Here is a 52,416-nt window from a genome sequence, read left to right as displayed (position 1 = left end):
GTATTACATCTCCCTGAATGGCCTCAGCAACTGCTAAGTGCTTGTCAGTGTCTCTTTTAGCAAGAGTGATCACTCCTTAAGGACCCCACTCAAAATTTGGGTGCCACCATCTTAGGACTCATTCAGACCTATGCAGAGAGAGAGTTCCTGTCCCAAAAAGTTTAAAAACCTGAGCAAACTTAGGGTGTGCTTCAGTAAGTGCTCTGCCATATAAATAGACAGTGTGGCATGGCCTTCTCTTCATTGGCTTCACTTTTCATATCACTTTCATATCACTCACATATAAAACTGTTTTACAAAATGACAAGGTGGAAGAAAGAACTCTATTTTACTAAAAAAAAAAAAAGAGCTCAAGAAAACAGGAGGTCAGGAAGCTCACACAGATGGAGCCCAGACCACTCAGCTCCCACTTTAGAGAACGAATGAGGCAGCCCACAGCTCCGTACTGAGTCATGGAAGATAGCAGTGCGAAACAGAAACTCAGAAGCACCAGCATGTCCCCAAGGCAGGTCACCACCAAAGCCCTTGGAGAGGCCAGCAAGGGACAGTCAACCCAGGCTGTGCTCCACAAACAGTGGGACAAGGGTAGGACAGAGACTGCCCCTTTGCTTTGCAGTACCAAAAACCTGCCCCAAGGGACCCTGACCCCAAACACTCTGGCCCTCAATAGAGGTAATTACAATGACCAGAATCCTGTTCATTCTCACTCTGCACAATTTTGTTCTCTCATTTTGTGGCAGTGACCTTTAACCACCTGCACAGGGCTGGCTGAAATGCTGGCCCAAGCTCTCTGTGGCAGCATCTTTCCCCTACTGAGAGTTCAAAGAATGGACAAGAGCATTTTGGCCCCAGGGCTTTAATCCAGAGTTTTAAACCCTAAGCAAGGGCTAAAGGGAGTTGTACATGGCATACACTACTCCATCCCTATCCAAACACCAAATACGCAGTCTCGTTGCAGGACAAACTGGTTTCACAGTGTGAATTTGACGTCTTCATTCCAATCACTGCCTCAAACTATACTAAAAATAGAGTAACCACAAAAGGCAAAGGTAAAAGGAGATGATTCTTTTTATACAGGCCACCTCTATGCTCCTTTTATAATACTCTGTGAGATGTTAAAGCCACCAGTCCATCGAGCTCTGTCTGGACTGTCAGAGACAGGAAAATGTAGCTGCTTCTTCAAAGCACCTGTCATCCAGGAAAGAAAGAGCATATGAGAGATGAAGCATCTCCCTAAGCTCCCTGTGATTTGACTCACTGTTTATTAGGAGGGTTTGATTTGTAAATGGGAGGAAATATGCCTCCATTAAACTGTCTTTCCACACCAAACACACGCTGCACAAATTATAGCCCTTGTTAAACAAGGAGGCACACAACATGCTCCATTGCTTCGTGTCAGTTATTCCACACAAAGTTAAGTTAGCATTAATATTTGCTTTTCTGAACTGCCATAAGTCACAGAAGAGATGTCTAGTTATTGAACACACCAACGCTGCCAGGATCAACACAGAAACAACCCGCCTCCTCTCAGCATCAGCACAGGTTAGTAAAGCACAGAAGCCAAATGCTTGTGTTCCTGATTTGGAAGCACATTTGTTGGCCTGCAAAAGAATTGCTTCATTTTAAGCAGCAAAAATCCACTGCATTCAGGACTTGAAAGCCAGATAAAATAGGCATCTAGGAACATAAATAAGAAAAACAGAGAGCTGACAGAAGTTTTCTGTCAGTTATCTCAACAAACGTGAATTAAAATCTTTTTTTCAAGACATTTAGATTAGTTTTGTGAAAGGTACTGTGTAGGCTGCTAGCCACGTTTTTCAATTTGAATTTAGATATTAATATAATAAAAAGATACTAACTCAAATTTGAGACATGCTAAAACTTAATTAGTACAAAACAAATCCAAGCAGCACTGTGATAACCTTTGAAATTGGAAATGTAGCTGTCAGTCACCTGTGATATAACTTAGATCAGCATTTGAGCACGTACAGCTTTTGCTTTTTCCAAAATCTCTGTAAAATGCAGACCTGGCTTGCTCTCATACAGGGTTTCATATCCAGGGGTAGTTTATCAAACCACCTATACCCAGGAAATGGGATTATCTAAGAAATTTACAGCTCTTCCCTAAAGCCTACCTCTTCTCTGTACAGATCCTTCAAAAATAATTAGCTGATCTTTCATGAAAAAACAGTGGACTTAAAAAACACTGTCACATTTACACAAAAAAATTTCCCCCATTTGGAAAAATAGAGAAAATGGACTTCAGATGGAATAGAAGAAAATTCAGGATTCACAAGATCTCTCTCAAAACAGCCACTCACAAGAATTTCTGTGTGCAAAAATGAGCAATTGCACGTAGGAATCATAGATTTGCAGACCTCAGTATTTGTAGGAGTCTCTGCAAGAAAGTCTGCAGGGAAAACGCTAGAGTTTATTTTAACTCCTCTGCCTTCTCCACAGCTAATGTGTTTTATGAAAGATTTAACAAAGCTCATTTAACTGTCATTATGTTTTCACACAAACACAGAACAGTATTGGAGGGAAGAAAGCTTGATGCTTTTTTGTGAAGGATAACCAAAATTCTTTGTCACTTAATTGCTTGCTTTCTGAGTAAAGAACCGTTTGCAAGCAGAGCCCAGGGCCCACCCACTCTCTCCCTTTCCCCCCAAAAGCCGCAGCAGCAGAGCCCCTGTCCCATTTCTTAGGGATCCATTTCCACCACAGCTACAGAAACCCAGCTGCAGCATCAGGAACACACACAGAGCCGTGACCACATGCTGCAAATAACACTGTATCTTGCAGCATAATATATATATTCAGGAGCGAAATATCCACTTATCAGAGGCTGGATAAAGCCAGTTACTAATCTGAAATTACATTTATTTCCAAAAACTCTAGGCATTTCTCCTAAACAAACAGCCATTTCAAACTATGCTATGCAAACACAGCTGTATCTGAAACTACCAGACACAGGAATTTGCAAGCTATTTTTGGAACTAACCTGGTGCATTGGAAGACATTTTGCCTCTTTTGTTGTTACAGATCACATTACCTGGGTTGCTCCTGGTGAACTCCCTATTGTGGTTACCATACTGGCTTTGGAGTTTTTCAGCAATCTTGCATTCAGCAGAATTAGGAAATAAACATTTCTTCATTTCAGTTGTGATGATCTGGATCTCTGCTCTTTTCCTCTAAAATAAAAGGAATTATTTGGCCACCACAATGCCATATACAAAATTGATGTGATGGTGAAGCTGATTAATGAGTCAGTCCTAAGAGGCTGGTAGGGACCACTGTAATTAGGAAATCCTTTCACTTCTGTCCTCCTATTTTCATCCAGGTCTTTACTCCTTATTCCAAAGTATCATCGCTCCAGGTATCAGCCAGATGACACACAGACACAGCACTGCTGCTCTGCAAGTCAGGAAAATTGAGGGATTACCTAGAGTTAAAGCCTTTTTGCCCTTTACAGCTCTCCAACAGAAAAACCTATTGACATAGACGGTTACTGTCTCACTTTAGCATGTTGCCTCCCTAACCAGCTCCCACCAGCTGATCGTGGTTTGCGGCTGCTGCTCTGTCAGGCGCGGGCACCACGGGGGTGCCGGTGGGATGGGGCACGGCAGTGGCCCCCGACAGGCATCCCTCCCTGCAAGGATGCTCCCATGGCGCAGTTTGAACAAAAAGGATCCGGAGAAGAGGAATTTCACCCCACAAATTTAATGTGGTTCCTCTTCCCTTAAAAAGCAGCAACTTCTACAGATCCATGCAGGAACACGTGTTTGTGCCTCTAGATCCATCAGGACTCTCCCTGGGGGAGCAGCCAGCACTGGTCTCCGACGGATGCTGGGGAACACACGGTGGCCTCGCAGCTGCTTCACGTGTTGGGTCGCTGACCAAAAGGAGAAGACCAGTTCGGTTCCACTGGTGAAGCAAAGAATAGAACCTCAATCAGTTTGGGATTGAATTAAATGCCTATTTTAGCATGTTTGGTTTGGTTTTTTTTTTTTTTTTTTACCCTCCAAATTTAAATGTAAGCAAAATATTCCACAGTGGAATGTATTTAGATGAAACCAGCAAATAGTTCAGCAAAAAAAGCCTGTTTCATTTACATTTTTTCAATGGGTAAACGATTTGTCCAAAATATGTCATTCAAATAGAGTGTCTCAGCTCTGGTCTTCAGCTTTAACTGGCTTGTTTGCATCAGGAAGGTGACACTTCAGCCTGAATTTTTTAAAAATATTATAATGACTGTATCAGGGATGATCATAAACCATAACATACCCCTGTAAATAAACACTTCGCTATTAGTGTGAGCATTTTTTTTCCTTTCTTAGATAAAATTGCCTCAACAATTTCCTGTTTAATTTTGTTTTATGCCTTGTGTTGAAAAAGATTAACTCAATTTCTCTAGAAAATACCATTTATCTGTATTCTTTGATGTCAGTGATAAAAACAAATCAGACCTTGGTGCAGGCATAAATCTTTTTGCCATCCTACTCCTTGTGCAGGACTGCAGATTGGTTTGCCAACTTTTTAGTCAAGCGAGGGTGAAATCTCTAGATAAACCTGAGCAGCAGAACACAGACAATTCATTTTTTCCTGCTGTCTGCATTCATCCCAAGGAAGAGCTGACAAAAGCAGAGCCCACGGAGCACACCCGCGAGAGGTACACGGCACAGCAGGAGGAGATGTGCACAGCGTAGCAGCTGAATCTCCTCCTCTGTAGCTGGCCATGTAGATGGAAAAACTATTCCAGTTTTCAGAGTTTGAGATGACAGGCTGTAGAAGTTAAATTCTACCTATTTCAGAATAAATAAAACATGATCAAAGGAAGACCTTCAAGTGATTTTTTTTTTTCCAAAGAAGGGCTCACAGTACCCTGAAATGAAACATCTCATACTCCTAGGCACAAACTGTCTTGACCGTATTTCTCTTACGAAACCTTTTCAGCCGTAATTCCCATAGCAAGGAATTATGAAGGGAGGAAGCACAATTTAAACACAGACTAGAGAATACACATACGTGATGCTGTCTCATCCACAGCTTCTTTCCCACATGAGGACACTAAAAACACCCAAAGGACACCCAGCACTTAACACTAGCAAGAGGCCACGCACATCTTGCCCAATAAAACATTTGTGTGTTTTGCTCCAAAACCCACCAGAGAAGTTGGTTTCTCCTTGGCTTTGCCCACGGCAGGTAGCAGCCCAGGCTCACTGCGGATTACGCTGCGGTTTGTGGCATGTGCCAGGCTGGAGCTGAGCTCAAAGCAAAAGCTGGGGGACAGCACGGCATCCCCCTGGGAGCAACACAAAACAGAGAATATTGTTTCTTTCAGAGGAGCAGCCTCAGTCCCTGCCTGTACTGGGCAAGCGAAAGAACAGCCCCATCCCTGCTGGAAACCCTGCCAGATGCCCTCTCTGTCCCCCACCAGACACCCCGTTGTCCCCCACACCTTGCTTCTTCCTGCATGTGAAATTGAGGACACAAACAGGGCTGTGTGTTTTCCTCTCTGGCCACAACAACATTGGACCTGAAATACCCTTCGTCAGACAGCCAGCCCTGCATTGGGGATGTTTTAATTGCCATTTTCCAGAGCTGACATTCCAGTGGGCGAGAGCCCGGCACTGCCATAGCTCAGCCCACGCTGTGAGCAGGGTCCAGCAGAGCCGTCACACCAGCTTTTCTTTCCCATATCATTGCTCGAGATGTAACATTCAGGTAGGTGAAGATACTTCAGAAAACCTCTGTGCTGAAAATGGCCGTTCTCACCTCAGCACTCAGCGGAAGCAAATATAATCGTACCACTATTGCCAACAGACCTTCGACTGTAACTCAGGTTCCCAAATACATTTCTACATTTTCAGCACTGAATATCTGCTTCAACCACATAAGACAGCTGCCAACTCGATTTGCAATTACTACTCAATAAATTTCTAAAATTTGAAAAGTTTTGTGTCTAACTTAAAAACATTATTTGGATTTTTTTTTTGTTGTTTTCAAAACACAAAGACTGTGTTATTCTTAAAATTTTCATCTCAGGTAGTTGTCCTTTTGGAAAAAGTAAGTGTCACGCTCAAATGATCTGTAAAACTAGGAACAGCTCTTCCAGAGTATAATTCAGTGACTTTTCAACCTCTTCTGAGCAGATAACTCAAATCCATTTACAGAAACGCCAGCACCCTGTACACCTCTCGAATACTTTGTAGATAACTACGGCACCAGCATCAGAGCCAAAGCTTTACAGACAGCAGGTGTTAGGCAGGGATTAAACACCACGGGGAAGACAGTCACTTAAATATTACTCTTTTTTGCAGGCAAATACTAAACCCTCCGATCCTTTCTGCGTTACTGTTCCCATCGTCAGAAGTGCAACTCCATAAAGAAGCTGCTAACACAGATAATACTAGTTAATGTTCCTATGCGTAAAATCAACATACAAATCATACTAAAACCCTCTGCCTACAACAGTCTAATAGGTTTTAAAGATATGAGTTGTTATAGGATCACTCTGTGTCATATATTTGTTTTGGGTTTTAATTCCCATTAGTTTGCCATCAGAATTGTCTGATGAAAACATCAACTTGAGTCCAGGGCAGCTGGTTCACAAAATCACACTAGGAAGTTAAATATTTACAGTAAAAAAAGAAAATATTAAATATGAGAGCAAAATGCCATGAAGCTCAGCTGAAGTCTGCAAAGGCTATGGTAAAGTTTCAAATTACAATGACAAAATATTGTTCATGAATCTGGTGTCCTCAGTCCCATATTGAGATAAGTGTTTCAGACCCGCCTCGTGCTTTGAGCACCCTCACTGCTGTTCAGCCTGGAGAACCTCAGCTCAGTTTTGGTAAGCTCCTTGATGCCTTCCTGAGTGCTTTCAGCCAAATCCATTCAAAAGCTCAAAAGGGATCTCCCTGACCTGCTATTTTAAGAATGTCACGCAGACTTCTTTGCATCTTTTCACTTGTTTGTTCATTCATCATCATTACAACACAGACATCTCAACTGTGTCATCTAGGAACTTCACATCTCTGCCCTTCTTTACCACTCCGTGGATGAGGGTAAATTTGGCACCTGATACAGAAAAGACATCATGCATGAGTCTTGGACAACCACAAAACTCCAGCGCATTTCTGACAACATTACTGCTACCTCTGTAGTTATTTATTGCTGTAGCAGAGCAGCGTGTCCCACATGGTGTTCACAGCATCACTGATGCTGGATCTTCTGCTTGCATTTGCCAGAGATGCCTGTGTTTGCCTGACATGTTTGCTTTACACCATCAGTGTGGCCAAGAGCAGACAGTACCATGGACTGTAACTTCACTAACTACGATCAAAAGCTCTCAGGGATCTGCTGTGCTGGGGCATGGGAGTGCATATTGCCACGCCCAGCAGCACTCTTCCTCTCCTTCAGCCTCAAGCTCTTGGCCCAAAATGACTTTTGATAAAGGAGCAAGACCCTAAATCAAGCAGAAATTGGACCAGCAGCCTTTTACTCAAAAGGCTTACACAGCACTGCAGGCAGCCAGCATAATATGTGGAAAGTGTCACCTGTGTTCAGTGATGCCATCATAAACTTAAACCCAGAAAGAAGTGGAGTCACATATATAGCCTTCAAACCAAGCATAATCCCATGTTTCATGCCATTACAGTCACTTAGCAAAATGCCTACATGGGTGTTTTGCTGCACCATACTGAACCATCATAAATTGTTATAAGAATAATTTTAATTGACTGTGCAAAGTATTTAAGGAATTTGCAAGAGAAAGTTCTGGGGGATGTGGAGAAGAAAAGGTTAGCATCTCCTGCAAAAGTCAGTTCTCCATTTCCTTAAAATAATTTACATCCTTTGAAATTAAGAGAAGAATGATCTGGACTGTGAATTGATGTTTTATTGTCTTTGCCGTTTGCGATACAAATAACCATCTTTTATTGCTGAAAGTGACACAGATTCAGAAAGTTGTCTTGCTGTATAATTGGTGCCACAGATAATAAGAACTTCAGGGTTTCCTCCTGGAGCCATGTGACTGCACTCAATTATCACATTCATGTTTTAGAAAACCTAGTCCCGGCCCGTGATCTGAGCATAAATCGCCAATTCTACAATCAAAGGCAAAAATCCCTCAACATAGTTTTCTCATATTTTGTGATTTTTTTTAGGTTAGGAAGACTCATGCTGGCTGGATACTTGAATGCTGCATCTCCAATAGCACATGGAACAATGACCACTTTGGCTAATTTCAGTCACTTCAGAAGAATTTGGTATCATCTGCCTTGAAATGATGCAGCACCTAGCACAGAAAGTTGAGCTGTTTTCACAGTATTACCAGATTTAGATTTTAATTAGCTCCCAGTTATTCATTAACACCTCTGGTTTCTTCTTTGTTCTTCAGTATTTCAGCATAGGAGTTTTAATGAACTTACCAGCGGGACAAAGATGAATTTTTGCTATGAATTTATATATTTAAGATCTGTCTCTTGAAAGTATCTGACAGAAACAGATGATGTGGATCCCCCAGGGAGGGTGTCTGACAGGGTGATAAGGCAGGAGGCTTTTCTGCATTTCACACGTAGAGACTCACCAGTCTGAGGGCATTTCCTCCAGAGGCATTTGACAGGGGGACACATTTCAGACCAGGGAAAGGGGGTACAGAAGAAAGGAATACATATGTGGCACTATATATGCACGTTACACGGGTACATACACAACTTCCCTACCAGCTTCATGCAAAATTATCCGTTAGACCCCTAGGTTTCAGCAGCCGCAGGCAATGTTGCATTGAGCTCTTCACAGCAAAAATGGGGCTGTCCCTGTTAGGCAGGATGCAGAACAACCTTCCAGTAGCTTTCTGAGCGATTAAGGTCGTAAGTTCAGTCAAGTGTGCAAATCTATGGCAAATTCATTCCTGCAGGGCTCGGTGCTTTTTAGACACAGCCCAGGACAGAGGCAGCACGAAGCTGGAGTATCTCCTGGAGCATCTTTCTCCATTCACCCGCATTTGACCTTCTGCTGACTTGAGCCCTGGCAAGAGCTCTGGCAGTAACCCAGGGAAGGGGTAAGTCAAGTGGAAGAGGTCTCCATCACTTCTAGAGCATCGACACGGTGTTCTGCAGCTACCATGCAAATATCACAATGCCAGCTGCAAGACTTTTCTGACCTCAGAAATGCAGCCTTCGGGGGTGAAGTACCTTTTTATGATTGTTGTTGTTCTTAAATATTTTATTATATAATATTTTATTATACTGCTTATAGCAAAGTCCCTGGTAGCCTACCTATTTTTATTTACAAATAAAATGACACAATGCAGTCACAGTCATTCTCTTCTGTCCCACTTAGGGCAAAGATAAGCCTGCAGCAAAATGACGTGATACACAGCATGATTCTGTAATTTTCAGAGCTAGGAGCTCTATTGTTAAGTATTAATAAGACATCCCAAACCTCAGAAGACCTTAATTCATTTTCATTTGGTTTAAGCATTCTTTCCTCCCCCTAAAAGCACAATCTCTCTCTGCCCTGAGCCTACTCCTCACATCACCCATCCATAGGCAGCCTTACGCAGCCTGAGAAGCCACTGAGCACTGAAGCCTCAAGCCCATATGTGACACACAGCAATACAATCTGAACTAACGCAGGATGTCTGTGTTGTTATAATAATAAAGCCTAGAACTGCTGCTGTGATTACAGATCTGCAGCAGAAATAAATTATTCCTGGGTCTGACCTGTGCCTCAGCAATGCAGATGAGTTGTTGGCAGACAGGGCTAACCCTTCCCCACAGCTGTAATGAGCATGATGGATTCATCATTGCATGGAAATTTAGATTTGTTTGGAGGACAGAAAAAGTCTACTGGGATCCTGGTGACTGTATTTATTACCTACAGAAATGCCAGCATCTAGATCAGGGTTGGACACAGACAAGGTTAGACAGCTATAGGTGCTGCTACGAAATTCAAGAGCACACTCCCTGCTCTGTATGTGCAGGACTGGGGGCATCCTGCAGACAGCCACTAAACTTGTCCCCTTCAGCGCCACCAAACCCCTTTAATTTCTAAATATCCAAAGCCAACCATTCTCCAGTTCTTCTCCTTCACCCCACTGTAGCTCACACTTAAGATGACAGAGGTGCAGAAAGAATAGGGTAGTGAACTGAATCTCAAGCAGCCAGACCTCTGCATTGCCTTCCACGATCATAACTGGAAGTGCATGGCTACATTAAAATGCCATGTAGCTCAGGGGTGGCAAAATGAGAAAGCACCTGCAAAGGGCAGTGTTTGTTACTTCCACAACACTGTGATGGTTTATCACAGTCAGGCAACAACCTGAACAACCCATACAAGATCACTCCAGTCACCTGCCAGTTGTCCTCAGGCTGGAAGCATACCTAACCCCAGCTAGTCCTGATGAGCTGCATGTTAAGTATATTAGATTAGCTTATTAAATAGGTCAGGGCACTCAGGCATGCTGCTAAGCCTTCCAGCCCAGCCTCCCTACGTGCTGTCTTGCTGAACTCCTCTGAAGGAAGGGAGCTGAACCTGCCGGGGAAATCACAAAGCCCCAAGATAAGCCCGATTTGAGCTAGCAGCTTTCCTGCAGCAGAAGGGAGCTCAGCACAGCTGGCCCAAGGACCCTGCAAGCACCAGCTGTGCCAAAGCATCCCCAGGAAAGCAAGCATGCAGCTAATTCAGCTGGGCTCCCTCCACCGCACTTGCAGCAACAGAAATGCTCTTCTACTACCTGTCTCCTCTGTGAGAAGTTTTGCAGAGGCAATGGCAGCGAGGCCAGTGATGTTGTATTTGCATCTCACAGACAAGAAAAGCAGCAGAGAAGCAACTTGCAAAGGCCCGGCAGGAGCCAGCAGCAGGGTTAATGTCAGAAGTTGAGCTCCTGCACCCAGTTTAACCTGTTGTTTCTTCACCTGTGAATGTAGCGGGGAGCAAAGAGGGGCTGTGAAGGATGCCACCACCGCTCCCTCAGCACCCCGTGGTCCCAGGCTACAGACACAGCCCTCAGCTCTGCCTCTCACCCAGGAGCCAGGTCTGACCTCTGACAACATACAGAAGTGCCCCTCCCAAGGGAAGGACATTGCCTGTTTCTAAAGCACCTCAGCCTGCTGAGATTAAAAAAAAAAAAAAAAAAAAATCACTGAGGTCTTGAGAGCATCAGGGAGAAGCTCCACACTCATACAAGCTATCCAAGCTCACATCAGATGTATGTCACCCTTCTTGTTTACCTCCTGTCCACCTTGGCAGAGCTTCTTTAGAAAGGCCAAGACAAAGAAATTCATGCTACTTTTTTGTGGTAACAGTTTTCCTCCTGAAAATAATCGGCATCAACTTCCCCAGCCTTTTCAAACTGATCTGCTGCAAGGAAATTTGTTTTCAATCATTTCCTATGGTTGTTCCAAAGCAGGATGTTTCCAAAGGCAGCAAGCGGCAGTGCTCCCCCCGCACCTGCCGTGTGGAAAAAGTAAACCCACTCCAGAGATAACACTTTCATTGTTCTGCAAAGCAGTAAGTCAGCAAAACAATCTAATTCACCCCCAGTACAAAATGCCAGTGCCAATCATTTATATCATGGCAGAAGAGAATGGCACAGCACTCCCCAAATGCAAGTTTTGACTATTTTGTCAGGGTAAAACAAGCTGAGTCTGCAATTGCTCTATAGCCCCAGATAATTCAAGAAAGCACTTTCCTGGGACTGGCCTTTGAAGCCAGGGGACCATTAGGTATCTGGCCACGGGACCATGGCAAAGAGACAAGAGGTATATATCCACACAGTGGACATATTAAATATATAGAAACCATGCTCAAAATGTGGATTTACAATTTCTGCAAGGATTTCTACAAAACCCAAGTGGAAACCTTTTCATCCCACCGCTGTATGCACGTCAGGTGTCTGAGAATTCAAGACAGCAAACTGGCTCATTGGAGCCGCCATAAAAAGCCAAAACCCTACATGAAATATTCCCAGGTGGGAAGTGATATCCAGGGACACTTCACTGTCATAGGCCATTCCCTCCTCTCCTCCTTTAAACACTTTTTAAAAGAAAAGACTATAAAAACTGAAGGAACTGGAACACAAACACGCTTAGTCCATGCACATCTCAACCACAGCAGCCACCCATGGTGGCATCATCCACAAAGCCACCACCACCAAGACCCATCTGGCCACCATTTCAGCCACCCCACTGCTTTGACTTATGACCAGGTAAGCTCAGGAGCTGGAGCCGCCTTCTTAATAATCCATTAAATCAGGTTGAACTCAGGTGGGCTGGACCGGTCTCTGCACAGAGATGGGTCCCTGCGGAGCAGCTTTGCACAGCGAGCAAACTCTGCAGGGTGTCTAACCTCTGCAAAGTTGCCCGGGCCTAAATTCGCCAAGGAACAGAGGATGGGAGGCAGGAAGGGGCAGTTGCATCTCATCTGTCAATAAATTTATCTGCAGAAGTCAAAACCAGTTTAAAGGTAGGAGCCCAGTTCTGCAAAATCTCTTTTTTTCAAGCTAAGCCTGGCCCAGGAGGACAGCTACTGTCATTACCAGACATATATGATGATTAAAAAAAAAAAACCCTTATTTGACAGCCAGACTCATCTGATGACTTCTTTGAAGCATTTTAAGGTTTTCTGTCATTTTTGCCTTCATGTGCAAGTAAAGTTTGATTGGCAGTTTGAAGCTCATTCCTATTTTTAGACCTTGGGGACCATAATGTAGGACAAAGCAAACTAAGCAGATGAAACCCATAAGACCACACGAGGACAGAGGAAGGGGCAAGCAACACTCCAGCAGAGTGACTGGGCAGCTCAGGTATGCCAGTATAATTCCCCCAATGGGGGCACCTAATCCCAGATTAAAAATAACCCTATTCTAGAATGACAACTCCACTTTGAAGCGTACTTACCCTCTTCCCAAGATGCCATTCAACTCCCTGGTCTAGAAAAATTAAACTTTATAGTGATTCTGATTGGAAAGATTTTTTCAGTAACAAATACAATATAACAGTTAAAAGGAGCCCACGGCATTAAAAAAAAAAAGCTTGCTGCATTTTTTCCCCACATGTAACCCTCCATGTCTTCTAACACTTTGCAAGGCTTCTGCCAACACTAGTCTTAATTTTTCTCGTGCACAGAGCAATCCTTCCAAATGTAATGGCTGCATACAGCTTTGCAGCACTGAAAGACTCAGTTATCAGTGCATACCCTGAGGAGACGCAGTTTCTTCTTACTGAGACAGTACAACTCTATCAGAGTCCTCTCCGCTGGTTATTAAACATGCAGCCCAGCAGGCTGGGCTGCCCAGTAGCCCAGCTGTCCCTTCCAGCCCCAGGTCCCTGCACGGACCTTTCTGAAGCCATCTGAGGGGATAGGACCCTGAGACGTTCAGGAGCAGTTTGGGACGCATTTCATCTCCATCCCTTCTCATCCAGCACGGTAAAGGCACTGTGAGTAGGAAGGGGAGGTCTGCAGTGAGGTACAGGCAAGAGCCTCGGCTCACAGACACAGCACAGCTCTGTCATGGGGAAAATCCCTTTCTGAAGAGCTGTTATGTGCTGCAATAGCAACACGGAACAAGTCACGGGTTTGACAGCAGAGGTGGCAGAAATGGAGTGGAAATATCTGCAAAAGCAATCCTGGCCCAGTAGTCCCAGCATGGAAACGCAGCAATGATAGCAATAAAATTCCTACAAGTCCCCCTCAGTTGCGTGGTACCATCTATTTCTACTCTTCTTCCCTCGCAGCCCTGCTAAGAGCCCAGAGGTACCCCCATGTCAGACTCCTTCCCTTGAATCACCTCACCAGCACTGCTAATTGATCTCAGCACAGAGTAATTGATCTCAGAAGGGGAGATTTTTTCCATCATGGCAATTTTCTTCAGTGGCAGACCACATAGTGTCTAATCACACTAAACTGATCATTTAAATATTTTAAGAAATCCACCTGAGCTCTTCCCTACTCAAGCAAATGGAAGTCTATTAAGAGCATGAAAAATTCTTAAGGTTTTTATTTTCTTAAGGTCTAATAAGACCTACACACTAAGAATCATTTCTTCTTCTCTCCCCTTCCCTCCTCCTGCAAAATATTACCTGACTGTATGTCTGACTGTTAGCCCACAAAAAAAACAAATCATAACCCAGAGCCCAGGGGACACATGTCTACAAATGACATAAGATAGTCCATCATGCCATGCCACCAGCTTGGGTTTGCAACTAGCCAGCCAATGCCCACCCCACTGCGAGAGCAGCAGGGAATCCAGCCTCATTTTGCTAATGTGGGATGGTCCAAGGGGTTGGACATAGGGATGAAACTCTGCTTTTGGGGACATCTACCTGGGCTGCGCTGCTGAAGTGGCCCAGAGGTCCCTTTTAAGCGCAAAGGGAGCGATCGTCTTTGCCCCGTGGATATATTCACACTGACCGCAAGCACGGACATGCAGAGGTCAGCAGCTGGGCTCTTTGAACAGTACAAACCATCATCTCTGAGAAAAGGTAATCAGCCAGATGGGAATGCGGCTCGCAGGCTGCCAGGCACACCATGCCGATACCTCCCAGGGTCCTTGGTGGACAGCTAGGGACCACTGCTGCAGGCACTGCACCGGCACACAGCAAGAGGCCACTTCCACCCCCTAAGCGCTTGCAAAGATGAAGTAAAAGTGAGAAGCCAAGCCAGGAGCTGCAGTCAGAAACTTAACACCTTCACAACAAGTTCATCCGCTCTCTGCAGATGGAGATTCAGCCAGGAACAGGTATAGGAGGGGAGAGGGCTTGTTTAGAAAAACAAAAGTACTTTTTTCTAAAATCAAGAGCTTCTGGGTAGCTGCTCTCACTCCTAACCTCGGAGGAGCGGACACAACAGCACTTCTCCGCAATAGATTAGGCTCTCATTTTTTAAACACAAGAGTGCTCTCTGTTGGATAAGCCCTGCTGGCTGTTTGCATCCTACTAAAACCCTGTCAGGCAGCAATTGGTACTTTTCCAGTATCAGCAGGCCAGTAGTACCACTGGCTGGGAGTTAAAAATCAGTTTATAAAAAAAAGTAACAGTTTGTTCTGCATCCTAAGAAAGCATTATCTAGATTTTTCCCTTGATAAACAAAGCAGCTGTTCAGCCCAGCTCAGAGCAAGGACTATAAACAACTCTTCCACATGGGATGCTGATTTTTTTTTTTTTTTTCCTAAATGCAGACTACAGAGCTTCTTTCCATAATATGAAGCTATTTATATGAATTATACTAGTTACAGCAAGGAAGAGCATACCACTTTGGAGTAACAGCACACCTGGTTCAGAGCAGGGAATGAATGCCCTGAAGGCATCTCCCTGCTGCAGGGAAAAAGGGTCCATCGCACACATACAGGCACCTCAGGCCCATGAAGTTCCCTTTCAGCAAATCAGCACTTTCTATCCGGGACTGCTTGTCAAAAGTTCCCAACCAGTTCCAATTTTGCTGGTCTAAAGTTCAAGTTTACACAACGCATGCAGAGAAGCTGTCCACGTGCAGCTTCACACAGATGCCTCCTTTGGCACAAGCTGATTGACCTGGGTCTCTTCAGCCCTCCACCAGTTTCCATAAGCAGAGGTTGAGTCAGGCACCCCATGTATTTATGCAGCCTCGTGAGCATATTTTGTAGCCAAGGCCAAGCTCTCCGCAGCTGCTGGCTTTGCACAGGGCAGGCCACCTTTGCCCAACTCACCTCACTTAAAACAAGCTCAGTGACATGCCCAGGAGCTGCTGGTTCCATCAACTCAGTCCACAGGTTTGACGTAGCTAAATTCGTTATTTCAGTGCATGAATTCAAGTCAAACAATAATCTCCAGACCATCCTGTCCAGAGAAACTGGCTCTATTTCATTTTATCTTGCTTCGCTCATACCCCATGGCACCTTCACCTCCTGTACAGCTAGCCTGAAGACAAGCATACAGAGCACCTCAATTATAGATCCTGCTATCTGTTTAATAATGGATTTGAGATGCACCCACTCCGAAGACTAGAAATGAAAACACAGTATCTCCTTCCTCCTTCTGAAACATTATCACATGTGCGCTACTATGGATAAACCTTCCCTTTCATCACTGACATCTATTCAGTCCTCTCGGAACATACTCTGCATAGTTGTAAAATCAGCTTTCTAGAAAGAGTGCAAGAAATGTTGGTCTAATGCAGAATATAAGCCAACATAATCAGATTTCCTAGCCAAAGAAACTAATATTTTTAGAAACTGCTGTATGGAAATTCAGCTAATAATACTTTATCAGAGTGCCTTGGAAGCAAGTGCCAAGGAAAAGAACGCTCTTCAGCAATTCACAAGGTCAGAAATACAGAGACAGCCTAGACAAATTGCCAGCCAGGATCAGTGCAGAGCAAGAAGTACAAGGAACGCTACAGCTTCAGCTGTCTTCTGAATACAAATCCCAATTTATTTCCAAATCAAATGGCTATACTAGCACTGTCAGACTTGCCAGGCACTTGCCAGGGAGTACCAGGTCCAGGGAGTACCAGGGAGTACCAGGTCCAAGAGAGAGGATGCTCCATGCCTATTTTCTATCTATGTGTTAGAAAGACATTTCAAACTCAACTCTTCGACCCTTCCACTCACGATTATAAAAAATCTTATGGAAACAGGTTGGGCTAAACCCAAGTTCCTCCTATTTCCAAGGTGTCTCAGACCCAGGTTCCCCAGGTTGCTCACACGCTCAAGTCCCACACGTTTACTCACTGCTGAACCACATTTCCAGAGCTGGACTCGAGTCCTCCAGGAAAGCTGAGTTAAAGTCTGCCCTCATTAGGTTTACAGCAAACAAACATGAATGTGAACCAGTTGCATGTAAGGAGTAACAAAGTCCTACACCCTATCCTTCTCTCAGAGGTTCCTGGCTCTGCTTCAAAAGCCAGAACTTGGCCAACCTGGAGCTAATGCTTAACCTAAGAGACGCTGTCGTATATGGCAATGCTTATGGAATCAACAAGTTCATTACAACTGGTGAACGTCATTTGTCATATCAGTATTTACCAAAAGCTTAGTCCTATTATTGAGATAGTTTTATAAACAGGTGTATGGTACTCTGCAAGTAACGTTTTAATCAAGTCTATCTTCTGAAGCCTCTTTATCAAGTATGCAGAGCTCTGTCTGTTAATTACATAAAATTGCGTTAGTTCAGTAGTGTTCACTAGCAAAGAATATCCACCTCAAGAATACTTTTAACAAAAAAAAACCCCAAATCCACTGTTTTTTCCTGATGCTGCCTGTTGCTGGAAGACAATAACAAGAGAAGTGCTGACACCTACAGGGCAAGACATTTGTGTGTCCAGAAACCTCAACCTGGTTAAGTCCTACTGCACTACTCACACTGTACAGTCCAGTTAAACAGGCACGTGATTTCAGAGTATGACAGCTACTTGATCTGGTTTAATTTAAAAAATGAAGTAATACCTCATCACTCATTTTCAAAACATGTTTTGTTTTTATACATCGAGTGAAAATGCAATCCAGGCCAATTCACGTTGACTGATTGAAGTAGTTCAGAGAGCTGGAAAAATAAGCCATGTACTTTTCTAATTCTATTTCTACTCCCTGCTAACATGCTTGGCACCTCTCATTTCTGTGCCTAACTTTTCTCAGATTTTTTGGGGGTAGGAATGGTCCCTTAGGACTTGTAATTAAGAGGTTCATTTCCATTTCTCTATTCTGTAAGAGTAAGACACTTCCCCCATTCTCCCAGGACTTTTTCTAGACTATTATTCCTTCCCCCTTCTCATCATTAGCTTCTCTTCGCTTCCATTTCTGTTCCCCAGTTGAATATATTCCCTCTACCGCAAAGACTCTTTACAGTCAATAATGCTGGGCCAAGACTCTACTCACTAAACCTTGTGGCTTATATATGTGTTGTATGTGTCACAGGTTACACGCACTACAGAACAGCTTACAAATTTTAGCATCAAAGTTTAGCATCAATGTCACATGGAACACTTTATTCCTGATAAGTGACTTAATTCTTCCTGTTGTTTCTAAACCTCTCTCTTCCCAGGACCAGGGACCCCACTGTCCTATAGCTTTTGAAGACGCATACTTACAAATTGAAGAAACAACAGAACAGTGTCTTGCCAAGCCAAATCATTCAATCAGAACCAGTGTCTGAACCCGTGTCTGAATTCAGCAGCTTCTTGGAAGTAAAGGCCCAGATAACTCACAGAAATTTAGAGCTATCAATGTATGCAATGCTACCCTTCAAACAGGTGGTGTAAGTGGCAGACTCATGGCTAGGGCAAAAGCCCATATGCACTGTGATGGAAAACAGAACAACAGAGGTCCCCTCACTCCCATATGGGATTTTATGGAATAACTGCAACGAAATAAAGTTTTGAGCTTGCCAAAGGCTTTAAACAAGAAAAAAAAAACCCGCATAAGCATTATTAATAACAGGAAAGACACAAGCATAGTTTCAAAGTTAGCTTTTGCACACGTGTGACAAGCACAGTGTAAAGCAACCAAGACAGATGTGTAGGGTAGCTGCAGGTAAACAGCTGAGGCTGCAGTGCAAAAACCTGCAGGAAACAAAACAGCAAGAAGAAAATGGGCATTGCAGAAAACGTGATAGCTTTTCTGTCTATAGAAGGAAAGCAGGCAAAAGCTACAGCCCAGGAAAAACAAGTTCAAGTCCTATGATGAATAAAACCATAAAAGAACTAAACCCTTACTCATTTACAAACAAAATAGTGAATAGGTTGAAACGAGACAAAACACAGAAACCACTGTTCTCAAGTGATATTACCATTGATTCATACAACACAGAAGCAATTCAGAAGACACAATGGAACAACCTGTGAAAGCCTTGCAACAGATCTCTTAACAGTTTCTCACGGTGCATTTTTTCAGCTGGGATGTTTCCTACGGGTACATTACATCTAGAAATAAAGGATTCGGCCAGTTCATTAGCATTTCGCTCTTTCACACGAGGGAAAAAAAACCCCAAACACAATAGTATAGAAAAGTCAATAGAAAAGCAGCCACCTTTGAGGTTAGGAAATCAGGTTAGCTGCCAGTAACCACCAAAAAACCTTCCGGTATTGACCTACATAACAGAGCCACAAAGGAAAGCTCACTACTGCTAGACAGCCACACCTGAAGCTGTGTTGTGGATTTCTCAGCAGCAAAACTCACACCCAGAGCTTGAGGCTACAGAAGCCATCCAGTACTGCTGGATGAGGAAAGCAGTAAATTCCCCCATACCAGACACCAGTAGGTGGGACAGAACCTGGGAGCACATCAACAACTTACAAGTTGCTGCAGCCACCCGCCTCCTCGCTACCGCTCTCAGCAGCATCACCCTCCTGCTCCGCAGCATTTGATCGCCCCCACCTCCATCCACCCTCTCCTCCTCCAAGGTCTCAGTCCTCAGCACTTTGCTGCTGCCCTGGGCTCTAGCCCCAGTATTCTTGTTGCTGTCAAGTTTTCTTGTCACTGGCTCAAAGTAGCTGGTACTGCACAAACATCACATTCAAAAAGCGGGTCTAATGCTGGTAGTTCAGTTGTAATGAACTGTATAGTCTTACAAAAAATGTGTTGTGCTGTATTACTGGCTGTGTGTTCTGCTATACTAGTGTTCTCCAAACCCACAATCTGAATTTTGTCTAGCAGATACACTACTTAAAAACAAGTGTATAAAATCACTTCATGTATTTTATAACTAGGAGCACAGAATAGTGGAGGTTGAAAAGGACCTCAGGTGGTCTGTAGTCCAACCTCCTGCTCAGAACAAGGTCAGATAAAGTTGCTCAGGGCTTTATCCAGTCTGTTTTTGAAAGCCTCCACAGACAGAGGCTGCACAAGTCTCTGAGCAGCCTGCTCCAGTACTTGACTGCCTTAATTGCAAAAAAAGCTTTTCCATATATCCTTTGCAGGAGATTAAAAAACACCCAACAAATAAGCAATTGTAAGAAATTATATTGCTGTAGTACAGAAAGATATTAAGAGAAAACATGGGTCACGTGCACCTATTTTGATGTTCTGTCACAGTTCTGCTTGGACTTGGAACAATAGTTTTCTTTGAGTGATTGGGAGGGTGGAGGGGAAAGCAAAGGACAGAGACAGGGAGCCTAGAGATACAGGACATAGATCCATAATGTAAAGAGACAACAATTGAACAAATTAGGTCTCCATTAATTTGCAGGAATCCAACATCAGTATTCATTAAAGCTGTCACAAACTAATGCCTCCATCATGCTATTCACAAAGTGACACTTTTGATTCACTTTTGTGAAGCTGTGCAGAATCACCCAACAAAAGAATCAAGGATACAAGGAGTTACCTGCAACCCTAAAGCCCGCGCTACTGAAGACAGCGATGGAACCCTGAGCTGTGTATCTCACTGCAGCCCCAGAAGACCTTCATGTCTCTGAGCCCAGCTCAATTCCTAAAGCCTGCCCAGTCCCAGCTCACCAGAAGGCTCATTTCTGAAAGGCATCTTGTACCAAGTAGTTCCTAAGCAAGTGATCCTGATTATCAAATTCACCCAAAGCCTTCTTCAAGAAACATTAAAAAGCTTGACTTTGTTCTAGGGGATGGTGGGGAGGATTAATATTAGCGTTAAGTGCTGAGCGACAAACCCAGATACATTTCATCTGTGGTCCAAAAGGAGCCTTGGGCTCTATCACAAAGTCAAAGCTAGAGGCATGCATTTAGAGTATTCAAGTGGAACAAAAAGACTTGGGGTCGAGGGGAAAGAGGGGGGGAAGGTAGTTACATGCACATTCTCAAGAAAATCCGATAGATTAAAGAAAGGTTTAAACCCAAGAAGAACATTATTAGGCTTCTTTCACCATCTAGGTCTGTATTTCTTCTTTATATTGTAATCAAACAGTCAGACTCTCTGCAGTTGTACTGTTAAGATGAATGCTGGGCCTGGATTACTTTAAAGAAACAAAGAAATGACAATTTTGGTCTCATTTCTTCTAAGTTCCCAGTCAAAAATGTCTTTAGTCAAAAAAACAGTTAAGACACCACATGCACAAGTGCCTTCAAATATGCAATATTAAACACTACAGGTTTAGACTATGGCTGAAATTGGAGACAGAGCATACACCATCCGCTTGTAGTTTCCCTTCTTCCTAGAGGTTAAGCATATGGTATGGAGAAGACCACAATAAAATAAGGGGTTTCTCTTGATAAAATGGCATTTCTGCAGAATTGCATGCATACGGGAAAGAGATACTTTGATGACATTTGCTAGTCTTGAGCATTACAGTGAGAGTGACATTTTAGTCCTGTGCCCAAGAAGAGAACTACTGCATGTGAAGGATTCTGCACATGGTTTGACCTACACCACAGTTTATTTGCAAACATGTTACATGTGCCAATAATTTAATTGAACACAGACTTTGTACAATTCAACATATAATATTAACAATGTCACACTAGAAGAGTGCAACTGTATTCAGTTACAGTCATATTTTAAAACCTTCAAAATACAAACCATTTGGAACACTGAACAACGAAAATTTGATAACAATGATGGAAGAGAAAAAAAGAACTGTGAAATAATAAGTCATGATCAAAAAACCTGAAAACAAACATAGCACACTTTCTAGTTGACTCCTGAACATCTTCAGGTATATCCATCTAGACTGAATACTACTTGGGTTGTGCCAGAGCACAAAACCAACCTCTCTTCTGCAAGTTAAAAATCTTGCTGAGGACAGAAACTTAAAACAGCTTCACAATGTGTAATGCATGTGATTTTCCCCACTGTCAATAAAACTACCTGAAGAAAAGAAATTGATTTAATTTGTCTTTATTTGCAATACAATATAAAATAGATTCTTTCGGTATGAAGATCTTTGAGATCTTTTTTTTTTTTTTTACACCATATTTAAAACGGAAGTCACATACTTTGAGTAAAGCCTCTGGACCATCCCAAGCACTGGAGCTGTAGTCGAGTTTCAGGTATTTTATGGACTTCTTTGGTTGCAATCTATTCAGTAAACTTCAGATATGCAGACTTGAACATTTAAGTTCCTAAACTAGTGTTGAAGCACCTGAATTAGAGTGGCTCAAGTTCTAAAAAACTGCAACTATCTGGAATTCTCACCATTAACTGTAAGATTAATGGGTATTAAAACAACTCTGAAGAGCAGGCTACTTTTATTTAGAAACTTTACTTTAGACAACCTAATAACAAAGGGTATCCTCCACTTAGTAACACTGAAGAATATGTATGAGAACAAGAAACTTTCATCCATTTTCAAACTTCCATACAACTTGCGCTATCATCACTTTAGATACTAGTATAGACAATGCATGGCAAAATTCAACACAATTTGCCAAACTAGCTCATCTACTGCAGCTCACTGTAGCACTTAAAGTAACATCTACAGTAGTGAAAGTGTAAGCCATCACCTGCTGCTTAGTTCCTCTACAGTGTTAGATATTGGCTTCATCTCCACATAACAGTTCTCACAGTAAGTGTTTCCTCTGCCATTTCTAGCAGATTGACATTCAACTCCTCTTTAATTTCTTTCAAAGGAAATAAGGCAACTTAAAAAAAACGCTATGGAGAGTATGCACGTCCAGTACAAAAGTCACTGCGGTGTAAACCATCAACTTTATATAGATAATCTAGCTCTGTAATATACACAGAATACTAATTTCAGCTGCTGTTGGTAAAATACAAAACCAAAACAGATGTAAGAAAGCAGCACTGAGCAAACTGAAGCACTACAGACTTCCAGTTTAAGTCTTAGAGAGCAAGTCCTACACTTATACTTTAGGAATGTATACAAAGCAAAGGAAAAGAAGAATGGAATTTTCATAGTTGTAACTGAAGCCACTGCATTATCCTATCATGGTATGCTTGTCCTTTTCAAACTCTTGTCATGTTTTCTTACAGCCATACAGAACAGGATACAAAGCCAAATGTTGCCATTTTTCTCCTTGCTGTTGTCCAGCATCATCTATGCCACAGATTCTTGGTCCATTATGTATTGTAGGCTAGTAATGACAGGACAGTTAAGTCTCATTTTTAATTATGACTATTTAAAACAAGGCAGTTCCAGTAAAGAAGAGAGTTGGCAGAGTACTTCAGACAGCTGAGTTAAAAGTCTTAACATTTTACATCTCTTGTTCTCATCATGTGCTAAATGGGACAGACTTTTTTTTTAAGCTGGCAATAAGTTGTTAATGCCTAAAACAAAGTGAAATCATGCTACATAAAATCATCCCCTACAAATAGAGCCAGAACATGATTTTAGATGAAACAGCTCACTATTAATGTTTGTCATAATCAGCAGCTAATAGTTCAAGGAAAACAGATTCAGAGAAGTCTCTGCCTACACATCCTCTGCTGTTCTTCCTTTGCTAATGACAGTCGTGAAAAATCAAGAGCTCTGTTCTTTCAAACATTAATCAACAGGACAGGTCTAGTTATCTACCTTAAACTCAACTTATGACATCAGGAGTTTTCCTACAGCAATCATCACCAGCTTCAAATAACAATGAGGGACTAACTCCCAGTGTGATCAAATCTCAGACACTCCTGGTTTCATACAAAGAGCAAGATGAATCCATTATCATGAAGAAACCCATGAACAGAGCCAACCACTTCAGCCCTTCCATAATTCCACACCTCCATCGAATTCTGCCAGAGATGAAAGTGTACCACTCATCTTTCAAAATGGCCCTAAGTCATCAGCAGGCCTTTGAGTTTGTACTAACTCAGACTAACTCCTGTAAGCATCAAATCTCTTCCCACTGTACTGATTTGTCAAGGCCCCAGTGTTAACCTGACCTATAGAATTCAACAATTCTTAATGCCCCATATCACCATGATACTACTTTTTTTTTTTTAAAACAGTAGGTATCACTGAGCTTTCAGAGGAAGAGCCAAATCTCTTACCTTTATACAGAAAGATTTTCAGTAATACAGTACAAAACTAAACAGAATTTATGTCTGAGTAACGAACATAGAAAACTACTATTGCAATTTTGTGGTGACAGCATAGAAATTTAACAATCATCAGAAAGCCTAGAAAGGGCATGTTTAGTTATAAAAGAAAGATTGTCTCAAGATAAAAATACTGCTGACAGCTAAAAAGCTCTCTGTTGCAGCAAGATATGCAGTAATGAGTAACAAGTTCTAAACGGTTTAAGCATTTCCCCAATACTGCAACACAACACATTTTTGTAACACTACTTTTACATGGGTTATGCTGCAGCAGCGGTACACTTCTCAGTGGTTGGCACTAGGAATTAACCATAATAGAAGAAAGGCATTCAGTGATCAATGCATGAGAATCCCTGTTTGTCCTGTTCCTTAGGTGTGGTTGAAAAAAACTGAGGAAGGGGACCACCCATTCCATTCAGATAATACACCTTCTTTGAATATGAGATTCTTGGCAGGAAGTGGAACACCCATATCTGCAGAAATAGGCTGCAAAAGTGGACTTGAAGAACCAGCATCATGGAGCTGATCCAGTGCTGAAATACCTTCCTAAAAGGAAGAAAAAAAATAGTGTCTTTAAAACAAAACAAACAATGAAGGATTTAACAGGTGGAATGACAGGCTAATCTAATCTGCAAACACACTTAGTATTTCTGAAGTGTTACTTTAATCCAATAAATACCAAATTATCATGGAAGTAAAAACAGAATAAACAAAAGGGAAGCATGAAATAAGCATATAGTTGCCTCAGCTGCATCTGTGCATGCATTACTTGCCTTCCAAAAAAAAACTCTGGGGAAGTCTGAGGCTTAAAATTGAAGGAAAGATCTAGCAAAATGAATGTAAAGCTATAAAATCTCCAGGACAGCTATCATACTGCTATTTAGCCCATACTGTGCTAAGAGCTATACATTATTTAGAGGCACTGACTTGATCATATTTTGAGTAGCTGTATTTCCCAGAAGTTTGGTTTTTTCAGCTTAAAAATCACTTCAGCACATTCTTTTTTTCTCTCTCTACATATCATCATCAAGAAAAGTGTATCTCAGGGATAACATCTAAGAGATTAGGATAGGAGTCACTTGAAACCGCTTGACAGATGGTTTCAAGACTCCAAACCTACTGGGAATCTCCAACGTTCTCATGAGGAAGCAGTTTCAGGGTCACACCACCCATAACACTACCTTGTTAAGTAACCTGCAAGTTCCTTACCTTACTGAAAATACAGAGTTTTAAGATAAAAGTATCATAAGACATAACAGCTAAGCAGATTCCATGTTACATGTGGACATGCCTTGCTAGCATACACTTTCATGCAGAATTATAGCAGGCTGCGGACCTGGCATTCCTCCTTGCTTGCTACACAAGACCCCTATTCTCTATCTATGCTCTTAAAAAATCCTCCCAGAGTATGCAATTTTACATATTTATACTCGTTCAACACCAAGTTTAGAGGATCTCAGGACAAGTGCAAAATATACATTAACATGTATTTCATACTAGTGTACTTTAGTTTTTCCTAAGGGAACACAGTTGACTTGAGATGCAGATAAAATCTGAAAAGATTAGCATATCCATGGTTTGCAGTAAAACTCCCTGACAGATCTAAGAAGCAATCAAGTAACCAGCAGAGTAGGCTGTGTTGTAACAGGAGCAAAGACACAGTTTTGCTGTGCAAGTCCCATAAAAAACAATGAAACTAATTATACAGAAGATGCAAGCACAGAAGTTGAGACAAGTGTTGAATAAGGCTAGAAAAGGGATAGGGAAGTACTCGCTTTTTGTTACCAGTAGAATTTGAGGTTGATAGTGCTCTTAAATCAGTTACCATTTAAAGAAAAAGCAAATAAAATAAGCCACGTGTGTTTCCATACACCCAAGAATGGCAAGTAGGAGGGCAAAAAGGGATGACAGACCATAAAGAATGATTTACATCTGGATTATTGCTCCTTACCTGGAATGAATGAACAAAATTAAGGACCTGAAGAGACAGCTTTCTACTAGAATGTAAGAGTTTTTGAAGGCTGTCAAAAACAGAAGAGAAAAGCTATGTCCAAGGTGCACAAATTTTTACTAGTAAAGTAACACCATAGTAACTTGCTCAAAATTAACTCCAGTAGTACCTAACATCATGTGACAGTTAAAAGCTTTCACACAGACTGCTTGATAATATTGTCATCACTCAAAAGGTGCTCCACTCATCTCATCTGCTCTTGAGTCTAGTCAGCTAAATGCTATTTTCCCTATCATTTACACCATGCTGAAGTAAAACTATTGTAATTGAAAAGTGCTATTTTACATAAGATACATTAGACTTTATCATGTCTCATTCGTATCTCGGACAGTCTGGTAACATGACTTTTAAGAAGCAGATTAGTGACACTGTTAAAAAGCAGGTCAACTACTATAATAAAAGCCTTAAACCATGTTTTCAAGCAGCCTTATTTTTGGTCTCCAGAAACAGGCTCTAGAGCACAAAAAAACCCACAAAAAAACCCCAAAACCAAGAAACAACAAACAAACAAAAAACCCCAAACCAAAAACACAAACACAAAAATCCCACTGTTGAAAGAGTAATCTTTCATAAAGAAAAGCTACAGTAAAGAGGAGAAGATAGCTTGATCACAAGCCATGACTAAACTTAGCAAATAAGATACCAATAGTAAAGAAAATTGCCACAAGAGCTAAACGCATTTTACGTCAAAGCATTGTCAGTAAGCTTCCTCCCCTCCCCAGGGGAACAGGGGTGAGGGTAGGGGGGTTAGGAAGAGGAAAGCAAGCTTGTGCTAGGCTAGGAAGGGGAAATGAGTAGGAAGGCACCCAAATTTACTTTTCCCGATCTGTTCATAGACAGTTTACTACAAAGAAATTTTCACCTTGCAAAAACTACAAAAACAGCCTAATCTTAATCTCGCCACAACTAAGGACTACTAGATTGTACATCATAGCTGATATCTATGAGCCAAAAAGCAGCCACCTTACACACTAGAATGAGGTATTCTATGAAACTTGGCTCAGTTCTGCTCCTATAGTCATTGAGTTGTAGCTATCATTTTTTGCAGAAGGTCTGGGCCTGACACATACAACCTGTTAAACCTGTGGCTGATAAATTACAGCTCACCTTTCTTTTCTACATAATCCATGAGTGGCAATTTTTCTGCAGACTTTCTGATTCAACTCAGAACTGAAGAGTGGAATGCCAAAGCATAATTCCAGGGGAACCCATTCCAGTTCTGTTGTGGGTACTGCAGAAAGAAAACGAAGAGACAACCAAATTTTAAGAAAAGACAAAGCAAGAATATTGATCCCAGAACCACTTCTCTCAGACCAGGCTCCATTTGACAGTTAATACTTTTTAAACACAGTTCATTTACTGAACTGCTCAAAGATTTAAGGGAACATGAATTTTAAAAAGAATACTTAGCATTGCACTTACCGTCCCAAACAATAAATCAAACCCCAATATGTGTTCAAACCCTTAAAAACAAGGTATCTCATTGGACTGAAAACGTTTAGTACAAGCCATTTGTCATGTCTTTACCTTCAAGGCTTTGCTTGACTGCAGAATCCACTGAGGTTTCTTCTATTACCATCTCAAATGATTCTGTGCTCCCGTTTACATCAGATCCTGATGCTAGTTCAGCCTCTCCTAAAGGTAAATGTTTATGTAAGAATTACTTTAAGTGAATAAGATTAGATACCACCTGACATAAGGAACATGACACAAGTTTTGCCCAAAGACCATACAGCTATAAACTGGAGGAAGGGATATGGAGAAACATGGGGCCTGACTCATTTTAGGACTAAAGATCCACTTAGGGACCCTCAACACACTTAAAGATTAAGTTCTGGCATATAAAAATGGCACAATTTACTTTTAATCCTTTGAATTTTTTTTTTCTATTGACTGTTCTAGTCCACCAATTTTCAGCCTGTATTTGCTATTTCAGAGCTAGTCACAAAGAAGAATTAGGAAGTAAGCCTACTGCCAATAGATTCACATTAAAGAAGGGTTCCTATCTGTCTTGGGTAGTATTTTGTAGAGTTCCAAATCAAAGAATTGTAATCCTTTGTTCAACTTTGCTGAAGTGATTGTATGTGAAATTAAGGGAACACACCCAAAAGAGACAGTTATTGGTAACTAACCTCTTCCATCAGAAGCATCGCTCAGCTTTCTGTTAGCATGCCGACTTGTAGGATTCAACATAGTGACATAGCCACAAAAATGCTGCAAGTCTATTTTGTTTCTCAGTATTTTTAAAGCCGTATGAATGCCCATGTTCACACGAGAGAAGTCTAGTAGAAAACAACACATATTCCAGCTTACTTTACTAGAAGCCTCCTCCATAATAATAGTTCGTCTCTAGGCCAGGCTAAGTTTTTTATCTGGATTTTCCTCTCTTGCAATGCTCCAGGCTAATGATCCCATTGGTAGATCTGGGATGACACATACGTGATCACAGTCTTCCCACACCAAGCACTAACTGGTATTTTATAGTACAGTAAAAGAGCCAAGGAAGAAGAAACATACAAACAGAAGATGATATCTCTCTCTCACACACAGACACATACAGACAGCAGAGATGGCAAGGTTCAGCTAGGAATCAGATGTCCAGCTCTTTCAGTGCCAGAGTCTTTTATGGCAAATTCAATACAAGATACACGTTCCACATATCTGAAATTCTGAAGAATTAGAATACAGTATTAGAGGGTAACAAGGAGTTTCAACACTGAGTTGTTCATGCTAGAACTTAGAGATTTTGCCTTCAAGATTTTTCACCTAGCATCAAGTTAGAAGAAATAAATAATTTAATAATTTAAATAATTTTAGATTTCATATCTGGAAATTCATACTTTTATGACAGCTCTCAGCTGGAAGGCTATGGCCTCAACTATCCAAAGCTTATATCCTACTCCTCAAGGAGTATTTCAGAACATGTTAATTCCTGCCTTTCAAAATCAGTTGAGCCAGGCAGACTTTGAAGGAATAGCAGATTTTGCTAGCAAAGCTTTTCCTGAGGAAAAAAACTCCATAATAGTTCCTAGCGCTACTAATCAAGATAAGCTTGTTCAGTTTTGGTCTCAGCTGTCTTACAGTTAAGAGATGCTGAATAGAATATATGGAAGATTTATTTACACAGTTAATAAATATACTAGTTAATAAGCAAGTATGCACAAAGAAAGACTCAGAGGTGTTTGTGGAAGTTACTTTTTACATCTGTGCTAGGAGAGAAGAGAGGCCAGGAAACACATTCTAATTAGGACAGAGAAGATAGAAAGGTGAAGACCACATCTCTCAAGCTCAGAACAGACCTGTCAACCATTTAAATATTTTTTCAATTTTCTCATCTAAGTTGACTCGTAAGTTCAAGAAAATCTGAATTAAAACCATTATTGCAACCTTACTGCACAAGGTAATGTGCAAGAAAATTAAATATGGTGGTGTAGAGATTACATTAAAGACAATCAGTTACCTCCCTGCTGCTCAGCTTCATCAAATGGGAATGGTATGTGCATTGTTTCTCCCATTCCGTGCATGCCATGCCCCTGAACATCAATAAATTAAATTAGGAACAGAAAAATATATTTGTCAGCTTAGATTAGTCGTACTTGTGCTCCCTTTTAGGGAGTACCAGTCAAGCTGATGAAACAAATAAGCAGATTGAGATACTTATTTTATTTATACATTAAAGTTCTTGCTTAGCTGAAATAAGTAATTAAATAAAATACCCCACCTTTCCTCCTAAAACACATGTGAGTAAACACAATGAAGTTAAACTTCAGTGAAAAGGAGCAACTTTTCTCTCCAGTTACTGGTTATAAACAGATTTCCTAATCGCTGAGCACTTCTGGAGCAAAACGGAGTTTCCACCCTTAAGTACAGAACATTTTTGAGCAGTCAAGGCTGTCACAAGTGGGCCATTGAGAATTTGTAATTTTATGTTTGTTACAATATTGAACACCTATTTATTTGAATAATTAATTCTGAGAGTTCAGCTGAACCAAAGAAACAAGATGAAGCTATTTTACATCTCCCAAATAGGCAAATGCATTATATTTCTTCTGTTTGTGATAAAGCGCATATTTTGCTCATACTTTACTGTAAGAGTGAAACACCAAGCACTCCAAAAAAGTGCATTTCTTGAATAACACTTCATACTCCCAGTTACCTTATACCACTGCTGTCTAAAAAGCTTGTGGGCTCTTCACTTTCATTCCACTTTCCTACATCCCCACTCTCATAAATCTACGTCTCATTTTTAGCTAGCAAAACTCTTATTTTTTCTGCCCAGAATACAAGAATGCATATATAATATGCATTCAGTTCAAAACCCATGTCTTAGCCACCACTGAACCATAGCAGCACTGGCTACAAAAGTTAACATATTTTTCAGCTCTTGGCAAAAGTGTAGCTTTCCTACATTGTTAATCTCCTGTACCACCTAACAGCATAACTCAAAGAATTATGTATGTTTTCATCATTTATATGAGCACTCCGTACCTGAATTAGAACAGCAGAATGCGTTAAAGCATCGTTCAACATTGTGAGCACATTTGAAGTAGGAACTACCCCTGGGTCGTGACCCCAAGATGTTATTAGTAAGCGATCATAACCCTAGAAGAGAGAAATTAAAAGCATTTACAATAGTAATGGACTATCCAAGCACATAAAGTGAAATACTAGAGTTAGGCATTAGCATATTGTTACAATTAGGAAGCTACCACAGGTAACTACAGCTCTACAGTGTTATACTTTGTACCAAGGATCACTCATGTTCATGTTCCTGGTAAAGACAGAATTTTGCCAACCTCGAAGTTAAGATGCTGTTTTGAACAGCAGGTGTCTGTCACCAGTTCCTGTAGAACTATGTGGCCATTGCAGCAGCCTCCTAGCAAATAGGAGATGAAAATAACCCCACAAATTCAAAAGCAAAATACAAGCTAGATAAACTAACACCATCAACAACGAGCAAAGATATATCTATCCCCAAAATACCTATCCAAGGGGGAAGAACAGGAAGAGAAGAACACTTACTAGGGAGCAATTTCTTAGTTTCTCAGTTTTCAAGACTGAATTCCCCTGCATCTCCCTAAGATTGCTAGAAATGTCTTCACAGTTCCCTAAAAAATGACACTGCAAAACAGTAGCAGGGGATAAGCATTCACATATGCACAGTGAGTGAGAAAAGCTCCAATAAGTTTGTGATAGAGCAAGTGTGAGATCATTTAATACAAGAAATCCTGACCTATCAGCACACTGAGATTCAAGCAGTATTGAAGTTTTCCAAGGCTACCACACTGAATGCTTTTTACTAATAAAAAAGTATACAATCCATACATTTACTAGTAGTTTAAGCTCATGACAGACTAAGGTTGGAATCAAGCTCATCTCCAATGGCCTTACAAAACGCCTTCTGCACTAGAAGCCTTGATTCATTTAATCCTATGTTATCTTAAAGCAAGTCTTAGAAATAGAAGCATCTACAAAATTTTTGAAATGGGAAAGGGAAGGGACACGTGAATGAGGTTTGAGGAATGGAAAATACATCTACAAATCCTAGAGCCAGAGATGACTGCTGATGTAGGTACATCAAAGAATGCACATCCCTCTCTGAATGTCTCCATACTGTTCTAATATATTTAGCTCAAGTATCTGCTCAGAATGATGTGATGAAAACCATAGAGGCCTCTCTGCAATTATAAATTTGAACAATATTACAAATTCCACTGTGAGCAGCAAGAGCCAAACACTGCTAAGCATCTGCAGCATTTGATATCAAAGCCAACAGATACAATGATTTGTGGTTCAGGCAAGTTTAGAAGTTGCCACGGCCACTTCCACCTATGTTTGCCTAGTATACAGAATATTAACAGTACTCCTTTGTAGCGCATATGTCCTTATCAGCATCTCAGAGACAGAATGGGAGAAGGCAGCATCTGAAGTCTTTCAGGCATGAGTCGATAACCTGCACTGTTTTGTGGGACTCCTTGCCAAAGCACTGTATGGACGCTAAGAAGTTAGGTGGATTCAAGGCTGGAAGGAATCTGGGAGAGCAACTGATCACTGCAGAGACAAGAATTCAAGTCACACCCTCTATATACACAAAATCACATACAACTCAGGAAGTTCCAGACCAGAACATGGGGAGGGCTGGAAAGGTCTTAAGAGGAAGTATTACATGTTGTGCTTATTCTTCCTACTTCCAGCCACTGCTAGAGACAGGTTACTGGGCTAGAAAGACCTTTTGTCCAGCCTAGTGCAACCTTTATTAAATTATTCTGTCATTTAAACTGCATGGAGAAATACAGCCTAGAACTTCAAAGTCTCCATCACAGATTTCTACAGTGGACAAACCAGAAGTGATCATCTTAGTCATCTTCTAAACCAGGCAAAGTTATATGTAGAGGTGTCCTTTCTTATATGATACTAGAATGAGCACAATATGCTATGTCCCTATCTTTTGATAAGTCTTCTACACCTTTGTAACACACACCAGGGATGGGCTTACAAACATATTCACAATGACTGCAGTACCACATTTTACATTAAATTTGAAAGGGGTGACACCAAATACACTGGAGTCACATTGTGACGAGATACATAAGTAGCATTCGTTTTTCAGAACCTAGAGTGAAAACAAACCAAGATGCTACATAAAACTTGCTTCTAGAAAAGGTACATCATCAACATCAATGCATTATACCTCTGACTTCAACTGTTATCCCTGAATAGTGTACAGCACATCTTTGAAGCGTTTGGAGAAGGGAGGGAAAATAAATCCATGCATACAGTACCTGAAAAATGTCTGGAAGTTTTCGAAGACGTGTTCCTTTAGAGAGCAACAGAGAGGGTGGTCCTTGTCCAGTTATATGGTAAATATACAGTTTGAACCAAACTGAACTGACTTCTGGTATCGCAGGTCCAATATGCTGAAGAGATTATTCAAGAAATTAGAGAGAACCTAATATTGCAACTGTTAGATGTACAGGTATCATTTAAGAATCAACAGTTTTAAAGAAATATAAATCTAGTTTTGTAGCACAGGAGTTCAAATGTATTACTCTCCTATTGATGGTATTCTAGGTGCTTAGTCCAGTATTGCAAGACTACACACAAAGGCCATAGTAAGGTCTTTTCTATTAATATAAATTCAAAACCAAAATATCTGTCATTGACTCTATTTGAACAGATAAATTATTAATAAATTAAACAAACTTCATTTACTAAGTATTCACATTTTTCCTCACTGAACATTTTTTTTAGAATCATAGAATCATTTAGGTTGGAAAAGACCTTTAAGATCATCAAATCCAACCACTAACCTAACACTGCCAACTCCACCACTAAACCATATCCCAAGTGCCACATCTACACGTCTTTTAAATACCTCCAGGGATGGGGACTCAACCACTTCCCTGGGCAGCCTGTTCCAATGTTCAACAACCCTTTCAGTGAAGAAATTTTTCCTAATATCCAATCTAAACCTCCCCTGGCACAACTTGAGGCCAGTTTAGATGAACTGCAATACTATTCTACATGCCAATAACTGAGCCTCTTTAAAAGGGACATCTAACTGTTGTACCCAACAAAGCTATTAGGAAGATATTATATTACTAGATACCAGAGGGAAAACCCCCAGTATTTTTTCACCTGGGGTGTACAGCTACTAATAGGTCGAATTTCATTGGTGAGTGGTGCCATGGAAACCAGCAGAGTATAATTTTTGTTGAGAACTCTGCTGCAGGTAGCTGGATCCAAGCCAAGCAAACTCTCACATCGTAAGAGGTCCAAAGGAAACCCTGTGTTGAAAATACAAGATTCTTAAATTATCACTTGACATGGAACATACAACCCAAAGTATTCAGATTTTCCATTCTCTCCTGCTAAGCCATAAATACAATATTTTCCACAACTAAGTTTTAAATTATTGGGGTGAATTTGAGTAAATCTGTACATAGTTTTAGCACTACAGCTTGCCCCTCACCAACTAAGTGATCTCAGGAAATAAGCACAGAGATACTGAGGAAGTTAGGTAAGATTTAAAAAAAAAAAAATCTACCCCCATCAGACGAAGAATATACTCCCTTTCATGACTTGAAAAGTGTTTGACAGAACAACTCTGAAAAAATAATGACTCCTTTATTATGGCTTTCAGAAGTACATGATTTGAAACCAATCTCTTCCCCAAGTTCAGCTTATCTTCCCATAATTATAGAATCATTTACGTTGGAAGAGACCTTTAAGATCATTATGCTTTAATGTGTTTCTTTGGATGTTAAGTCCAAGCCTTGGCAACCAAATCTGTCATTCAACAGGCAAATCCAGTTAATGCAGGCTCAAAGGATAATGAAAAAGTCATATTTTTGCTTTAAAATATTTTTAAACAACTAGGATACAGATTGCTTTCTGAAACAGCAGAAAGCTGAGTCCATGCCACATAACTAACAAACTTAGAAGGATTTCCTCAGAAGTGTTCACAGTACCATTATTTGGTTGATCAGGCTGTACAGCTTGTGCCCCTAGGTCTTTATTATGCCGCAAAAACAGTATTGTGTTCCTCAGTGTAAGTGCATGATCGAAGTACCGCTGTGCTTCCCCTTCACCTGTGCTTTGAACCTACGTAAGAAGCAAAATAAATGCATACAAGTGGCATGTTGTTTCAACAAGCATCAATTAGACAACAGGAAAATACTAACAAATTAGCATTTTAAAGCTGTGTAATTGAGCAACAACCCTGCAGCTTATATACAAAGGTGATTTACAGCAACTATTAAATTAAAAGTGAGTCTTGACCATGCTAGTCAAACGAACAGTGAAAAGACAACATCTATAAATCAGAACTACAACTCAGTCTTCAGGTAAAAGTATTTAAATGCCCAGTCATCCTGCCTGGTATAAAATGATACAGCAATTAACAGCAGTCCTCCTACATAATTCTACAGTTGCCCTTCTAGAATTATCTTTAAAAGGTGGATAGATTAAACATTCCAGCACTTAATTGTCAAATTTTCCTACAAAAATGACGTGCAGACTTTCAGAAATATTAACATCTTACTAAAACAAAAGCGATTTCCATTGAACAAGCCCTAATGCAGGTGTGTGTATACACAGACTCAATGTCGTTCATGAACTCACTTTGCTCACCAGACTCATCACATTCATATATGTGTGTGGTGTGCCCCTGAATGTCACTAAAGGTATAGATGCTGTGAATAAAGAACATTTTAACTAAACCACTTTGGTTCAGTATGATAAAGTGTTTGTTCTTATCATTGTATTGCTAAATAAGCAGTTTTACACAATGAAAACACTGAGGTTTTTTGACCCCCTTAACACTTCAAGTGCTGAAAAAGCATTTGGTCAAACATGTAACAGACTACCTTTTCCAGCTCCACCAAGAAGCTGTCAAGACTCTCATCTGACAGTTTCCCAACTTCGAACATAGTGACTGCATGACTTTTCAAGTTCTGGAACAACAAAACAAAACTGTCTTAATTATTTGAGAATGGAATGGGCAAGCAAAAGTTTTATTAAGCAAAAGCATTTCTTAACAACAAACGATACAGAAGTTTTTTTAAAATAATTACACTTGCATTATATTGAAGTCAAAGTATTTTAAAGCTCTACATATTTATTCTTGGCATAATACACTGAACAATTTTGACATACCGGTGAAAGATTTCCCATCATTAAAAAGGCAGTGAGAGTAGAATCAAACAGGAAGGCAATACGCTTTGTGTGTCCGCTAGACAGATTCAGGCTGCTCACGCTGGCTGTTTCAGCTAATAGAGAACAAAAAGAAAATACGTGAGCACATTTGTTTTATTTAAAAATAAAATCATCAAGTTTAAGTCAAAGTTATTTAAAAAAAAAAAAAATGAAAACACCATTAGTTATTGCCATACTGAGTAGAACAGAATTCCCTTCTCACTGCTAAACTACTGACTGAATTAATTCAGAAATTGGTATCTTTGTGTCAATTAGTATCCAAAATACAGATTAGCCAAATAGCTATCTTCTGAAGATAAGGCTGAAGAACTTTAAAACAAGAAGTAGACACCACCTCCCCCACTGTATATTCCATATGAAGAAAGGATCTACACAATCTGTGTATCACTTGTTTCTAAATCCCTTTACAGCCTATGGCACTCAAGAAATATAAAAATAATTGATCCTAATGTATTAAAATTCACTGTTAGTGCTAACCTGGATCATCTTGACTGTTGGTATCTGTATCTGTGGCTGATGACCCAGCTTCCTGTATAGGACTTCTGTTTTCTGCACTGTCCCATGAAAGCAGCATCTTTTGAGGGTCCAAATTACTCCTATTAATGCGAATTAAAATCCACATCTATCGGTCACTGCAGCACCAGAGAAGTATCTCTGCCTTCCAGTGCTACGAGTCCATGCATAGGCATACCCAATACATGCCTTTCAATATTTCTAAGCCTTTAACCAGTCAAGCCTGATGTCCCTCAGAGTCCTGCTTTCACTTCAGCAGAAAAGTTTATTTGGGGGTTTGAAAATACCAGATTTTGCAAAAGAACTCTGAAAAATCAAGCCACCATCGTTGAAGAAGAATCCAATGGAAAAAAAATCTAATTCGCTTTGTTCTCATAGTCTGAATTAGCATTAAAGAAGACTCAGGCACAGTGGTCATTTTAAATGGCTTAATAGAAATCGAACTAAAAGTGCCTGACAATTCTTACTTACTGCAATTGGGCACTCCAACTTGGATAACCCTTTGTTGACTGGTATTAACATCACTTTCCCAGAATTTGATATAGATATACATATATGTGACAGTGTCAGTGACAGAACAGCAACGGTACCTGACAGCAAGTGAGCAAACTTTGCGTACGTATTCACTGACAGCAGTGCCAAGAGAGTACAGTCACAGCTGTGATTTCTGTCCCCAGGAATTGAAAGCAAATGTACACTTGTCTGCTTCAAAAGTGAGCAACTAGGCATTTAAATGTCAAAAAGCCAGCACTAAATAACAGCAATAAAAGTCGTACATTGAACTTACAGGGTAAATTACCACCCCTTATCCTCAGATTAAAAAGAAGATCAAGTATTCTTGCCATTATATATATTAGAAAGCCAAGTGAGATTAGCTGTTGCAGAAGTCAGAGAAAGCAACCAATAGCTTTACAATCAGATTTTGGTTCTAGCTTTCTCTTCAATGAGAAGAATAAGCCTTGTGAAAGAACAGAGACACTTACTTCAGTCTGTTTACTGAAGGAACATTCTTCCACGATGGATGAAGATTATCCAGGTTTATTACTTGGCCTTTTTTATGAGCAAAGCCTAACCGACAATACATGGACACAGCATTCTGAAGAAACACACATACATGTAATAAGGAACTGCTATATGAAAGCAGGTTGCAACACAGTGAACTTTCCACATCAAGTTCAACAGATGCATTATACACACGTACCTTTACTAAAGATAAGTCAATCTCTAGGACATTCGCAAGCTAAAAAAAAAAAAGAGAAAGAAAGAAGAATCAACAATACAGTATTAACAATGCAGGGTAATTCACCACTTGTGGGCTTCGGTATCTTTTTGTTGTGGGTTTTTTTTTTTTATTTTTAAACCCAGCCTGTACCAGTAGGAGCATTTTTGTCTTCATCAAAAGCGATGAAAAAAGGGGATGAAGTCTCATAATTGTCCCACTTGAAAGCATGCAAAAAAAATATGAGGTTATCTTCTACTCTGTAATTTCTAGGTTAATCATGTGTATGAGAATACACACAAAGATGAAAACAAATACTGGATATATTTAATGGGTATTTTTCAGGTGCTTATTCACTGTGTTTTGAGAATAAGACCTTATGAAAACATGTTTCTCATATTAAAATTATAAATACTTATGCAAAAGTTACATTCCTACTTTAAGCCAACATCCTGCATGTTTTCATTGCCAAAGAAAAGTTATTTTAATTTTTTTATTTCACACTAGCAAAACAGAACCAATCTCGTTAGGACAGTGGGAAAACAGACCCTGTTCCAGTTCTAGCTCGTATAAAATAGTCTACATTAGTCACCCCTGTATAAATTCATTCCAGCTGATGGAATCGTTTCACTGAATTGAAGGTACTCCTTCAAGCCTATAAAAGTTACATTCAGGATTAAAGAAACAGGTTGGATCTTAAGCCTGGCAATACCGCTGAATAAAATCACTTGATATTGATCTGTATCTCTGCCATGGGCACAGATTAACACCAAAAACACACCTTTCAGCAGTGTGCTTTGGGCCCTTTCAGGTTTTCCTGACACAGGATAAGTTTTACTTACCTCTGCAACATTAGTGTGTTCATCTATTGAAACAAATATCTTGTACAGGAGTGTTTCGAAGTAATCACCTTGCACTCTGTTCATTACAAAACCTTCAAGTGGTGGCACTGAAAAGACGAATTACTTGCAAAATTACAATCTGGTAACTTATTTTACTAAACTGAAACTGCATAAAACCAGAAAAATAAATTTACACTTCTTTAGTTTTCATGGTACCTGTAATATTGAGGATTTCCCAGTCACAAAGAATAAAAGTCTAAAGACAGTATACACGGTATTTAAAATTCTCCCACTCCTTAAGAAAAGTACTGGTTGTCAATGTGTTTTCTTACAAAAAACTAAAACCATTCTACCTCGCATCATAGCCATGCAGTCTGCAGCTCATCAACTACAGATAATTTCCAATCACCCAGCCCATAAAATGATTTTGTAATGTGGATGGAGATTAAATCATGGCTCTGATTGGAGTGGGACACAAAAAACCCATCCCACCCACACACTCCAGATCTGAGACTCCCAAAGCTATTATTCAAGCAGTAAGTCTCTTGTATTTAGAGGACTTTCACTTAACTGATCTCTGCTACAGCCATGACAGGTATGTCTGCATGGCCAGGTTCCAAACGATTTATGTCTTTGCAGATTATACTGAATTTGGAAACCCCTGAGACCTAGCATAGCTTAATGAGTTGTTCAAAGGGCAGCCATATGCTGTGCTAGTTTAAGCTCCTACGTAGTCCTCAGAATCAGTGCATGACTAACTGAGGTGACAAGACCATGAAGGATGCAACCGATATCCATAAAAAAGTTGCATCTGTCTAGTAAATAGGAGTCAAACCCCATGCCCTTTTGGCAAGGCAACTATGTTTCTTTATGCTATTCTTCCTTTTCATTACAGACATACAGGAGGGTACTTACTGATTCATGCCATGAATCTTTAAAAGAATCTCATCTTACCTAAATATGCATACAAAATAACCTAAGAATTCAAGTTGAAATAAATCCTATATATAATAAAAACAGTGTTTTAGTAGGGTTGAAAACATTCAGTCAGGAAAAATTTTCATAGCTCAAATGTTTTGTTTAAGCAAACTCATGTACACAGACAAGCAGCTTCCAAGACAGACAACTACAGGATAACTGAAATGAATCCAAGAAAACATAGGTATAATACCATTAAATATTTACTTACCTGCTATGCAGCTGTCATCAGATATTGGTACATCAAGGTAAATAAATCCTTTGTTATACAAACCTTTATAAATAAAAGCACATCATTTTAGAAAAAAGCATTTTCCAGGATACTAATGATATAAAGTAGACTCCCCCATCAGCCAATTCAGAATTTAAAGTAACTTCTCCTAATAGCCTCCACAGTAGAATATTACTTTGCAATGCATGGATCAAAAACCACATCTAATATTAAACAGGTGTCACCCTAAAATAGACTCTTTACTTGCAGTCTGATGCAGCACACTTGGAGCTCTACAAGTACTTTCAGGACAATCAAGCACAGCAGAATGACCAGAGAGTGAAGCAGCTACATTTGACAAAGATGAGTATGTCCCTGCCTAAATGTTAATTTAGTTTTCATGATCATCACTGTACTGTCAAGAAATGTTTGGGGTTTTTTTTAATCCTGAATTAGTTTTGTCAGTTGAGGATGCTGGCTACATTTTGGCCCTGCCCTAACTCAGGCTGGAACTCACACACTTTGTAGCAAGGATACAAACTAAATCACATCAGTTCTGATGGTCCTCACATGTCCTTCCCACACATCTTCACCGAAAGTCTTTTTTACACAACTGTAAAAATAAATTCTGGGGCACTTCAACACCAGGTGTCAGCAAAACTGCAGCAGATACAGAGGGACATTGCACACAATAAGGACAATAATATGGTAGATTTTAAATTACACTTTCCCCACGAGACTGATTTGAGCACTAAGCATCTCAACTGAGTTCTGCAGAGTAGATAAACCAAGTTTTTAAGGAAGGGCAAAACATTTCAACATGGTTATCTTTAGAGTATAATGTCTGTAACAGCTGTACTTTAATAGTAAAGCATAAAGTTAAATTACACAGTATAAAATAAGCCAAATTTATTGTCAGTAGTTCCTTTGATGTTACCCAAGACCACTCCATCTACATCATATTCATTACAGTGAGGAGGAAGCGTGCCAGCAACCCTCAGGTGAAGTGTTATTAAGCACACGAAGCAATATTTTCTTTTCTTTTTCTACCCATGAGTTAGCGTAGAAAGGTATGTTAGATCCTTCTAAACCTACTAAACCTGACCTGTAACCCTCTCCACAAGCAACATCAGTATAGAGAAAGACCATTAAGTGTTTCCTGAATTAAAATTTTCTTAAGCCCTATACCATTTGAGATCCACTCCAGAGCTTGGACTTCACCTACCTCACTTCTGGTTTTATTGTTTTGTTCTGCTTCAGTAACAGGCAGTGGAATTCTGCCTTAATTTCTTCACAAACATACAGTGCACAGATTCAATTGCTTGTAGTAAGCCAAGCATTTACAGACCAACTTCTCGAGGAGTTTGTCAGTGAATTTGTACTCCCTTGACTAGTATGATTTGTCTGTATCTAATACTTGTTAACGCTGAAACAGGGAGACACCTGCACACCATTTTTCAGTAACAGTTGCAGACCTTTGAGAAACAAGACAGCCTCTTAGATTTAAGCCCCATCTTCATGGTGTTCAAACAGTACAAAATTACGAAAACTCTTCTTTGGAAAGCAAGGATTGAAGTTTTACCACCCAGGATTACAGACTCTGACATTTTTAATTTTAGTTTCTTTTGTCCTCATCTACCTCCCCCACAATCTTTACTGACAGTTTCTAATGAAAAAATTTGTTGAATCAAACAATCAGAGCAACAGCTGCTAATGACTCACTGTTAAACCATTTACAAGATCCAGACTGCAGTCTGTACAAGCTCTGGAGTATTTTCCTCCAACTCCTCTTATGCTTCAGCTGTCTACATCCCCTTTTATTCCTACTCTCAGAATTCACTGAGCAGGATCTACAAACAGGAAAGGAATGTCCGTTAAACACTTACTGTGAACTACATTGAAGTCTAATGAACCAGCAAGCTGAGGACCTGAATCAATTATCTTATCAATAGCGGACTTCTCTGATGTAGTACAAATCTAGGTAGAAGAAATCATGTTAGTCTTTTGTAGAAATGAGTCTATGCAACTTTAATACCACTCAAAAAAAAAAATCCAAAAACATTACAGCCTGAGGTCAATCATAAGTAATATGAGAATATAGGAAGTAAACCATGTTCTTAATTAAGATATTTGCACTGAAGAATTCACTGCAGTTCCTGTTAAAGTCTTAACATTTTTTACTTTGGTCCCCACACAAAGTTATGCATGCTCTGGGAATGGTACTTAATTGCACAGGCATCTGGCAAGTGAAGTCCACAGTGTAACAGGTTTGCTCTTTAACACTTCCAAACTGAGTGTTCAACCACACAACTGGAACCATTCTAGAAAGATGTCCATTAAAATATCAAAGTAATGTGCCTCAGGTTAACTTCTCTGGGTTGATGGGATGTCAGAATATAAGTAGCCACTGCCCAAGATATTCCCAATAACAGCCAAAAAAAAGATTCCATCACTGCTTTAAATACATTACAATCTACACAAAAGACTTTCACAGAAGGAATTAAATCCAGATCAAATGACTGGCTGACTGTAAATGAAACTGAGAATGGAAGTAGAATTAAGTCAGCTCACAAGTTTTTCCACATGTGAACAATGAAAAATATGACACACAAGGAGCAGAAACAATGACATTATATACAAAATAAAGTCCACTGACATTCTGATTCTAACTATACTGAAGGTGAAGATTCAGTCAAAACTGAGCCGTCACAGCTTAACTATGAAACTTAAGAAAACATTTTGTTGCTTGTTCCCTACAAAGCACATCATCAAGCACATTAGTTATCACAGACTGGTTGACACAAAACCACCTCAACACTGTACATAGCGCAGAAGGGAAGCCACTGTTTTCAGGGACTATGAGTATTCGACCAAAATTAGAGATGTAATCCATACTAAAATACCTTGATGTCATCCTCAGTGATGTAGCCAGACTGCACAACCCACCAAGCTTCTACAGCAATCTCCACAGGTTTCACAGGTAACAGATCATGAGCAGTTTTCCTTCTGAAAAATTTCTGCAGTGGTACAGTCCATTTGAGATAGTAATAAAGAGCACTTCACATGTGCAGACAGCCATTTACCTTTATACGAGCTGATTTTTATAAACACCCATTTTTAAGTATATTATATTCACAGACTGGATACACACAAATACTACTAGCCTTGCCATTTAGTAAAAGCACATACTTGTTCAGAAAAAAATGTTTCTCTCCTCCCTCAAATCATACGAAAATGGGAAGGAAAAAAATTATTTACATCTGATATTGCTAAACCTTCACATAAACCCATACTATATGTCTCACTAATTAAAAACCACACTATTCAAACACCTCAGGATAGATCAAGTCCAAATTTAAACTATTTATGACATTTTCTAATATGAACAGGTAAGAAAGCATGGCAAACAAAGTATACAAATAGGGTATTTTCAATTCAATTATCTTAAAAACATTTTAGGAACATTTTATTTACTTTAAAGGACAAAGTACCCCACATTCTCAATAAGCACGGTGCTAAAACAGTACAGCAAATTTCAGTCCAAGGAAGAAAAACTGGAGGGTACTGTTTATTTATAGACCTAAATAGCTTCTGTTCCATTGCATAGCCATTACATTTTGGTTCACTCTATCAACTTCCTATTTTGGTAAGCACACTTTTGGCTGAAGGAGCACTGTGAAGCTACTGCAAGAGCACTTCTGAGTTTCCTGAGAAAGACAGGGACTGTTGTGAACTAAAGGGCCTACTTCTATCAACAGTCATTACAGTGTTTTCCACATGTGCTGTTCACATGCAAGGATGCCTCTTCAGACTCATTACTATTGCCTCAGAGAAAAACATACATACTACAAAAATTTACACCTAGATGGACTGTCCCAGAATAAATTCTGATCTGAACTGCACCCACAGAAACACGGAATAATTCTTCCAGAACCAGTATCATTATTCCATGTTTATACTGGCCAGAAGACATTAGTTATCTGGTGCCGTAGAGTAAATACAGCTCTGAAAATATACGTCCGGGGGGGGGGGGGAGGGGGGGGGTGCGGACATAGTATTGAATATCTTTTTTCTTTAGTATACTTTGATTTTAAATTGAAAAGCTCTTTATTAACTTCAGGAAACACAATATAATTAGCAATACACTGTCACATTCAATTAGCCATACTATTAAACAAACCAGATCCATGAAATTATTCCAGTCTTCATTTCCTATGAAATAATATGGGGGAAGGGGAGAAGGAAAGGGAGAGGAAATTAAAAAACTTACTTTTGAAGACCTACATTGGTTCATAAGATCTATATACTGGTTTCTTCCTATACCAAGAAGTCTTAGACCTGAAAAATAAGTAAGGTTTTATTTCTCTTAAGACAGGTTTAAGCTGAAGATACATAAAACATTCTTCAAAGAACCAGACCTACTTCTAGAATAATATTTTTAATCACCGTTTCTTCCTAAAATAAAGGGATAGTTATAGGAGCTAAATTCAATTTTAACTGAATTTGACAGAGAACCACAGACATCTAAAACCAGAATCCATCCACATTCATTTACTCTGTACAAGTTAAAAAAAAAATCTCATACCTCTCAAGTCACAGGGTAGCAGGAAATAATCCCAACCCCTTTGTCTCCTACAATCGCATCAACAGGTAATAACTATGTTTCAAAGTAACAGAACTAAAGTTATACCACATTTTGATCAATAGTTTTTCTTCCCTCTAATAAATCCCACACCACACACTGGATTAGAACCCTAAACTAAGAACTAGAGCACAAAAGGCCGCATAAGCCTCTGAAGAAGATGATTAAGACCTAGTTAAGTTAAACTGAATCAGAATTTAATTCTGTAATCTTCAACCACTAAGGAGCTATGAACAGATACTGGAAAACTACTCATTAGTTTTAAAACTGAGACAGAATATGGGTGAACTCCAGCTTTCTAGTTTGACACTAGTTTTTATGATAAGATGTTAATAAAGATGTTTAACTTGATTATACCTCAGCAACTGACCTGCAGCTGCTGCTAAGATAACAGGGAAGCCTTTCTTCTCTTCATACTCTGAGTAGCACTAGATTTCCAACAAGCTACATGGTGCTGAATAAAAAAGTTTTTCCTGATCTGTTTTCCCAGTGTGAACGTTACACAGAGGCAAATTAGTACAGTTAACTGACAATATCCTTTTAAAAACAGAAACAAAAAACCCCAACTGTTTTCAAAAGCTGCAGGCTACTCCTCACCTGACTACATACAATCCTTAAAGAGAGCTGTACAAATTCATATAGAAGGTGAGGAATGAAGTGTTTAGCTATGAATAACTTCTCAGTGGCAGGTTTGATTAACACCCTCCCTATGCCAGCAGTTTGCATTTTCCTCTCTAACACTTATCAGTAGGCTATTGCTCTTAGTCTGTTCTCCTCCACCAGGTTCAGCATTTTTGCTTTCCTAATCTCCCCACCTCATACCCACAACAGTCTAACAGAAAGCACGATAAAACACCTGGCACATCCAGGAGTGTCATAAAATACCAGATTCTCTTCTCTCTCTTTTCTGGTACGTCAATCCTCAATCCACACTGACGCTAATTCACAGGAGCGTCAACAGCCTTTCAGTGTCTTCCCAAAGCTTCCTGCCCTACACATGCCAAAAATGCACTAGGAAAGGACCAGCAGCTCAGCTTGCTGATGCACGATGGCCAGTAAGACTTTCCACCCAGAAGTCCAAGCAAACAGGAATGCAATACAAGCAAGGATAGAATCTGCACAAGATTTTGCACCATGCCTATCTGTACTCAAACTAGCCCAATTCCAGTGCTGACCATATAGACAGAACTGTCTGGAGAGCACATGCTCCTTAATATCATTATTTAAATGCTTCTACACCTTCATTCACATGCTTATGTTCAAGCAAACAGATGCCTGCAAAACCGTTTTCAGAAGCTCCTGCTTTCCAACTCATTGAAAGCAGTCATGCAACTAGATAATACTTACAGTCAGCAGCAGTGAAGTTGGGTAACGAATCATAGCTTTTTTCACTGTTCATTATATCCTTAAAAAGACAAGAAAGCTTAGTTGCAACAAGAAAGTTGTCATTTCAGAGAAGCAGGTCCAAAATTCTGCCTGCTTTTTTTTTTTTAAAGAACAACATGAAATTAAAACAAATATATTACAGTCAGTTACCTTATCAAACTTGCCAATGACTTGATTAATCATTACACAATAAGCTAAATAAATTAAACAGAAGTATTTTTTTATGTAAGCTTTACAAAGAAAAATGCTGATTGACAGAATAATAAAGATAAAATCCTATATCTGTCTTCACCAAAAAAACAGCACACAGAATTGCTAACAGTAATAACAGAATAAGCTAACTAATCCTTTATGTCTGCAATCGCTATACACAAAATAAAAAAAAGCATTTCTAATATCCAATGAAAATAAAAGAAGGTTGCCAGAGTGCTGACAGAAAACAGAACCATCTTTGTTCTCAGAGAAAAGGATCTGCCTCAAGCTTTTGAAAAAGCTTCTAATATGATTAAGTGTCCCTTTGAAAGAGAACAAAAAAGGAAATAACTGTTCAAATGTGCTGGTTTTTAAAAATGGAAATCCTCTTTGTTTTATTAATCTAACAGAATAAGCTATTTCTTTTACAGTTTGAAGCGAAGGGTCACAATCTCAAACATCAAAAGAGAAAGACTGGCCTCAGAGCGAGTCCCACCCTGTTCCACATGACAAAGTCCAGCTCTTGAAAGGCTTATGGGGCCAGAAGGGAAAAAACTGCAGGTACAAGTATTTCTCTAGAAAGCTTCCTTACTGTTTCCTTACTTGTTAGCATACCCTATCCAAAAGGGAACAAACTGCATAACACTGCCTCATATGCATTACAGGACCATCACCAACATCTCTAGGACAGAAAACAACACATTCTCGCCAGTTTTGTACTCACCTCCATTATGCCTGTGTAATATGAAAACGGTGTTACTCTCAGACCTTTTACCATGATGTCAGACAAATGATAAGGGTACAACATGAGATGCTCTCGACTGTATTTTAACAGATCCTCATAATATTTACGCTCGTCTTTCTTGACATGCTTGACTACAAGGGGAGGAAAAAAAAAGTTACACTGTTCTATGAAGTTCAATTAAAAAAAAAAAGTGTTATAACAACAGGATTAAAAATAGTATAATGGCAACTGACAGAAAATGAAAAACAAAGGAGTAATGCAGGGCATTCAGCATCCAAGTATTTCTACATATGATAAAAGTACTCTCACAGCCTTTAAGGATGACATTAGAACAGAAACAGCTTTATTTTACAGGTTACCAGAAAGTGACCCATTAAGACAGAACTCATGCAGGCTGTAGAAAATCATCTTTTAATTAGTGAAACTATTATCTACTTTGGGAAGACAAATGGACACAGTCAATGCAAAATAAAGTTGCAAAGTTGAAAGTTGCAAACAAGTCATAGCCAATAGGTCATGTGAGTCACGGCCACTGCCTGCATCTCATCTAGTGACGGGCTTTATTTTATTAGTCAAATCCTCTGTTAATATCTCTTAATTTCTTGGAAAAGGGCAGCATAACTACAGTAGAAATTCAATTCCACCTGCCAACTCACGAACCTTAAAGAGCACTTTGCTAGAAAAGCTGCCAAACACACTCAAAAGTCAAGACTCTTATTGGTGTTTTATCATTTAAAATTATTTTTTTTCAGGGAAGGAGGAAACAGGGCTAGTTCTTGCAGTTCTACAGTAAAGACAAGCTTCCACACGGAAGAATTGGGTAGCAATTAGAAGTTACTTCACTGCGTTACTCACCTAAGTTATTCCGGTACCGTAACTGATTGCGGATGCTGTAGAGTACGACCTGCCTTTCATATTCCCTCTGAGAGTTTCCAAGACCCTTGAAAACATAAAGGCCTTTTAGCTGACATGCACAAAACCCCTTTTAGTTCAGCCACTGCAAAGTGTCTTATGAGGAAACATATGCAGGCAGTTGTCATTACTCAGGGATTCCCCCGGTTCAATACAGTGACAGCATCTTTAGTCTCTGTATGAGGTCAAAAGTATCTTTAGTTAAATAGGTCTTTCTACACAGGGTGCAGATTTAAGCAATAATCTTTAGATTTTTTTTTTCCCCTAGTATCATTCTGATAAAAAAGGGAGCATCTAATTCTCAAATCAAAGGTTTTAAACCATCTTTTAGAAGACATGAAGCATCAAGCATTTTACCAAGCATTCAGCATCTTGCACCCTTGAAGAATTACCTAGAATTAGTGTAGCATAAACCAAGCATGGTGAATGGCATGTGAAGCTTCAACTGCTGCACCTGAGAGGCTTATAATGTAAAAAATAAATAATGAAACAGCTCAAGCTGTAGCTTCACACAAGTAAGGCAATCAAGTGATCTTAGGTCACAAGATTAAGGTGTAAGCACTACGCATTACTTGACTATCATGAAAGAAGATAAAAAGAGAACTTTGGTTAATGCTTTAAATGCCTTATTTCAAAAACTGTCCCCTCAAAATTCTTCATATTATTTTTCTACTTTGCATCTGCAACAAGCAATCTGGGTTGGGGTTTTTTTTCCCCCCCTTCTCCTGGTTCCCTCATTGATGCTCATATTAAAAAAGATCCTAAGGTACTTTACTGCATATATGGGATAAACAAGCAAGTTGCACACATAGTGCAGAATCAGGTATTACAAAAGAAACACCTGATATCACAGACAGGGTCCATAATTGATTAAATATCAATCCCAAAGAGGGATCCAAGTATTTGCTCCTAGTGCAAAAATAGTAGGGACTAATCTAACCCTAAAGTAAACAAAACAGCATGCCAGAAGTTACATTAAAGAAAATAATGCATTAAATACTGGTACATTTTCTATCCTGAATCACATAGCCAACAGTATGGCACTCAGCTAGGCAGGTAAAGAGAAATCATCATTCATGCCCCTCTAACAGCTCCTGCAATCCCAACTCAAGGAATTCAATTATTCAGGGCCTGCAGCCACTACTCATCCTCTCCATCCTTCCTTCAGGCAAGAGCAGCAATTATTTTTCAGCATCTGCTTTCAAGCAGCATAAGGCTTTGGAGACATCCTCTCAACTTGCCACAGTACTTCCCCTCTGGTATCAGAGGCCCATTAAATCCGTCAAATCAAAATTTCATGAGGTTTTCTTTTCCACAAGCCACTCGCTGCAATAGTTCCCTGGCTACCAAAACGCAGGGCTGCGCAAGTCTCCGATGACACCCGTCCCAGGTCACCTCACACTATTCGGGGGTTGTGTGAAGGATTCCCACCCCAGCCAGCCTTGCGCCTGCACAAGCTGAGAGAGCACCCCACGCACCCCCGCATCTCCCTCTGCCCACAGAGACCCCAAACGTCCCCCTCTCCTCACAGACGCCCCAACAAACACACAGGTACATCCCCCACTCCTCACAGACCCCACACCGCCCTCATTTCCCACTCTCCCCACAGACATGCCCCCCACACCCACCCCTCTTCCCCCGAGGGGCCGTGCACCCCGCCGTCTCCCCCTCTTCACGTGCAGACCCCACACCCCCCTCTCCCCACGGAGGGCCACACACCCGCCCCTGTACCCCCTCTCCCCACAGAGGGCCACACACCCCCCCGTGCCCCCTCTCCCCACAGAGGGCCACACACCCGCCCCCGTACCCCCTCTCCCCACAGAGGGCCACACACCCGCCCCCGTACCCCCTCTCCCCACAGAGGGCCACACACCCCCCCGTGCCCCCTCTCCCCACAGAGGGCCACACACCCGCCCCCGTACCCCCTCTCCCCACAGAGGGCCACACACCCGCCCCCGTACCCCCTCTCCCCACAGAGGGCCACACACCCGCCCCCGTACCCCCTCTCCCCACAGAGGGCCACACACCCGCCCCCGTACCCCCTCTCCCCACAGAGGGCCACACACCCGCCCCCGTACCCCCTCTCCCCACAGAGGGCCACACACCCCCCCGTGCCCCCTCTCCCCACAGAGGGCCACACACCCCGCCCCCGTACCCCCCTCTCCCCACAGAGGGCCACACACCCGCCCGTGCCCCCTCTCCCCACAGAGGGCCACACACCCGCCCCCGTACCCCCTCTCCCCACAGAGGGCCACACACCCCCCCCGTGCCCCCTCTCCCCACAGAGGGCCACACACCCCCCCGTGCCCCCTCTCCCCACAGAGGGCCACACACCCCCCCCCGTACCCCCTCTCCCCACAGAGGGCCACACACCCGCCCCCGTACCCCCTCTCCCCACAGAGGGCCACACACCCCCCCCGTGCCCCCTCTCCCCACAGAGGGCCACACACCCGCCCCCGTACCCCCTCTCCTCACAGAGGGCCACACACCCGCCCCCGTACCCCCTCTCCCCACAGAGGGCCACACACCCGCCCCCGTACCCCCTCTCCCCACAGAGGGCCACACACCCCCCCGTGCCCCCTCTCCCCACAGAGGGCCACACACCCGCCCCCGTACCCCCTCTCCTCACAGAGGGCCACACACCCGCCCCCGTACCCCCTCTCCTCACAGAGGGCCACACACCCGCCCTCGTACCCCCCTCTCCCCACAGCCACACACACCCCCGTACCCCCTCTGCCCACAGCCACACACCTCCCCCTCACACCGGCGCCCCGCGGCCAGGGCCGCCTGCCTTCCCCCGAGGCAGGCAGGGCTGAGTCCCCACGTCTCCCCGCACTCCGCCGGGCGCCCTCCCGCCCTCCGCTTCCCCGGGCCGGGGAGCTCGGCAGCCCGGACCCTGCCCGCCCGCCGGCACCTGCTTGACGCTGGCCGGCAGCCGGCCCCAGGGGTAGTTGTGGCGGATGTGGAACTCCACGTCGATGTTCATGGCGAGGAGGCCCGGCCGCGCCGCGGGGCCCCGCCGCCGGGAGGCGCTCCAGCCCAGGGGCCGCCCTGCCCGCCACCGCCGCCGCCGCCGCCTCAGCCACCTCCCGCCCGCCGCTGCTTCCGCATTACGCCCCCGGAAGCGCCTCAGACGTCAGTTCCGGCGGGGCGGGGACGGGGGCGGTCACCCCGGGGTAAGGCCCGGCCTCCTCCCCCGCTGAGCCCCGGGCGCCCGCTGCCTTCCCCCGCCCCGCCGGGCGGCAGGGGAGCGCGGCGGGGTTCTTTCGGTCGGGTGCGATCAGCTGCGCAGCAGCGAGCGGCGGGACTGTGGGGCTGTACCCGTGCTGCGCTACGCGAGTCCTTGACGGCGCGGGTGCTTGTGCCTGCGAAAGGCTGTCCCTCGCCTTGGCTGCTCCCCCCGCACACCGGCGCAGCCGTCCGTGGGCCGACACCGGCTGGGAACGGATCCGGGCTTAAAATGCCTCTGTCACCTGCCTGGTTAGTTCTAACGTTATTTTCCTGATGCGGTTCACGATACGCCCGGACAAACGCTAGTGACTGCCCACAGCAAGGAGCAGAAATGCGGCATTTCACAACAAGGAACGAGCAAGTAGAGGCCCCCAGAGAGGTGGTAGAGGCCCCATCCCTGGCAGCATTCAAGGTCAGGTTGGACGGGGCTCTGAGCAACCTGGTCCAGTTAAAGCTGTCCCTGCTCACTGCAGGGGGGTTGGGCTAGATGACCTCTAAAGGTCCCTTCCAACCCAAAGCATTCTGTGATTCTATGATTCTATAAGATTATTTCATTCAGCCGTGGCCCTGGGCTACCCCAACTGAGCGTGTGTGGTCTGCGTAGCGTGAGGACCGAAAGCTCGCAGACCTGAATACCAAGAGCAGCCTGTCCTGTTCATACAGGGTCTTGAGCAAGTGGGTCAATATCATCAAGGAAGCTGCTTCAAATAAAATAGCGGCAGGTGCCCCTCCTTAGGATCTTGGTTTTTGTGAGTCATTTAAAGTCTTACCAGTGTCAAAATCGGTGCCAACTTCCCATGCAGAAGCATTTTCTTATTGTTTAAGTGCCAGGGAATTACAGTTGGGGGAAGGGCTCAATATTTTTAACACTACACAACATTTTAGTGAATGATTTGATACGTAAATAGAATAAACAAAGCAAGTGAGCCCCTGATCACTTGTGCCATGTAATTTTTAAGGCCGTTATCCTGCATGCTTGGTAATAACCTTGGAGCAGTGGTGACAGGGCTGAAAGGGGACCAACAGCAATAGAAAGAAACTCAGTGCTTTGTTGTCTTTAAGTAGGTCCCACGACAGCTACAGACCCAGTTCTTTGGCATCACTGATCTTCAGGATCCCACTTCTGCGTAACTGCATAGACACAAAGCCTCAGCCTGTGGACATGCCCCATGGTGCCGACACGCAGAGATCCCTGCAGCTGAGGAGATGGTGAGCCAGGGTCTCAGATCTCCAGAGTCTCAAATAAGGCCTCTCTGCTCATATCCCTGGCCAGGAACACAGTCACAGCCTGCCAACCTGACCTCATCCTTAATTCTTTTAACCCCAGTTGTCAGGTTTCTTATGAACCTTTCTTTCTCTGTCACACCCTACATTGGTTTTTAAATAAACTATGAAAAGATATTAATAAGAAACCCTTTTTGCCGTGCCCATTGCCACATAAACCAGATGGTACAGGTCTTTGGCTGGTACTGTCTGTTTGCTTTTGATATCGGTAAACAAACACACCTCTTAATAGGGCAGGACAATTTTTTTCTTGGATGGTTCTAAGGTAAATTTTATGTTAGTGCCACCAGCACCTGAATAATACTTTTAGTAAGACACAGATATGACAATCCACAAGCTAAAAATTCAGGTGCTCAGAATAACAGTAAAGTATGCAGTATTCCTATTCCATTATACTCTTAGCGGCTGCCTCAGACTTTTCAGTGACAACACTGGCAAAAGGGAATAAAAAACAAGACAATTACAAAGAAACTATTGACATGGGGTAGATCTTCAGAGAGGCGGAGTAATTGAGCAGAGCTGTGATTAGAATCCAATAGTGGAAGTACTTGATTTTTAACAGGATTTTCATTTATTACCAGAAAGGGTACCATACAACAA

General features: G+C 41.5%; 1 protein-coding gene across 3 annotated transcripts; it reads right to left on the bottom strand.

Annotated features, from left to right (window-relative positions):
- Window positions 1-21,327: 21,327 nt before the first annotated feature.
- Window positions 21,328-50,287, bottom strand: FAM91A1 (family with sequence similarity 91 member A1). Of its 3 annotated transcripts, XM_075705148.1 has the most exons (24): window positions 50,216-50,287; window positions 47,245-47,329; window positions 46,369-46,520; window positions 45,414-45,471; window positions 43,695-43,762; window positions 42,328-42,441; window positions 41,311-41,401; window positions 39,425-39,487; window positions 38,236-38,342; window positions 37,376-37,414; window positions 37,158-37,270; window positions 36,139-36,257; window positions 35,602-35,714; window positions 35,313-35,399; window positions 34,416-34,548; window positions 33,583-33,731; window positions 32,727-32,861; window positions 30,433-30,546; window positions 29,405-29,477; window positions 28,077-28,226; window positions 27,472-27,579; window positions 27,052-27,175; window positions 25,885-25,954; window positions 24,270-24,479 (listed from the first exon to the last, which is right to left on the bottom strand). In XM_075705148.1, exons 1-24 carry the CDS (start codon window positions 50,285-50,287, stop codon window positions 24,303-24,305), a joined length of 2,514 nt encoding a protein of 837 aa, XP_075561263.1. In that variant the 3' UTR covers window positions 24,270-24,302. The 3 variants fall into 3 exon arrangements, with proteins under 3 accessions (XP_075561264.1, XP_075561263.1, XP_075561265.1); XM_075705149.1 differs by lacking the exons at window positions 25,885-25,954; window positions 47,245-47,329; window positions 50,216-50,287 and having other exon boundaries at window positions 21,328-24,479; window positions 46,369-46,500; XM_075705150.1 differs by lacking the exons at window positions 45,414-45,471; window positions 46,369-46,520; window positions 47,245-47,329; window positions 50,216-50,287 and having other exon boundaries at window positions 42,328-42,430; window positions 43,695-43,709.
- Between the last annotated feature and the right edge of the window lie 2,129 nt (window positions 50,288-52,416).

This window comes from Pelecanus crispus, chromosome 2 (genome assembly GCF_030463565.1).
Source record: "Pelecanus crispus isolate bPelCri1 chromosome 2, bPelCri1.pri, whole genome shotgun sequence".
NCBI classification, from domain to species: Eukaryota; Metazoa; Chordata; class Aves; order Pelecaniformes; family Pelecanidae; genus Pelecanus; species Pelecanus crispus.
Note: the sequence above shows the minus strand (reverse complement) of the source record. Positions and strands in the feature narration are given on the sequence as shown.

Bases quoted from the DNA above. Each gene is read 5' to 3' on its own strand.
- FAM91A1 (XM_075705148.1), bottom strand. From the start codon at position 50,287: ATGAACATCGACGTGGAGTTCCACATCCGCCACAACTACCCCTGGGGC. The intron at 43,763-45,413 runs GTAAGTATTATC...CTTATTTTTCAG, and splicing joins CAACTTCACTGCTGCTGACT to GTCTAAGACTTCTTGGTATA. The intron at 35,715-36,138 runs GTTAGCACTAAC...GTTCTCTATTAG, and splicing joins CAACAGTCAAGATGATCCAG to CTGAAACAGCCAGCGTGAGC.